The 72,089-nt window shown below is 36.3% G+C and overlaps 4 protein-coding genes across 4 annotated transcripts; 2 read left to right on the forward strand and 2 right to left on the reverse strand.

Moving 5' to 3' along the window:
• Window positions 1-2,390: 2,390 nt before the first annotated feature.
• On the reverse strand, window positions 2,391-2,831 carry LOC126678324 (uncharacterized). Its single transcript, XM_050373227.1, has 2 exons — window positions 2,792-2,831; window positions 2,391-2,719 (listed from the first exon to the last, which is right to left on the reverse strand). The coding sequence occupies exons 1-2, from the start codon at window positions 2,829-2,831 to the stop codon at window positions 2,391-2,393; spliced, it is 369 nt and encodes a 122-aa protein (XP_050229184.1).
• A 10,915-nt stretch (window positions 2,832-13,746) lies between these two features.
• LOC126676305 (uncharacterized) lies at window positions 13,747-16,263 on the forward strand. The gene is made up of 5 exons (XM_050370481.2): window positions 13,747-14,469; window positions 14,563-14,620; window positions 14,936-15,019; window positions 15,104-15,239; window positions 15,353-16,263. Exons 1-5 carry the CDS (start codon window positions 13,932-13,934, stop codon window positions 15,638-15,640), a joined length of 1,104 nt encoding a protein of 367 aa, XP_050226438.1. The 5' UTR covers window positions 13,747-13,931; the 3' UTR covers window positions 15,641-16,263.
• An 8,285-nt stretch (window positions 16,264-24,548) lies between these two features.
• Window positions 24,549-26,025, reverse strand: LOC130015450 (uncharacterized). The gene is made up of 2 exons (XM_056105628.1): window positions 25,328-26,025; window positions 24,549-25,249 (listed from the first exon to the last, which is right to left on the reverse strand). The coding sequence occupies exon 2, from the start codon at window positions 25,238-25,240 to the stop codon at window positions 24,584-24,586; it is 657 nt and encodes a 218-aa protein (XP_055961603.1). The 5' UTR covers window positions 25,241-25,249; window positions 25,328-26,025; the 3' UTR covers window positions 24,549-24,583.
• Window positions 26,026-34,093: 8,068 nt separating this feature from the next.
• Window positions 34,094-34,885, forward strand: LOC126678325 (uncharacterized). The gene is made up of 2 exons (XM_050373228.1): window positions 34,094-34,310; window positions 34,401-34,885. The coding sequence occupies exons 1-2, from the start codon at window positions 34,094-34,096 to the stop codon at window positions 34,883-34,885; spliced, it is 702 nt and encodes a 233-aa protein (XP_050229185.1).
• The last annotated feature ends 37,204 nt before the right edge of the window (window positions 34,886-72,089 follow it).

Consider the following 72,089-nt stretch of genomic DNA (forward strand, 5'->3'; position numbering starts at 1 on the left):
TTTTTTGTTGTTTTTTGTTTATTCCGAGTCTATTATTTTAACCTGAGCTCAAACAAGCGTTGTTAGATTTTAATGTGAGCTCAAGCGAGCCTTGTTAAATTTCAAATTAGATTTTTGCGAATCATCTGGATTTTTATTTCATGAATGAAATTTTGTTACATGCTACATGGCAGTCTACTGGTAGTATTTCCTTAAGTGCTCCACATTCCAATATCTTGAGACTATAGATCCAGTCATTATTTTAAGCTTGTAAGCGCCTTTCCTAGTAGATTCTTCGATTACGTAGGGTCCTTCCTAATTTGGCTGCATATTTTTAACTCCGGCGTTTCCTCTTCCTATCTCGGCATTTCGTAGGACGAGATCTCCCACTTTGAATTCCCTCGAGCTAATTCTTCTGTCGTGATATTTAGCGGCCTGATTCTTGTAATCTGCGCTCGGATTCTTGCTTGATTTCTTCGCTCTTCCAGCAAATCTAGACATAGTCTTATCTTTGCTTCATTCGTCTCTTCTTCTAAGTAGTTTACGCGAATGTTTGGTATTCCGATCGCCACTGATATTACGGCTTCGGTTCCGTAGGCGAGTCGAAATGGCATATCGCCCGTTCCCTTTCTTGGTGTGGTTCTGTAGGCCCATAAAACGCTACAGAATTCGTCCACCAAATTTTCTTTGTATTACGCTAGTCTCTTTTTGATTCCCGTTGTTATGGTTCGGTTGGTCACTTCTATCATGCCATTATTTTGAGGATATGCATAGGGGTGTGCAAAAACCGACCGAAACCGAATTTCCGAACCAAACCGAACCGAATTTCGTTATTCGGTTCGGTTTTTCGGTTCGGTTCGGTTTTTAAAAATAAAAATTTCGGATTTTTCGGTTCGGTTCGGTTTGAGTGAAAAACCGACCGAAATAACCGAATTTTCGAACTTTCAAAACAACGTTGATTTTAGTGATTTGATTATACCTGGGCTTTGGAGAAGTGGATCTGACATAATTTAAACTAACCCACTAACCCTATTACCTCATTTCATACTTTCTCATTTTCTATTTACTTCACACTGTCGCCGCCTACCTCTAAACCTAACCATATTCATCAATTTTTCCTTTCCCTCTCTAATTCATATAGCTACTACTAATTATAGTATTCATTTTCTATTTCCCCTTCTTGTTCATTTAGTCATAATTCTTTTCTTTTTAAATTTCTCTTAATTTCGTTAGTTCCTAACATAAATAATAACATCAAAATTTGATTCTAACATCATAAAGGTACGATTTTTATTTAAATTTTTTTATTTGGATTCTTAATAGTAAATCTCTCTCATTTTTATGAATTAAATTCAGATTAATATTCATATATTTTAGACTATTTTTTAAACCCAACCTATTTTATTTATATTTTATATTGCAGTTTTGAATTTTGTCATGTTATCAAGGTTAGCCGTAAATCCCTCTTTTGTTTCACATGAATTATTAGGGTTATTTTATGTTTTTAGAATTTTAATTTTAGGGTTATTTGTTGTTGCTGAAATTTAAATTTTTAGGGTTGATAATTTTAAATGACTAAACTGTGAGTACAAATTGTAAACGACTGAACTATGATAATTTTAGGGTTCTTTTATGTTGAAATTTTTCTGTTCTTGTAATGGCAGTTGTGTTTTTGGAATTGCATTTGTACTTTTGAAGATGCAAATGTGAGTAGTTGCTGAACTTGCTTGCTGTTCTGAAGATGCAGAGTTGAGATTTGATTCTGAAATTTAAATTTTTAAATTTGTATTATGGATTGATAATTTTTTATGTTTAGTGATTTATGTATTTGAAGCCTTCCAGATTTATGAATTATTATTTCTGAATATTTATGTTATTGTTTAGTTTGTTTTGCAAAAAGAAGTATCTATTAGTTAAAATCGAATCTAATACAGCAATATGCTAAAACCGATTTTTTTTAACCGAACCGAACCGATATTTTCGGTTCGGTTCGGTTCGGTTTTTCATAAATTTCGGTTCGGTTCGGTTTTTGTATAAAAAAATTCGGTTATATTCGGTTTTGGCATATTTCAAACCGAACCGAACCGAACCGACCGATGCACAGCCCTATATATGCAACTGATGTAAATTTTAAGTTTATCATCAGGTCTTCGCAGAACTTCTTGAATATCTTGTAGTCGAATTATTTTCCATTATCCGCCACTATGGTGTGGGGTATATTGAATCGGCACATGACTTCATTTTTGAAGAATTCTTCCACTCTTGCTGCTATTATAGTTGATACTGGTGCGACTTGGACCCATTTTGTGACGTATTCGACAGCCACGATCCGAAATTTCATTTGATTTTTTTTCCTATCTCAAAGGGCCCGACTATGTCGAACCCCCAGGTGACGAATGGCCAGGGACTTTCTAGGGATCCCTGGGGTACTCTGGTCTGTGTGCGACGTTGTCGTGTCTTTGACATTTGTCGTATTTCTTTACAAGCGTTTTGGCGTCTTCCTTGATTGTTAGCCAGTAATATCCTTGAAGCATTATTTTTCTAGCTATCGTAACTGCTCCTTTATGCGCTCCGCATATGCCTTCGTGTATTTCCTTTAGGACCTGGCTTCCGCTTTCGGCCAAAAAACTTCTCGCCCACGGATGGGTTAGGGAGGGTCGGTAAAGAATCTCGTTGTAGTATGAGTACTTAGCTGATTTCCGGATGATTTTGATGGCTTCAACGTCGTCCGGTGGCAATTCTTCTTAATCGAGGTACTTGATTATTGGAGTCATCCAGGAGTCGGGTTCATCAATCGCCATTATTTCTTTGCCTTCAGGACTTGGTTGTTCGAGTGTTTCTTTGAGCTTCATCTTTTAGAAAAGATCTCCTAGTTCGGAGGCTGATTTTGCGATGGCGTCGGCCTCCGTATTTTGCTCATGTGGGATCCGTATGATTTCCCATCGTCCTCCTTGTGCTTCCAATTTTTAGAGTAACGTCATCACTTTTTCCAAGTATTCCATCATTCCTGTTTCTCTAGCTTGGTAATCGCCTTGACTTGATTTACCACTAGCTGAGAGTCACAGTAGATCTTCAAGATTTACGTTTTTACTTCTAATGCTAGACCGAGTCTTGCGATTAGAGCTTCGTATTTGGCGACATTGTTGCTTGCGTCGAATCCGATATTTACTCCATAGTCGATTCTTACTTTTCCGGGTCCCTTGAGGATGGCTCCAGCTCCTGCTCCTTTTCAATTCGATGCTCCGTCTACGTGCAATTCCCATAAGAGATCAGTATGAGGTGTTCTTGTTCGCCAAGCGTGATCTCGGCAACGAAATCCGCCAAAGCTTGTGCTTTAAGTGTTGGGCGAGGCTCGTATCTGATGTCGCGTTCGCTTAATTGGATAGACTAATGGACGAGTCGCCCGGACGTCTCCGGTCTTTGGAACACCTTTCGTAAGGGCTGGTTCGTTCTTACTACCACATTGTGGATTTGGAAGTAGTACTTCAACTTTTTTGCTCTAGTCACAACAGCGAGCGCCATTTTCTCTATTTCTGGATATCTGGTTTCTGCTCCTTTCATCTTTCTTCTAATGTAGTAGATTGGCTTTAATTCTCCATCTTCTTCTCGTTCTAGTACCGTTCCAATAGTCTCCTTTCTCGCACAGATGTACCAGTATATGGTTTCTCCTTTCAATGATCGACTCAGCAATGGTGGTGAGGTTAGGAATTTCTTCAGTTGGTCAAAACCTTCTTCGCAGTCTTTGTTCCATTCAAATTTTTGTGTTCCTTCTAGAGCTTTGAAGAAGGGTAAACATCTCTTCGCTGAGCAGGACACAAATCTTCCAGTTGCCGTGATCCGCCTGTTGAACATTTGGACTTCATTTATATTCTTCGGTGGCTTCATCTCCATAATTGCTTTGATCTTTTTGGGGTTCGCCTCTATTCCTCTCTGGGATATCATGAATCCCATGAATTTTCCTCCTTGCACGCCGAATGTACATTTGTCCAGGTTCAGCTTCATCCCATATTTATTTAGGATCTTGATTGTTTCTTTCAGGTCTCTTGCGTGGCTTTCCTCCTTTTCGCTTTTTATATTTAGGTCGTCTATGTACACTTGGACTCGTTTTCCGATTTAGTCTTTGAACATAAAGTTTATTAGTCTTTGGTAGGTCGCTCCGGCGTTTTTTAGCCCAATGGGCATCACCGTGTAGCAGTAGGTTCCTCTTTCTGTGATGAATGACGTTTTTTCTTGATCTTGCTCTTTCCATTGATGATAGACTTGTGCAGCATCTGCTAAGCTGTACATTGCGTGTCCGACGGTCGAATCCACGAGTTGGTCGATGTAGGGTAGCGGATAGCTATCTTTGGGGCACGCCTTGTTCAAGTCGGTGTAGTTCATCCACATCCTGTTTTTTCCATTATTTTTCTTCACGATCACCATGTTAGATACACACTTGGGGTAATGTATCTCCCTGATGAATCCTGCTTTTTCCAGATTTTCAACTTCTTCAGCTATTATTTTTTGTTTTTCTTCTGAGAATTTCTTTTTCTTCTGTCTGACGGGATTCGCCTCTTCAGCCGCGTTCAGCTCGTGTGTGATGGCGTGTTGATCTATTCCAACGATTTCTGAGGCTTTGGAGGCGAATGTCCCGATATTACTTTTTAGCATCGCCGTGATTTCTTCTCCAATTTTGGTCTTGATGTTGGCTCCTAGGTTCACTTTCTTTTCGCCGTCGAGTTCCAATTTCCTCGTCTTGCCTTCCGGGGCGATTTCCTTCTCTTCTATGTCATGGTTCAATATTTCCTCGATCGGCATGGTTTGAAGAGATTCCTTTATTGCTTTGTCGTAGCAATCTTTTGCGGTGGTTCGGTCTTTTTTGTACCGTAATAATTCCTTTCCTCGTAGGTATCTTCATTGTTATAGCTTTTATGCTCATTATTTCTGTCGAATCATGGAGAAATGCCCCCCCCCAGGATGGCGTTGTAAGGCAGGTCAACATCAATGATGCTAAATCGCGTTGGTAGCTCCTCGTTCCTTCTCTCCTTTCCTAATTTGACATCATGGATAATTGTCCACATTAGTTTGATGGGTGATCCTCCAAATCCAGTAACTGGAGTTGCATTCCTTTTTAGTTCTGCTAGGACTCTTCCCAGTTTTCATAGGTCTTTCTCGTCATCAAATTAATTGAGTTCCCTTCATCGATTAAAATTCTTTCAACATTCCAGTGTTCAATGATCATGGACACCACTAGAGCCTCGTTATGGGCTTCTGATATTCTTCCGAAGTCTTCATCATCAAAGACTATCGGTGGAGGAGTTTCGAATGATACTTTTTATTTCTTCTCCGGCGGGTAGCATGTCCTGCTGCTCCTCCTGAATTTGAGGTTTGATCTATCGAAATCATCTTCTTCAATGAATTTGTTTTTGAGTTCAGAAAAGCTCCTTTCGTTTGAAGTTTTTAAGCTTTTTCCGTAGACGGCGCCAATTGATGGAATCTGCCTTCTGATCCGGTAAATTAACCTGCAAAACAGTGTAGATGGCTAACCGGACGGTGGTTGTTTGATTAATTCTCCGATGCCAAAGTCAGTATTGAGTTTTGAGCAGCGTTTTGAGTATATGAATGTAGTTGTGTGTATAGGCATACCTCATGCTCCTTTTATAGTAGATGATTGCATACATAGTAGAGTTGTAGTAGGAAAGCGAATCCTACTTTGTAGGGTTAGACCCTGATTAGGAGTGTTCTTCCTTATTCAGATATGAGTCCTATTTATGAACGTCTTCCTAAATAGTCTCGTCTTCCTAAGTTGGAGTTAACTTCCTAAGTTGGAAATTGTATCCAAATAGAAAAGATATTTCGAGATTATATAGTAGATCTGGTAATCTATCTGAATTCCAGGATCGACGCGCTTTGCCCAAGTTCTCAGGGATTCGGTTTTTATCTTGTTGGATGATGGTGAATTCCAGTCTAGGCAGATTCTGTGGATTCGGCCGCAGGTTTATCTTGATTCAGCCCTTTGGGCGAGAGGCTGGTGTCGTCTGAGAATAGATATCCTGCGACTCAGCTTCATTATAAGTAAAATAGGACTGGATAACCATCAATACATAACAAAACAGTATTTTTATATATTTCCTCATGTATGCTTCATATTAATTTGATACGTTTAATCCTTTTTGCATGTACACATAACAAAACAATATTCTTACATAATTCCTCTTGTATGCTACACATGTTCATTTAATATGTTTAACTATAATTTCGCATTGCTTTTCTGTTATATTTAAATTTATAAAAATAAAAAATTATATTACAATTTTAGTATTAATAATAATATTTTTAAAATATAAGGATATCAAATTACATAATTTTTGAAGATGGATGTTATGAAATTTGAAAAGTTATAACGGTTAATTCTTAAAAGGAATACAAAGAGTTTTAAAATCAACAAAATTTTGAAACTCTTATAATTACAAAATCTAATGTCTTTTTCTAACTTTTTAATAATATTCATAAGTTTTAGAAGATATTTTAAAAAACTTAATCAAAGTTTTTATGTATTACATTAATAAACTATAAATTATGTGTTACATTAGTGAGCAGAATAATTTAATTTACTGTTAGTTATAGAAATTAAAGAATATCTTAATTGAACATTACATACATTTAAAATGACCCTATATAATTTAAAATGTTAATTATTCATTTAAAAAAGGATTTTTGATTATTAATATTTAAATGTCATGAAAAATGAAAAGTTTATGAAAGTTTATTTAACTAATTAAATTTGATAATTATGAAATTTGAAGAGTTCGCATTGATGTATAAATGTTATGAAATTTAAAGAAATTTTATTTATGTTTATAAAATTTAAAGTTTAATATATTATTCACATTTATAGGTTATGAATTAAAAGATACTTTTAAGACCTAATAAATTTAAATTTTAACTAATTGAATCTTAGAAGTTTATGGCTATGAAATTTCAAGAGTATTAATGTAGTATGAATAAGATAATAAATATAAAGAGTTTTTTTAATTAAATCAGTATTTTAATTATATTACATTATATTAATAAATTGAAAATTCATTTATATCAAGAAGTTGAAAAATTTAATTATTATAAGTTAAAAATTAAATTTGAGGAATTTATAAATCTAATTTGGTCGATCGAGATAGGTTACATTGCATGGATAGGGAAAGAGGGGAATGGTCATTGCATTGAATCTAATAGCGTATTCTATAGGCTTAATGGCGTAAAAAATCATAAAATTTAGCGTGTTTTGCAAATTTAATATAAACTTTCAATTTTGGTAAATTAAATCACAAACTTTTGATTTTTTGCAATTTTAGCACCGATCAATTTTCCTTCAAACAAATAGAGAAAAATGCTGATGTGGACGCTGGAATAGTAGTTATTCCGGTGTATACATCAACATTTTTTTCACGAAAAACTGATCGGTGCTAAAATTGCCAAAAATCAAAAGTTTGTGTATTAATTTGCCAAAATTGAAAGTTTATGTTAAATTTGCAAAACACGCTAAAGTTTGTGATTTTTTACGCAATTAAGCCTATTCTATATAAAAATATATAATTTAAAAATTAATTATTGTAAAATTATTTAATATTCTCATCCGTGCAACGCGCGAGCATCGACCTAGTTTTATAAAAGGATAGTTTAGATATCCTTAGAGTTAATTATCCAGAATTACAGACTTGTTACAACTTTTGATGGCATATTATAAAATAAAAATTTTATATTACGATTTTAGTATTAACAATAATGTTTTTAAAATATAAAATATCAAATTACAGAATTTTTGAAGATGGATGTTGATTTGAAAAGTTATAATGGTTAATGCTTATAAGGAATACAAGAGTTCTAAATTATCGACAAAATTTTGAAACTCTTACAATTACAAAATCTAATGTCTTTTTCTAATTTTTTTTTAATAATATTCATAAGTTTTCAATTTTTTTATGTATTACATTAATAAACTATAAATTACGTGTTATATTAGTTAGCAGAATAATTTAATTTACTGTTGGTTATAGAAATTAAAGAATATCTTAATTGCACATTACATATATTTAAAATCGACCTAGTTTTATAAAAAGATAGTTTAGATATTCTGGGAATTAATTTTTTTTTTTGATGAATCAAACCTTTATTAAAAGTCAAAGGAGGCAAAAAACAAGAAACAACAAGAGAAAAAGCCTAAAGAGGCTACAACCCTAAAGAGGGCAAACTAATGGAGAAAAATAATATCCGGATTTCTAAACAAATCGACACCCGAATAAACAAAAGAAGGATGAATACATTTATAGAGGAAACCCGCATTGGTGAAGCATCGGAATATGACGTCGTCCGGAGATGAGTTTTTATTGTCAAAAATTCTTCTATTACGACATTTCCATATATCCCAAATGAAAATAATCCAAGTAGTAGATCAAAGCGTCTTTATACCACCATTCAGAACAATATCAATCCATTGGAAGAAGAATTCTTCAAATGTAGACGGAAAAACCCAAACAAGACCCATCCTTTGTAAAATAATACACCATATTTTTCTTGCAAAATTGCAATGCAAGAAAATATGATCTATAGTTTCAATGTCTCCACAAAAAATACAATCCACGTTGCCATCAATGATAATACCTCGAGAAGCTAGGAAAGAACGAGAAGGAATACTCCTATGTAAAGCCGTCCAAAAGAAAAATTTGACTCTTGGAGGAGCGAAAGATTTCCAGCAGATTTCGAAGGCTGCTGAACTGTGAGCAGGACCTGCATTCTCGTCCGCAGTTGAAGTTGCTGATCTGAGAATTTGAGACATTGAAGCAGCTGTGAATCCCTTACTCCCTGATTTCCAAATGACTTCATCTTCCTCTATCAAAGTATCAAGACTGTCACCATTACTGTGCACCACGCTATTACTGATATTCTGCTGAAAAAGAAACAACAGCTCGGCAAAGGCAAGACTCTCAGCTGTACGAAGCCGTCTCCTCCATCTCCAACCAGTCGTTAAAACCGAATTAACCATAGCTGATTTCATGTTTGACAACTGAAATAAGCGAGGGAAAAGAACCATAGCAGGACCATTGTTCGACCAGTTATCATGCCACAAAGAAATCGAATTGCCACAACCAATTACAAAACCAACATTGGACGTGAAAGATTGCCAAGCTAAGGTATCCAAACAACACGAACGTCTAATACCTTTCCATATGAACGATAAATGATTAACATTACCATTAATAAGATTACTCCAAGAAGAGACGACGGAGCAAGAAGAAACTATACCAAACCATAAAGAGACATGCTTTTCTGAACGGAGTTTCCAAAGCCATTTAAATAAAAGACTTTGGTTCCTAACCTTTAAGTTACAAACATCCAGACCGCCGTTTTTAAAATCCCGACATATAATACGCCAAGAGATCCTGCAAAAAGCTCTAGAAGTGGAGTCACCTTTCCATAAAAACCTTCGCATATACTTCTCAAGTTCAGCTTGAACACAAACTGGCATGACTAGAATTGACATTAAGTAAATCGGCAAGCTATATAAGACAGATTTAAGAAGGACCAATCTACCCGCAGGAGACAACATAGTTCCCTTCCAAAGAGATAATCTTGATTTAAACCTTTGGATGATATTATCCCAAGTCGAGACAGGAGTACGACGAATAGCTAAAGGTAAACCAAGATAAGATATTGGGAAAGATTCAATGCGGCAACCTACGATGTCTGCTGCCAAGCTCACCTCCATATCTGAAATATTAATACCCAAAATTGAACTTTTATAAAAGTTAATTTTCAGACCTGAGATTAGTTCAAAACATCGCAAAATGCGAGTTAAAGAACGGAGCTGCTCGAGATCAAATGGAAGGAAAAGAATGGTGTCGTCAGCGAATTGAAGCACTGAAATTGGATCATGATCAACAGAGTAAGAAAATCCACTGATAAGACCCGTCTCTGACGCTTTTCGAAGAATGCTTTTCAAACCTTCTGCAGCTAAAACGAACAAATAAGGAGATATTGGATCTCCTTGCCGAACTCCCCTTTTTAGCTGAAAAGTATCTGTAGGACTACCGTTCACAAGGACCGACGAGAAGGCAGACGATAAACAAGTCGACATCCAATCAATCCATTTATCCGGAAAAGACATGGACCGCAAAACATTAAGCAAATAGGTCCAGTCTAGACTATCAAAAGCCTTATGGAAGTCTAGTTTCAGAACTAGAAGCTTATCTTTCCGTCTCTTTGCAATGTGAACTAGCTCATTTGCTATCATAGCGCAATCCATTATGCTCCTGCCTTTGATAAAAGCGTGCTGGTTGGCAGAGATAACAAAAGGAAGGAGAGGAGCTAGTCTTAAAGAAAGACACTTAGATAATAATTTATAAAAACCGTTTACCAAGCTAATAGGTCGATAGTCCCGAATGTTTGACGAGCCTTGAACCTTAGGAATTAAAACCATAAAAGAAGAATTAATTCCATCTGGAAGTAGGCTGTTAGCATGAAAAGTGTTGAAAAGATCAACAAAATCATCCTTGATAAAACCCCACGCTCTCTTGTAGAAGAAAAAATTAAAACCGTCAGGACCCGGAGCTTTATTTTCGCTACAAGAGCAGAGCGCTGCAAAGATTTCAGCAACGGTAAAAGGCCGGACCAAAAGGGAAGATTGGTCATCCGATAACTTATTAAAATCGAGGCCTGATATGTCCGTTGGAATAACATGCTGTTTCTCAAAAAGATTGGCAAAAAAAGAACGAATCTGCTGCTTGATATCGGCCGGTTCAGAGAAGGAATCATCTCCAACTGAAATTGCTGAAATATAATTGTTCTTAAAGTGCATAGAAGCCATGGTGTGAAAGAATTTAGAATTCTTATCACCTTTAATAGACCAATTAAGTCTAGTGCTTCTCCGCTTGCCAAAGATCGTTTTTCAGCTGAACTAGGCGAGCAGAATCAGCTTCGGAGAGAACTTGCAGATCAGCTGCAATATCCAGATTTGAAACCTCTTTTGAAAGTTCTAAAATCTGCTTTTGTTGGTCCCCAAAAACATCTTTGTTCCACGTTTTTATCCTAGCTCGAAGATCTTTCAATTTCCGGACCAAAGGCAAAGAATTATCAATGCTGAACCAAGAACTAGAAACAAAAGAACTGAAATCTTTATGCTCCCACCACGCATCTATTGAGCGAAATGGTTTGGGCCCCCAATCAATATTTAAATCGGATTGCAGCAAAAGAGGGACATGGTCAGAATAACCGTCGGCCAAGGCAGATAAAGAAATCGATCTCCATGTATTCGCAGCTGAAACAGACATGAAGCATCTATCTATTCTAGAGCGAGAAAAAGAATTCCTCCAAGTAAAAGTTCGACCTTGAAGAGGGATATCTAGTAATTCAGATTCATTAAGAAAGGACCGCAGAGCTAGCATTGAAGGAGAGAACCTCACACAGTTAATGCGTTCTTCAGGAAACAATATCTCGTTGAAATCGCCACTAATAAAAACCATACCAGAGAAACGAGTAAGAGGAAGTAAGTCAGCCCATAAAGAAACTCTTTCAGACGCTAAATTGCTGGCATAAATGACGATATGCCGGATATAATGGGAGCTAAAGAAAAAGTCCATACAAATCCAGCGGGAGCCTTTCATAACAGAGACATTATGTAATAGAGCAGTGTTCCATATGAGAAGAAGACCACCTGATGAACCAACGGAAGGAACCCAGTCGAAACCGAAATCTAAATTCGGCCAAAGCTTGGTGACAAGAAAAGTGTCAATATTTTCTCTTTTTGATTCCAATAAACCAAATAAAGATAGCCTGTGTTTTCCCACCAAATTACGGATGCAACATTGCTTACGATGGCTTAGCAAACCACCTCTGCAATTCCACGAAATAAAGCTAAAAGGTAACAACATAAAAAATTCAGAAATACCTCGAAGGAAAAGCTGCTCAAGATTGCTGATTTAGCAAGTCCTGTTCCAAGTTTGAAAGAAGTTGAGTAACTGCAGCAGCTTTGTGTTCGCTATGAAAGAGGCCCAAAGAATGTCCCACATCCCAAATTTTTAAGGCTTCGTCAAAGTTTCCCATGGCAGCATGCTCTTTTGCTGCTAGGATAAGCCGATTCATATTGTCAAAATCAGCTAAAGAAGATCCTGAAGACAAGAGAACCGGGGCTGACAGATTGCCATTAGGTAAAATAGTCTTGTGGGATTTTTTTTTCCTTATTGAAACGTTTGAAAGATCAACAGGTAAGCTAATATTCCGAGTAGCTGCAGAAGAATCTGCCAATGGTGTATCTGACACAAACGAAGCCTCTTGTAAAACGTCGTTGTCAGCAGGCAATGGCGGGAGAGAAGATACAACTAGCTCCTTAGTTGTTTCAGCGTCTATTAAAACCGCAGGAGGAAGGATATCAACAGGTTCATCATCAGAGACGAGCTCAAGGTCAGAATCTGAACCTTCATCAGCAGACTTACTGAAATAAATAGGCTGATCAATTTCAAAAATATGAACTGTGAAGTTCACATCCCCAATAATAACCTGTAGGGTTTTGTTAATCCATCCGCTAGCAGTAGAGATAAGGACAGAACCTGAGTCTAATCGCTCTTTAACATAGACTAAAGGATGAACCTTAACAGTTTCACCGAAACAGTTTGCGATTCCAGCGAAAACCTCTGGACACCATAACGAAAGAGGGACCCCAGAAATAGATAACCAAGTCATCCTAAGAGTTGGTGTGTTAAATTCTATCGCCTTAGAGAAGGAATAGAAGAATTCTGATAAAAGCTTTGACTTCCCATCCAGGAAAATCATAGCATCAAGAATCGAATCGAAGGTGATCAAGATCAAACAACCTCCAATAATAGAGATATTATCGAAAATAATATCTTTAGAGAGCAGAACATTTTTTGCCTGTAGAATAGATTGAGGGGAGTTTAATCTTGCAACGATAGACCTTTCCAACCTATCCAAGTTTTTCTCCCTAATATCACTTAGGTTAAGAGAAAGTTTCATGTTTGTATCCTGAACAGAATCCGAGACGCTATTGCTGTTATTGTTCGAAGATACAACGTTTGAAAAAGTACGATTATCCCTGAAGGATGGCCTTGAAATCTCCTTCTTTTTCTGGACTTCCTGTTTCTTGATATATGCTTTTTCCTTCTGAATTCTATCTGAGAAGCGTGACCGATATGCACGTAGTCTGAATTGACCAATACTTATCAGATTAAGCTGTGATAGAATCCAATCCATCTTTGCGTTATCACCAGGTCTAAAGAAACCAAAGCTGCAACCTCGTTTTGACAGCTTTTGGGCAAGAGAAACCTTCCCAAAAACCTTGTATTTGGCGAAGGCTCCTTCTAGGTCAGTTTCTCTTCCATGAGCGAGGGAAGTTTTCGAAGTAAATAACACGTGCTGCTTCGTCGGACTGTGTTCGTGATGAAGGTTGGCCGGCGGAGGCGATCTGACGGTGGCTAGGGTTAGGGTTTGGATGATGTTGAAGGAAGGGTTTGGGTTTAGGGTCTTGCATGTTTTTTCTTAGTTTTTCGATGTGAAACCCTTGGAATTAATTAGAGGAAATTATTTAGAAGCCCCTGAGATATACCATAATTAGCAGTTTGGTACTCCTTATTTCAAAAGATTACTAAGTAGACTTTTGAAATAAAGGATACCAAACTGTTAATTATAGTATACCTTAGAGATTTTAGCGTAATTTGCTCAATTAATTATCCGAAATTACAGACTTGTTACAAGTTTTGATGGCATATTATATATCCATTTCCTAGCCCTGGATTGGATCGTGCAAGTAACATAAAAGTAATGCCAATGGAGACAGGTTGTATGGCAGATCCCAACCTCTCCATGTTACATCTTCAGATATTCCCTTCTTTATATATTATCTCAATCATATAAATCTTATATAATTCTCATTTCATTTCATCTCATCCTTACATTGAACCTACAAAACAATGTGTACCTCTCAGGCTAAGGTCACAATTGGCATCGAGATGACTCCATCCATGCCCAATATCAATGGCCGCCCGGTGCTTCAGCCATCATGCAACCGTGTTCCGACCTTAAATAGGCGTAATTCTTTCAAGAATAATTCACCTCCGCCCCCGCCACCAACGCCACCAACTATTCCAAACTCAAAGTCGCCGAGGCTTCCGGCTACTAAGAGAGGAAGTGATCCTAATGGCTTGAATTCAAGTTCTGAAAAGGTGGCAATTCCATCAACAACGCGTCGTCTAGAGAGGAAGAAGTCGAAAAGTTTTAAAGAAACTGTATTACTCTCTTCTTCATTGAGTTATTCTTCGTCTTTGTTCGTCGAGTCACCGGGGAGTTTTGCCGAGGTGAGAAGACAAGAAATGGCAGTTGAGCATGCACAAAGAAAGATGAGAACTGCTCATTATGGAAGATCCAAGTCTGCCAAGTTTGAACCTAATCTTACCAAATCTGATGAACAACAAGAAAAGAGATCATGCACCTTCATTACGCCCAACTCTGGTACATTTTAAATTATCTTTCAAACTATATAGTAAACAATTTTAAATTATGTCTGATTGTATTAATGTAAATAATACATTGGCTTCTTATCAGATCCCATCTATGTTGCTTACCATGATGATGAGTGGGGAGTTCCTGTCCATAATGACCAGTAAGTCTCTTTCTTATGTTGCAATAAAAATTAGCCTAATTACTTAAAAAAACTCCACTTTATAATATTTCTTCGTTTATACTCCGATCTAGGAAAAAATTCATTTGTACCCTTCTTTTAATTTTTCGTTTTCAACTGTACCCTAAAACATTAAATTGAACTTTTTTTATTTAAAACAAAGTTTAAAATAGGCCTAGAAATTACCATTTATGACACATTTTGCTAATAATATAAACAAAAAAATGTTATAAGGTGGGTATTTTTAAGTAATTATGACACATTTTCTAATAATATTAATATTAATATTTGGTGTAGGTTGTTGTTTGAATTACTAGTTCTCAGCGGTGCTCAAGTTGGTTCAGACTGGACTTCAATCTTAAGAAAACGCCAGCATTTTAGGTAAAATTGCTTACAAAGTTAGTCATTTATTTAATTTCTACCTAAAATATTGATCAAATTTTTTATGTTCCATCCTATTTACAGGGACGCATTTTCAGGATTTGATGCAGAAATTGTGGCTAACATCACTGAAAAGCAAATGATATCAATCAGTGTAGAATATGAGATTGATATAACCAAAATTCGAGGCATTGTGGACAACTCTAACAGAATTCTTCAGGTACTTCACCATGTCCAAATTTATAGAATTTGTTTATTTTATAGTTCAACTTATGTGCAACTTTATTCTGCTAAAAAAATCTTTTAATAACTTATGTGGAATTTGGTGGACAGATTAAAAAGGAATTTGGATCATTTGAGAAGTACATATGGGGATTTGTAAACAACAAGCCTATCTCAACCAACTACAAATTCGGGCACAAGATTGCAGCGAAGACTTCAAAATCAGAGGCTATAAGTAAAGACATGATCAAACGAGGGTTTAAATTGGTTGGTCCGACCATGGTTCACTCATTCATGCAAGCCGCTGGCTTGACCAATGATCACTTGATCACTTGCCACAGGCACATACCATGCACCCTATTGGCTGCACACCGCCCGACCGAACCACAAGCTCCGTAATGGAATCACTAATAATAAAGCCATAATGAATTAATCTCTTTTAATTTCAGAAACTAAAGGAGATTAGTTCATTATGGCCTATAATTCAAATGATATAAATGTTAGATAGCAAATTGATAGGTTGTGAGTTCGATTTTTCCTACAAACACTCCCTTTTCAATTATAAAAAAAAAAATTGTGAAAAATAATTTAAAAAGGGTTTGATTTTTTTGGTTCTTTTTTTTATGCTAGTTTGTGTTGATTTAGGCCAGAGTGTTAATTAATTTACGGGATAATTATTATAATCCTGAAATTAGCATTGTGACAGGCAGCATGTGCAATTGGGAGGCAATGCCATGTGTCTGTGTCAGCTTTATTTTTTATTATTCTTACTTGTCAAACTTGCATTATTTGGATTACCTTTGAAAGATGCTTGCAGTTGCAGAGGAGAAAATGGGACCACCTATTCAACTTGTAAATTGTAATCATTCTCCTCTCTCTTTTACTTTGGATTTGAGTTGTAAATTTGTAATCTTAATTTTACTCTCCTTTTTCTGACCTTTCGTGGGGAATACTACAACCCCCAATGGAAATTGTAATTTGGATGTGGTTAATTTGAATTATTTTTACAAATATACATTTTATGTTTGAAATTTGAGCATACTATCTAAAAATAGCATTGTATATTTTATTTTATTTTAATTTAACATTACATAACCTATTATCATTTTCTAACCATTTAAAATCTATACGGCAAAACAAAACCAAAACTGTATTCAACGTGTTTTGTCAATCCTATTTTTTTTAATCTATCTTGTCAATCTTATTGAGATCATTTGAATGCTGATTTTTAATTTTTAATTATTTATAATATTTAAGCATATTGTTTTTAATTTAAAAATTTGTACTCAAAATGTATGATATCAGCGTACATGGTTTGAGTACTGATAACGTAGCACATCTAGTAGGGGCGAAGCAACCTCGCCAGGAACGAACATCACTAAGTCAAGCATTTCACCGACCTGATAACAATGTCCGACCTGCTTGAAATCATAGAACGCACGACTTGGGGGGTCACCGGATCGATGGGAATTCAAACATCATCCGAGACAATTATGCCCGATAAGGTCGGACCAAGAATCCTACCCGAGCTCTGAAGTATGTTCAACTCAGACCTAAGCCGAGCTTCGAGCTCCTGAGCCCGAAAGACTGGACCATCTGGTTCGAGCTCTGAGCCGCTCTCAGATACGGGAACCATGATAACTTGACTCCCAAGTTATCCGGGATCCGAGGTCCTGCCCAAGAGCGCTCACTCGTGTACCAGATCCTGGGACCACAGAAGATCTTCTGACAGGTACGTGAGGAATGTTCCCTCTGACACACCTAACAACCCGTGCCTCCCGCAGGGATATTCTACCACGTCAGCATAACTGATTTCTGGGACCACTGGGCTCACAGCCTGCCAGCAAGGCAGGTTTGTCCTTAAACCCTAACTATAAATAGAGGGTTTAAGGACAAACCCTAGGTAATTTCTTTTTCTCTACTGAAAACGCACTCTTTTCTCTTCTTCTTCTTCCTCTACTTCAAAACCTTACTTGAGCGTCGGAGTGAACGTCCGGTGATCCCCACCGGAGTTCCTTCTGACCTCTGTTTGCTTGTGGTGTGCAGGTCGTTAAAGCTCGGATTCAGTTTGGTGATTCATCACTTGGCGCCGGCTGTGGGAAATCGTTTTGTATTCCCCTGTTCTACTCTGGTTCTCTTGACGTTGCTGATCAGATCTTGACAAGAAACAATGGCTGATGATCCTGTTTTGGACAGGGTAGATCCTCTGGGGACTACGGTTACCGACGCTAACTTGGTTGGTGGAGTCTCTGCTAGTGGTCGGACCTCTGTGATCACTGGCTTAACTCCTCCGGCGAATGCTCAGGTGGGAGGATCCAGGGCCTCCGGCAGTGGAGCTGGATTTGTGCCTTTATATGGGTTGGAAAACTATCCAAGGGCGAACCCTTTTGCTTCAGATGCAAGTCACACCCACTTATCAACCCCAGGAACCACCGTGCCTCAGAGTTTCCTCCACAATACCTTGTCTCCCACTCAACTCAACTTCCCGGTAGACGCTACACTGGTGGCTACGGGAACAGGAACAACTTCTGGGCAGGATATACCTCCGGCGGTCTTACAAGCTCAAGAATATTTAGAATACATGGCTCGCCAGCTGCACCAGGCCCAGCAGATGCACTTTGCAGTCATGTCCCAGTATTACCCAAGTTACAATCCCTCGGCCACCCCCGTGGTCCCTCCACCCCAAGCTGCTGAGTTTCAGGATAGTCGTCCTCCGAGGGAAGAAGGTCGGAGCGACCACCCACGACCCAGACCTAGGGGTCCCACAGAGCATCAAGTACCAAGAGGCGAAGATCATCGTGACACTAATTTTCCGAGAGACGAAGGTCGGCATGATCGCCCTTTTCCGAGAGATGAAGGTCGGCATGATCGCCCTTTGCCGAGAGATGAAGGTCGGCATAATCGCCCTTTTCCGAGAGACGAAGGTCGGAATGATCCTCCTCCTCCTCGAAGGGAGGGGGTGCAAGACGAGAATCTACCACCGGGGACACAGCGCGGAGACGCTGGTTTGGGGAGGGGAGACCCAGACCCGGAGGCAGATCCTCTGCGGACCGCGAGAGCAGGAGCTCCACCGGTCAGGAGAAACGGGGCAGAAAGTGTTCATAGCTCGGGTGCAGCGTCACAGCATCAGAAAACTTTGCATGACGAGGTTACTCCGAGCTAGATAGGCACAAAGGGCACAAGACAGAATCTCGACCTTTTACTACCTGTGGCATTGCTAGCCCTTTGTCAAAGGCTATATGGGATGACCCATTTCCAGATAAGTTTAAATATCCGCCCATTGACAGATATAACGGTAAATCCGACCCGATGACTCATTTAAGTTGCTTTCAGGTTGCCATGGGAGTTCAAAGTGTCTCGGACGCCACGGTGTGCAAAGTGTTCCCCTCAACGTTGAGTGATGCGGCGCAAAAGTGGTACCAGAACCTCAAGGAGGGCTCTATTACTAGTTTCAGGGAGCTCGCTATGGCTTTCAAAACCCATTTTGCCCCGAGCATCGAACGAAAGAAAAGATCCAGTGATTTGAAGAAATGCTTTCAAAAGCAGGGAGAAAGTTTGAAAGCTTACATTGCTCGGTTCAATGCCGAGGCGATCATGATAGAAGATTTGAACGATGATACCGCCATCGATGCTATGAAAGATAACACCAGCATGCAAGTCTTCCGAGACAGCCTGATCACCAACCCGGTTGACACTTACACCGAGTTGATGGACAGGGCTTGGAATTATATCAATCTCGACGAGGAAAGACAGAGGAAGTCTTATGGGACGGCTAGCCCGGTTCCCAGTAAAACGCAGAATACTCAGGGATCTAACCGTAGCCAAGATCGGTACCGACCTCTGAACGAGACTTCGGGGTACAGAGGTAACAAGCCATTCAATGCTCAGACCAGCCCACCAAATACAGGGCCGGGTACTAAGCCAAGTTTCAGTATTGGAGGGGGAACGGAAGGATATGTGGATTGAGCAGGAGTACCGAGACAATACGTGCCACTTAACACACCGAGGGAGAAGATTCTATCCTGGATCAAGCACAACAACGAAGAGATTCGTTATCCACCGAGGCTAGTGAAAGATGGAGACCGATCCAAGTTCTGTGATTTTCATGATGGTTATGGCCACGAAACAGAGGAATGTGGACGTTTGCGAAGTGAAATAGACAAGTTGGTCTGCCAGGGGCGATTACAACATTTTGTTGTGGCCAAGGAGGGCCAAGACCGAGGAAATACGAGGGTCAACTCGGTCAGGTCGGAGCCCGGGGGGAGTAGGGAAGCCCAATCCCCATCAAAGAAAACACAAGTCACGGGAGTAATCAACACTATCTCAGGAGGAACCTCAGAATCCGAGTATGGTCGCAAACGCAGAAAGAAAAAGCAAAAGATGGTCATGTCGGTATCTACTGGGTCGCCATGGCCTAACATTGTTTTCGGGCCAGAGGATGCGAAAGGAGTAGATTTTCCTCATGAAGACGCTTTGATTGTATCAGCCATCATTGGATCGAAATGGGTAAAACGATTGCTGGTGGACGATGGAAGCTCGGTTAACTTGTTGACTCTGTCAGTCTTTTTGACAATGGGAGGATCCAAGACTGACCTCAAGCCTGTGAACATTCCTCTCCTGGGGCTGGGGGGAGCTCCGGTCACCCCAGAGGGCATGGTCGAGCTAGATTTAGAGCTCGGCATCGAAATGCCTCAGGAGGACGGAACAGAGGGAATCCTGGCGGAACCAACACGGAAGGTACGTTCACTGTTCATGATAGTTGACATGCCTCTTGCTTATAATGGTATTCTTGGTAGACCTATGTTGTATAGCACAGGTGCAGTGACTAGTATTCGTTACTTGATAATGAAAATCCCAATGGAAAACGAGGTCATAACTATCAGTGGAAACCAAACCCTATCTAGGCAATGTTACATGGCCACTATGGGCAGCACGGTGGAAACGATGAACATCGATACACCAGAGCTGCTCATCAAAGAGAAAAAAGCTCAGAAACCCCGAGAAAACTTAGAAACGATTGAACTTACAGAGGGATCCGAGATGTATGTAAAGCTGGGGGTAGATTGGCCAGACGAGCACCGGGAAGCTATCATAGCTCGGATAAAACAGTATGTGGAGGAGTTTACCAACAAGCCAGAGGATATTGGGGGGGTAGACCCTAAGATCATCTCGCACAAGTTAAACGTGGATGCGAAATGCAAACCTGTCAAGCAAAAGAAAAGAACTTTCTCTCTAGAGAAACAGATTGCTATCCGAGATGAAGTGGAGAAGCTCTTGAAAGCCGGGTTCATCAGGAAAGTAGACTACCCTGAATGGCTGGCTAATGTAGTCTTGATCAAGAAGTCCAACGGTAGATGGAGGCTTTGTATAGATTTCACTGATCTAAACAATGCCTGCCCAAAGGACAGTTTTCCTCTGCCAAACATTGACCAACTGGTGGACGCGACGTGCGGATTTGCGGTCTATGCATTCTTAGATGCTTCTCAGGGATATCACCAGATCCCGATGAGCAAAGATGACGAAGAAAAAACAGCTTTCACAACGGATCTGGGGACCTATTGCTACAAGAAGATGCCTTTTGGTTTGAAAAATGCTGGGGCAACCTATCAAAGACTCATGAATCATGTTTTTAAAGATCAACTGGGCAAGAATGTCGAGGTTTATGTGGATGACATAGTAGTGAAATCTAAGGGGATCGAGGATCACGCACAGGATTTGGCAGAAACTTTTGAAAAGCTGAAGGGTTTTAACCTCAAGCTGAATCCAGAAAAGTGTGTTTTCGCAGTCCGCTCGGGGAAATTTCTAGGGCACCTCATCTCGGAGAAAGGCATCGAGGCCAACCCGGAGAAAATCGAGGCAGTAATGAGCATGAAAGCACCCAGCTCGGTGAAGGAAGTACAAAAGTTGAACGGGAGAGTAACGGCGTTGGGCAGATTCATGAGTTGCTCGGCCAAACGATGTTTGCCATTTTTCAAAATCCTGAAGAATACAAAGAATTTCAAGTGGACAGAGGAGTGTAACACAGCTTTTGAAGAGCTGGAGGTTTACCTCAGCACACCCCCGGTGCTAGGTAGACCTGAGCCTGGGGAAATCTTATACTTGTATCTCTCGGTGAATGACGAGACAGCAGCGGCAGTCCTGGTGAAGGAGGATAAGGGTCTGCAAACCCCAGTTTACTATCTCAGCAGGGTCTTGAAAGGCCCGGAGGTCAGATACCCAAAAATTGAGAAATTTGCTTTGGCATTAAAGGTGGCGGCGGAAAAGCTAAGGAGATATTTCGAGGCTCACATCATTGTAGTACGTACGAACCAACCTCTGAGAAAGGCGCTGCAGAGGCCAGAAATGTCGGGACGGCTGGTCAGCTGGTCGGTCCAGCTGGGAGGATATGACATCCGGTATGAGCCCAGACCGGCTCTGAAAGCACAAGTATTGGCAGATTTCATAGCCGAGACCACAGCAAGCGACCAACCTGAGGAACCTGACGAACAACTTCTACGGTGGGTATTAGAAGTCGACGGGGCATCAAATCTGGATGGATCTGGAGCAGGCGTAGTCTTGAAAGGCCCTCACGGAGTCACACTCCGAAGCTCGGTAAAATTCGATTTCCCGGCATCCAACAATGCCGCGGAGTATGAGGCTCTATTGATCGGATTGAGAATGGTAAACGTGGTCAAGGCCGAGCATGTAACAATAAGGAGTGATTCTCAGTTAGTCGTTTGCCAAATCTTGGGTACCTTTGAAGCTCGGGATTCGGAAATGAGGAGATACGTGGACAGAGTCAAGTTCTTCTTAAACAAGATTCAGGAGCTCGGAGGAAAATGGGTGATAGAGCAAGTTCCTCGTTTGGAAAACCAAGAGGCCGATGTACTAGCCAAAGCAGCAACAGTGAACGAAAAGATACCGGGGGTCCATTTCTCTGTTCAAAAGCATTCCAGTATCGACAACCATGAAACCATTTTTCTAACTCAGCCTTTGGAAAATTGGATGCAAGGTATAGCCCACTATCTGATGGATGGAACTCTGCCAGAAAACAGAGATAAAGCCTACAAAATCTTGCGACATGCTCCGTACTACGCGTTCCTCGACGGAGTCTTGTACAGAAAGTCATTCACCCACCCGTGGTCGAGATGCTTGACGGCAGAAGAAGGGGAGTATGTGTTGAGAGAAATACATGAAGGTATTTGCGGAGCACACATAGCTCCTCGCATGTTAGCAAAGAAAGCAGTGTTGCAAGGCTACTACTGGCCCCTAATGGTCAGACAAGCAGAGGAGATAGTAAAGAAATGTGAAAACTGTCAGAGGCATCAGAACATCCGACATGCTCCTACCACAGAGCAGTGTCTTATTACCAGTCCTTGGCCATTTGCAACTTGGGGAATTGACATCCTGGGGCCTTTCACGCCAACCACGGGGCAGAAAAAGTTCTTGATAGTGGCAGTAGATCACTTTACTAAGTGGCTCGAGGTAGAGGCAGTGAGCACCATCACAGAAGCTCGGATCCGGGATTTCTTCTGGAGGCAAATTGTGTGTCGTTTCGGTATACCCAGAGCGTTGGTAACTGATAACGGAAAGCAGTTCAACTGCCGAGCCTTCAAGGAATTTTACAACGACTTGCACATTGACCTGCGTTTCACTTCAGTAGTTCACCCGCAGAGCAATGGGATGACCGAAGTAACCAACCGGACGATCCTAAAAGGGCTCAAGGCCAGGCTAGGGGAGTTCGACAGACAATGGCTGGAAGAGCTACCAAAGGTCATATGGGCTTACCGAACCACGCCAAGGGCAGGCACAGGAGACACCCCGTTTTCTCTGACATATGGGTGTGAGGCAATGATACCAGTGGAAATCGGGATGCCAACTCTAAGGGTCCAATTCTTCGATGAGGCTAAGAACGCGGAAGAGCAGAAACTATGCCTAGACCTGTTGGAGGAGGGAAGAGAGCAGGCATCGCTAAGAATCGAAGCATACAAGCAAAGAATGGCTAAGTATCACAACAAGAGAGTTAAACCCTTGAGTTTCCAAGTCGGCGATCTGGTCCTACGACGGGCAGACATCGCTAAGGGAAATGCTGGAGTGGGAAAGCTCGAACCCAACTGGGAAGGCCCCTATCGAGTCACGGAGGTCGGACGAGCAGGAGCTTATAAAATAGCACACATGTCGGGCAGAGTGCTCCCAAGAACTTGGAACTCCCAGGTTCTTCGGAAATATTATCAGTAGTCTCTTGTTTTCATTTCACGAGGTACCTAGGGGTTTTTTCACTTATGTTTGAGTTAGGCCTTTGTAAAACTCAAACATAAGTTTTTCCCCTCAATGAATAAAAAAGATTAAAAAGAATTCATGTCTTTTCCAAAACCCGAGCACTTTACTCGGTAAAAAATCCACGGGCTATGTGCCACCAGCGGGCTATGTGCCACCAGCGGGCTATGTGCCATCTACGGGCTATGTGCCACCAGCGGGCTATGTGCCATCTACGGGCTATGCGCCACCAGCGGGCTATGTGCCATCTACGGGCTATGTGCCATCTACGGGCAATGCGCCACCAGCGGGCTATGTGCCATCCACGGGCTATGAGCCACCAGCGGGCTATGAGCCACCAGCGGGCTATGTGCCACCAGCGGGCTATGTGCCACCAGCGGGCTATGTGCCACCAGCGGGCTATGTGCCATCTACGGGCTATGTGCCACCAACGGGTTATGAGCCACCAGCGGGCTAGGCGCCATCCACGGGCTATGTGCCCCCTACGGGCTACGCGCCACCAACGGGCTGTATGCCACCACGGGCTACGTGCCACCTGCGAGCTATGACAATCCCGGGTCATCCAGAGATAACAGGTTATCCACGCCGAGCAACTTGATCAAGCTCGATCTATGAACAACCAAGAACCTACCCTAGCATTTTTTATCCCAAGTCTGAGTCAAGAGCCCACGTATAAAAACAACATAGAAACTAGAAAATTTACACTACTGGAACCAGCTCGGAAACTAAGCTAAGTTAGCTACGAAAAACATGTTGTCACGTACTTAGTCAAAATTCTCAAAAACAAAAACTTCATTCAGAAAGATAACAGCAAACATTCAGATAAAAAACATGGGCATACCGGCAAGTAAAAAACAAGATACATATACAAAGGCCAAAGTGATCAAACTTTGCAAAAATATTCAAAGTATAACAAAGGAGCTCGGAGCTCAACATCACAAAATAAAGGAAAATTCATTCAAGGAAAACAAGTATATACGAAAGAAAATATTCAAACCTACAAAAGAGAGCTCGAGGCTCAATATTCCAAAAATACAAAAGAAAACATTGTTTAAGATTTACAAGATAAAACTATCTAAGTTAAAACTATCTAGGGGGGTCGGAGCTCGGACCCTGATCATCAGCAAGGTAGTCCTCGATGTCGGCAGGCACATCATAATCTTCAGGCAGCTCCTTGGCCCGCCGACCCAGCTCCTCGATGTCAAGAACGAAGTCAGAAACATCCAGCTCGGCCCCGAATCGACCTCGGATATACTCACCCGCCTGGACCTCGCTGACATAGAGAATGCGGCGGAAGTCGTCATAAATTTTCTCTTCCCGGCCAATGACTTCCTTCACCTCGGCCTCCGCCTTCTCAGCCCGCTGGGTGACCTCCGCAATTTGCTTCTTCTGGTCGGACACCGTCGTCCGAAGCCCTTTCGAAGCAAGCTCGTTTCGGGTGGTCATATCGGCCAGCTGCTTCGCAAAATCATCTCGGGCCGCAGCCTTCTCGCTCTCGAGCTGAGTCACCTCGGCTCGCAGCTTCTCCAGCACACCCAGGTCCTCAGCTCGGCGGTCTTCCGAACTCTTCAGCTGGGATTCCAAGGTGGCAACGAGGGCAGCCCCCTCAGAAGCTTTCTTCTCTGCTTCGGAAGCCCGCCTCTCAGCTTCCCGGGCCTTTTTCTTCTCGATCAGAAGAAGGTCCTTGGCCAGTGTCAGGTCGATCTCCACCTTGCTCTGGTTTTGATCGGCCATGTAGGCCATCTGCGAGGCCTGCAATAAACAAAAAATACAAGTCAGAATAAACACAAAGACAAAACAAGTAAAAGGACGAGAATAGAAGATATTTACCTGGAGGCAAAAGGAGGAAACCACAGCCCACAAATTCTCAGGCTGGTGGGACTTGTAGTGCTCCCGGTCAGCAGGAAGAGTGGTCACACGAGCAACGTCGCCCGCAATGACCAGGTCATGCAGGGTAGCTGGTCGACCATCGTTGTGCCTGCTGACCCACTCGGCAAAGCTGGCTCGAGTGATGGTCTGAGGACCCGGGGCTGTAGTGCTCGACCCCGACGAGATGTCCGGCAGATCAGGCACTCGGGTCGGCGGAGCCCTGGAACTTTGGCCGGCAGGCTCGGTAGTCGCCCCTTGGGGATTGGTTGGGCCCCGAGCTGGGCCATCCACCGTCTCGGTAGAGTCCAGGTTCACGAACGGGATGTTCCCGACCGGTTCGGCACCCACCGGCACCTCGATCCCCTCCGGTAAGCGAACACGGAGGGGGACAGCATCAACACCCCGTAGGGGTTCTTCAGGGACACCCGGGGCATCAGGTGCCTTGGCAGCAGGTGACTTTGGCACCTCGGTAGCTCGGGGAACTGGAGTAGGAGCCGGGGCTACATTTCGGCTCGCCGGCCTCTTCCTTTTCTTCCCGGCTAGCTTACTCAGATCAATGCTGTTCACTGCGACAAAACAAGCACGACAAAGTCAATATTCACACAGATAACAAAATTCAATGTAAACAAAAAACAACAAGACATGCTAGGCACGTAAAAAAAAAAAAAAAAAAAAAGAGCAAATCACAAACCCCCAGCACCGGGCACTGAATTCTTCCAGTAGTCAAAAGCAAGCTTCGGGCACAAGTCATCAGCTTGTACTTTCTTCCCCGGAGGGGCATCATCCCGAAGGATCGCGATATCGTTATCTTCTAGAGGTCCCGGGATGTGGAACCACTTCTCCGGCTTATAGCATTTGGTCACCCACGAGGTGCCCATCCCATCAAAGGCCGAAGGATGGGAAACTTGGAAATAATCTTCTTTGAAATCCCGGAGTGAATCAATCACTCTGGAGATCAACCCACCAGGAACAGCTTTTCTTTCACTCCGGAACCGCAGGTACGCGAAGTGGTTCCGGTCCTTCAGAGACATGAGGTATAAACAGCAGAATAACCTCATGCTGGGAACCACCCCAGTCTTCTCACAGAGCTTCAAAAAGCAACTGTAGTGTCGAACCCCATTGGGGTGAATCTGCGACAAGGGCACCTCGAAGTAACGGCTCAACTCCTTGTAATGCTCGAGCAGTGGAAACCGAATCCCGGACTGCAAGTGCTCCAGTGTTAGCATGATGGTATTAGCCGGGGGAACATCGTTCAGCCTCTTTCCTTCCGGGACCAGAGAGAGCTCGTATTCAGCAGGGATGCCAAAAGCCCCTCGTACAGCTTGCAAGAAACCCACGGTGCACCGCGAGGCCTTGATGTCGCGATCACCCGTCTTCTCCCCACCATCCGGGATGGTATCTTTCCTTTTCCCTTTCTCGAGCTGTGGAGGTCGAGAAGGACCAGACTCTTCTGCGTCCGGGGTGTTACCTCGGAGAGGGCGAACAACCACGAACTCCATAGATGGCTCGTCCGCGCCCATATCTTGATCGTCATAACCCCTCCCTTCTTCATGGTCTAAAGTTTCACCCGACATACCTAAAGACACAGAAACCAGCTCGGATGAGACAAGTTTCAAAAGGGAAAAAACAAGATAAAATTTGCAAAAAATTAAAACGATGGATCAAAAAAGAAATTCCTAAGGGGTGAAACCAGCAGAACATGAAGAACGCAGAGGAATTTCCAGATTCCTGGAAATTCATCTCCAACCCAGCCAAACACGAAGAACACAGAGGAATTTCCAGATTTCTGGAAATTCCTCTCCCAAACCAGACAAACACAAAACACAGAACAGAGAATGTATCTAGAAAATCAAACACAGCTAAAACACGAAACAAGATATCTAAGCCAGAACCAGATACAATAACTCAAAGAAAAACACAAGGAGAACGAAATCAAAAACATCACACAGTATAATATCACCAAGAACACAGACATCTAAGACAGAAACCACAACACAGAAAATAAAATACAAGGAACCAGAAATGCTTACTTGTATGCGAATCCTTCAAAGGAACGGTTAAGAACGAAGAAAATCACTCGACGAACACAGTATACACAGCAGTAGAAACTTCAGCAAAGCTAGCGCCAGAAATGTCTCTCCAGCAATGGAAACACGAAGCAAAATTAAACAGAAAGACGAAAAGAAAGGGAAGTTTTTCTTTTCAAGACAGAGAGCAAGCTTGAGGACGATGAACTTAGAGAGAATGTAAAAGGTTTCTCAGTGTTTGAAAAATTAAATTTATAACTGAAAAGAGAGGGAAATTGAAAGGACACGCCTTTAATTTTCTCTCTCTTTCCACTCAAAACGTCTCCTGGGAAAGCGCTCACGCCTTAACTGCTAGACACGTGGACCCAGCGTAGACAACAAGCAACCGCCACATAGGACAACGGCTACAACAGCTGTCAGAAAAGACATCTCGACAGTCACGTCCTTTCACACAGCCATCTTAGCTCACCTATCTCTCTGACAAGCAGCTCGGTGTCAGAGACCACCCATAAACAAAGCAAGTACATCCAGAATCACGTGACCTAATAACTCGGATAACACTACCACCTCGGACATAAATATCCGACACACTGGGGGGGGGACTAGTGATAACGTAGCACATCTAGTAGGGGCGAAGCAACCTCGCCAGGAACGAACATCACTAAGTCAAGCATTTCACCGACCTGATAACAATGTCCGACCTGCTTGAAATCATAGAACGCACGACTTGGGGGGTCACCGGATCGATGGGAATTCAAACATCATCCGAGACAATCATGCCCGATAAGGTCGGACCAAGAATCCTACCCGAGCTCTGAAGTATGTTCAACTCAGACCTAAGCCGAGCTTCGAGCTCCTGAGCCCGAAAGACTGGACCATCTGGTTCGAGCTCTGAGCCGCTCTCAGATACGGGAACCATGATAACTTGACTCCCAAGTTATCCGGGATCCGAGGTCCTGCCCAAGAGCGCTCACTCGTGTACCAGATCCTGGGACCACAGAAGATCTTCTGACAAGTACGTGAGGAATGTTCCCTCTGACACACCTAACAACCCGTGCCTCCCGCAGGGATATTCTACCACGTCAGCATAACTGATTTCTGGGACCACTGGGCTCACAGCCTGCCAGCAAGGCAGGTTTGTCCTTAAACCCTAACTATAAATAGAGGGTTTAAGGACAAACCCTAGGTAATTTCTTTTTCTCTACTGAAAACGCACTCTTTTCTCTTCTTCTTCTTCCTCTACTTCAAAACCTTACTTGAGCGTCGGAGTGAACGTCCGGTGATCCCCACCGGAGTTCCTTCTGACCTCTGTTTGCTTGTGGTGTGCAGGTCGTTAAAACTCGAATTCAGTTTGGTGATTCATCAAGTACAAATTCTGATTTGTAAAATCAGGATTTTAACTTTAAAATGGCCAAATTATAATGTGTACTATATAAAAAAATAATTTTTTAAATTAGTAAAGGCTAAATTATAAAATTATAATTTTAGAATTTTAGAATTTTATAAAGTTGGAGAAGGGGCCATGGCCATCCCATTGCCACCCCCTCCCTCCGTCATTATATGCTACATAAGTTTCTAACTGTCGGACAACTACAATAAACTACACAATGCAAATTTAGAAATATTAGCATATGGATTATACTATTTCAAATAATGTGATTACAATTTTAATATATAAATATTAAAGATAAAAAATATGTATACAAATAACTCTTTTAATTTTGATTGGTGTTTCATTCTCATATCATATCATGTGCCTATGCATTATTTTGCTTTTAAATAAATACTTTTTGGATGCTTAAACAAATAAGCATCGTCTCCATGTGCCTACTATCAAATGTCTCTTAGCTTAATACATAGTTTGACCTCTGAACTTGTACCCTTTTACCCATCTAACCCCTAAACTTAACGTCTCACCTATCGAACCTATGAACTTGTTAAATAATCCAATTTGACCTCTGAACTTGATAAATATGCAAATATTGAACCCTTCGTGTCCACCTGTCACTTGAAACGTTTTAGAAGAAATTGTGTACGAAGGGGTTCAATGTTTACGTATTTATCAAGTTCGGGGGTCAAATCGGATTATTTAACAAGTTCAGGGGTTCAATAGGTGAGACGTTAAGTTTGGAGATTAGATGGGTTAAAGGGTACAAGTTCAGGGGTCAAACTATATATTAAGCCAATGTCTCTTTATCATTAATGGTTAATTATATAAATAAGTATGTCACGATGAAACCCCTTCCCCAAACCCAAAAAACCCTAATCCTAATGGATCAACTAGCTATGTTCAAGAATGGAGGACGGATGTTTCGAACGTGCAAACCTATTCCAGAGACTCAGATTTGTTATCTACTACGAGGAGTGTGATTTATTTCGAAAATTTTCCGCGTACTTGGAGGTATTATGATCTTGAGAATGTTTTCGCAAGATGGTGTTATTAGTCGAGTTTTTTTGGCTACCAAACTCACTAAAAAGAATTGTAGTTTCTGTTTTAGAGCAGATTCTAGAAAGGACTTTCAATGGACTCTCAATCAATTAAACATGATTGCAATTGGAAAATTCAAATTGATGGCTTATCGCTCTAGATTTCCGGAGAAGAAGGTTGAAAACTCTAAGCCTATTAATAGACCCGTTGCTATTCAATCCACTAATTGAACTATTTTATCTCCGACTTTAAGAGATAAACGAACATACATGGATGTTACTTCGGGTAAGGATTTGGTTGCGAAATATGCGGCAGTTTGTGTTCAGGATACAGTCTTGAAAGTGGCTATTACTAATGAGAAGGTAATCGTAGAAACAAACGATTGGATGGCGAGATAAATTGTTGCAAGGATGGCGGACATTAAAATAATTTTAAGGGTGAAGCAATTTCTTTGCAGTCAAAGTATTGTTTTTGAAAAGGTGAGGATTATGGGTGTTAATCAAATCCTTATTACCTTCAACTCTTTATTAGTAGCTGTGGAGTTTATGGAGATTTTAGGGCCATCTTTGTCAGACTTCTTTCACTCTTACTGTTTGGCTAAGGACTATAAGCAATCTTTCTAGAGATTAGTTTGGGTTTCTCTAGCGAGTGTGCCGCTTTATCTTTGGTCGTTGGATGTTTTTTATGGAGATAGGGAACATTATTGGCGAAGCTATCACAGTAGACCTCGGTGATCGTCATGATATTGGTTTAATTTTGATTTCAAAGTACTTGTCGGTACATCAATCATTCGGTGGAGGTAAGTATCGGGGATACCTCACGTTTGAATTATGTGGTTGAAAATGGGAGATCCGTAGAGTTTGAAACAGCTATTGAGTTGGAGGGGGTGAGCTCAGATGTCAGTTTTGTGCCAAATTCTTTGGCAGGTTTGGAGGACTGTGTTCCATCAAATTCTAAGAGTTTGTCTAAAGGTGTTGCCTATATTTGCGATACTGAGAAACCGGAGGTTGGACAGTCTAACAATAGAGGTAACGGACCTGTTATAAACCAGTCAAGTGATCTCATCAGAACTAGTAATAAGAATCGTAGAGCAAGTACAGGGGAAATTGGTTTCTCTCAATCCGGTTTTTTACGTGAAAATTATATTGTTGATTCTACGCAATGCAAACCATAATGTAGCAGACATGGTAGAGGAAAGGCAGTTGCTTCGGAGCGGTTTCCAATCAGAAACATTTTGACATATTTGCACATGGAAACTAAAGTTTTGGAGGAAGACGATGTTAATAGTTCGGTTCTTGTTGCTCCAAGCTTATATTTTGATGATCAGCTATTGGGTGGTATAATGATAAATCGATCTCCTTTGATTAAGGAAACAATTGGTTTTTGTTATGAGGGAGTTGTTATTCCAGGATCAGTAGACGAGGTTTTGGTTGAAACTCACTCAACAAACAGTTTGGTAAAGGAATCTAATATAGCAGGCAATGAGCGTTAGGTCTTGATAGAAGAAAGTGAGAATTGCGGGCATATTTCTTCACAACAAGAGGTTATGGACGGGTTAAATATTAAGGGTTAGGGACCAGATTTGTTTAGAGCGGCAGGGTTTGGATGCGGCGGCTATCAATGTATGTGATCGATTTTCTTCAGTTCAGCAGGTGTTGGACGTGGTTAATATGGGTGAAAACAGTCTAAGTATGTGTCTATTATTGGGGATCAAAATATTGAGAAGCAATCTGTGAATAACTTAGAAACAGGGAATTTAGAAACTGTTTCACTAGGTTAATTTACACCTCCAAAGAGAAGACTGACTAAGAAAATGGATCAGTTGGGAGCGATTTACTCTTGCTCCACAGGAGAAGGGGAATCAATTGATGATTATTCTGATGCAGATATAGCTAATATGAATAGAATAAATAGTTTCGTGGAGGAAACTTCGGATGCTACATTTCCAGAAGATGAGGCAAGTAAGACATGGCAAATCGGGCATGATTTGGGTCTTCTTCAGAGAGAGACAAGATCAGCAACATTGCGCAAATTAGAACAAAAATTGGCTTCCGACAAACATCCAATTTAAGGTTCTTTTTCCTTACGAGGTTTTTTTTCCTGTCCATGTACATGCCTTTATCTTTTGTGTCTTGGAATTGTAGAGGTGGTTTATTAAATAGTCGTAAACATAATTTTATTCGTAGTTTGGTTACTAATCATAATTTATCGTTTGTTTGTTTAATGGAGTCTAAAAAGGAGATTGTTGACAATTTTCTTGTGAGAAAACTATGGCCAATTTTGGACTTCGGTTTTGATTGGGTTCCGTCTATTGGTGCTTCGGGTGGTTTGATTATTATTTGGAACTCCATTTTGATTTGTAATGCTTCAGTTATCAAGGGTTATAAATGGATGGCTTTAGACTTTGTTTTTGATAATGTGCTTTATCGTCATATCCTTATTTACGCTAGTAATTTGGCTCCGGAGAGACTTTTGTTATGGCAGGATCTTAGTCACTTACTAGGTTTTATGGGAACTATTTTTATTAGTGGTGATTTTAATGAAACTTTGCTTCCAGAATAGAGATGGAACACCATGGGTTACACTCAGTCTATGTTGTTTTTTCGTGATTTTGTGAATAATTCTGAGTTCCTGGACCTACCTCTTCAAGGAAGATCTTTTACTTGGCAAAACTCTCACTCAAAATCTCGTATTGATAGATGTTTGATCTCGGCTGCTTCTGGTTCTATTTGGCCTCATATGTCCTTAACGGCTCTGCCAAGAGGTCAGTCTGATCATGTTCCTATTTGCTTCCGTAGTGCAAATATTTTTAATTGGGGTCCCAAGCCGTTTCATTCAGTTGATGCTTGGTGGGAGCATGAAGATTTTAGTAATTTTCCGGCTGAAAGTTGGGCTCCAGTTTGCTTGAATTCTCCTAATCTCATTCAGAGATTAAGAGAATTGACACAAAGGATTAAAATTTGGAATGTGGAGATTTCTGGCGATCAGAATTAGAAAATCAAGGACCTTTCTCAAAAAATCCACATCAAGGATATTGCTGCCGAGTCTGGTCTATTGTCTGAGAAGGAGAATGATGATATATCGAGGCTAAGAGATGAATTATGGAAGGCGAAAGAGAGACTTGATTCGATTTAGATTCAAAAATCTAGGTTGAAATGGAATACTGAAGGGGATAAAAATACCAAATTCTTCCATAGTGTGGAGTCATCTCATTACAGGAACAATCACATTTCTTCTATTCAAGTTGATAACACGGTTTTTTTGGAGTCTAAAGACATTAGATTTCCAACAACATGTACAGTCATGGCGAGAAGGTGCAGTATGACTTGTTGAATTAAGAATTCTCAATAATTTCGGATTCCCAGGCTGAGATGCTTATTCGACATTTTGATGATAGAGAGATATTCAATTCTCTTTGCTCTTGTGGAGAAAAAAAAGGCACCAGGTCCTGATGGTTTCAACTTTTATTTTTATCGAAGAGCTTGGCCTTTTATGAAGGAGGCAATTGTTGAATTATTTGTTAGGTTTCACAGATTTAGTATCTTACCTAAAGGTGTTAATTCTTCGTTTATGGTGTTGGTTCCTAAGGTGGCGGGTTCCTCCAATATTAAGGACTATCGACCTATTAGTTTGGCTAATGGGATTTTTAAACTGCTCTCTAAAGTTCTATCCAAGAGATTAGCGCCATTTTTACGTAATGTGATTTCTAATAGTCAACACGCTCTCCTGAAAGGCATGAGTATTTTGGAGTTCTCTATGATAGCTAATGAGTTAGTTCATTCATCTAGTAGGCGGAAGGAGAATCTTCTGGTTCTTAAGCTTGATTTTCATAAAGCTTTTGACAACATTATTGGGATTATTTGATATCAGTAATGTCTTGCATGAATTTTCCAATTAAAGTGAATTGAATGGATCTCTTGTTGTCTCTCTATGACAAATACATCAGTTCGTGTTAATGGTAATCCGATTGATCCTATTGGTCTAAAGAGAGGAGTCCGCCAAGGAGATCCGATTTCTCCTAATTTATTTGTTATTAATGTGGAGGGGTTAAAGCGGATTTCTGATAGATCTCATTATTTGGGTTTGACGCAGGGGCACTGTTTTTCTACTGATCATGAGCCTATTTCTCTGCTTCCATTTGCAGACGACATTATTTTATAGGTTCCTTTTGATCTTGGGAAGCTAAGGAATTTGAATCGTATTCCCCGTTGTTTTGAACTGATATCTGGGCTCACCATTAATTTTCATAAAATCTCCATTATAGAAATTAATATGGATGAGATTGATTTATTGACGGCTGCGCAAACAGTTGATTGTAAGATCGATTCGTTTCCGATCAAGTACGTGGGTCTCCCACTTGCAACCAGGAAGCTCTCTGTCAATTCTTGGGATTGTGTGGTGGAACGTTTCAAGTTGCGATTAGCTCTCTGGAAGGGTTCGGTGCTTTCTCCTGCAGGCGGGTTAATTCTTATCAAATCTGTTTTGCTCAGTTTGCCCGTATATTTCATGTCTATTTTTAGCATGCCTAGTCTGGTTTAGAAACAACTTGAGTCTTATATGATGCGTTTTCTTTGGAAAGGTGATGCGTCTTCTAGAGCTCTTTGTAAGGTTTCTTGGAAGGTTATTTGTCAAGATTTTGATAAAGAGGGTTTGGGTTTATTTAATCTTCATGTTAGAAATCAAAGTCTTTTCTTCAAATGGATATGGAAGTTGAGATTTAATAATGATAACTCTTTGTGGGCTAATGTTATTTCGAGTTGCTCCTCTGTGTGTGACTGGAATTTTTTACTTCATGGGAATGTAAAGAATATGTCATTTATTTGGAAGAGTATTAGAAAAACTTGCTACAGTGACAGTAAGGCTTGGAAGGTCTTTATTAGTAATTTGAAGTATAATATTGGTTATGGGGCTGATGTTTCTTTATGGAATGACAATTGCTTGGGTAATGGTTCAGCTATTATTTTGTTTCCTCGTCTTTATAATCTTTTGAACCAAAAGAGTGCAGCTATTCAGAATGTTTGGAATGGAGGTTGGCGTTGGAGGCGTCGTTTAAGCGGTGCATAATTGTTGATTTTATATAATTTTGAAGTCTAATTTTAATAGTATTACGACTATGGATGGAAGGCATGACGAGGTGTTCTGGAGCTCGTACACCAAGACTTTCACTTCTGCTTCTTCTGTCGTCAGTTTGTTGCAAATTCTAAAGCTTCTCGTGTAGCAGCTTCACGAAGTGACCAACCAGTTGATAAAATGAATACTATTTGTGTGGACAGTATGGCTAGAAGAAATGGTCTTCACGATGATAACTATGATTCACGTTGTGATTTGCATGATAAAAATTTAAGTGGTGGACAATTTGGAAATGTGGTTTTGCATGATAATAATTCACGTGGTGAAGAGAAAGCAGTTTCCATTGGTCAAAATATTCAAGCAAATAGAGTGGGAGATTTGGTTGATCAGAGTTATGAGTTAAGGAGTCTGAAACTTTTTCCGTTCAGCCGCATTTGGAGATCACTAGCACCTCCTCGTGTTAAGTTTTCTATCTGACTTGCTTTTCACAATAGAGTTTCTTCTCTAGATTTTATGGTGACTCGTTCTATCATCTCTGTGGATAATTTTTTGTGTTCTTTATGTGAGGTGGTTGAAATACAAGACCATATTATTTTGCATTGTCATTTCGCTAGAAGTGTTTGGTATGATATTTTGCGGAGGCTTGATATTACTTGGACTTTTCCTAACACTTTTGTGAATTTTATGTTATAATGGCAGGAGATTATTTCTAGAAGTCCTTATTCGAAGCTGTGGGAGGTTCTTTTTTTTTTTCTATTAGTGTGAGATATTTGGAAATGCAGGAATGGAATAGTTTTTCAGAATAAAGTTCCGAAAACACATGGTGATCTTCAATTGCTTTTCGAAAGTTGTTTTCCTTTTTAAGATTTTTAATAGGAATTTATCTTAAACGGGTTTGGATTTCTTTAGAAATCTTATTGTATCATGTTTTCAGGGCTTTGACTTGATCCTTTTGGCTGTTTCTCTTAGTCGTAGCTTCTAGTGTGTCACCTCGAGTGTTCACTTCTTGTGAGAAAGCTTTGAGAGTGTTCACTTCTTGTGAGAAAGCTTTGAGAAAAGGTCGTTTTGCCACTTCTCGTGGCTTTTTATAACCATATTATTTATAAAAAAGAAATATATAAATAGGTTTATGTCACCATAACAAAAGGTTTTGTGTTTTTTTATTTTAAGCACAAACTACAATTTATCTCATCCATTAGCACAACATTTGAAATTTTTCATTCTATATTTCAGTATGCATTTTATGTTTTATTTTTTTTATAAAAATGACATTATTTTTTTCCGTATATATGACCAAAACCACGTCGTTTTAGACATTTATCCTATGTATGCCACATAATGAAATGTTGCGCTATTAAGTAAAATGTTTGATAATTTCTGCTAAAATAAAAAAACGTGAAAGGTTGAACTCTATGGTGATACTGACCCTATATAAAACGAGCCCAAATTTTGTTAAAATAGTTATTATATTTATATAAAGGTAGTATAATCTTTTTTTATCTAATTTAGTTAGCCTATATAAATGCTTTTTGTATTGTTTTAGGTTTTATAATTTTCTACTCTAGTGCAAGTTTCCATCTTCTTGTATCTCTTTATTCTTCTTTGGTATCAAAGCGAATTTCTTATGGTGATTACTTGTTATTGTGCGGTTGCTGAAATTGGTGATTATACGGTATTGAGTATTGTTGGTAATTTATCTCCGGTTGTTTGCGGGTGTGGATACTTGCTTTTTTTTCTTGACTTTTGAATTTGTTCTCTCTGGTTAATTGATTTAGTTTTTGTTTCATGTTGATATTTTAACATGGATGAATCTAGAGATGATTCGCTTCAAGCAGTTAGTGTTCAGTTAGATGGTAAAAAATATGCATATTGGAGTTGTGTGATGAAATGTTTTTTTGAAAATAAATAAAAGGCCTAATTACTTAAAAAAACCTCCACCTTGTAATATTTTTTCGTTTATACCCTGACCTAGGAAAAAGTTCATTTGTACCCTTTTTTTGATTTTTCATTTTCATCTCTACCCTAAAGAGCTAATTTGACCTCTTTTCATTTGAAAAATATTCAAAATTATCTTTTATATTTAGCTTATATTCTGATTAAACATTAATATTATTGATCATTTATAATGTTTTCGTCCTTTAATTAATTTAATTATCAAAAAAATTAAATTTAAGGGTAGAGATGAAAATGAAAAATAAAAAAAGGGTACAAATAATTTTTTTCCTACGTGATGGTATAAACGAAAAAATATTATAAGCTGGGGTTTTTTTAAATAATTAGGCCTAAACAAAAATAGGGTTATGTTTTAGGTGCTTTGTTATTAGTATGTGCCCTACGGCCATTTTGTATGTATACTTGTGAAATAATCTCATATGAAAAGATATATATATTTTATTTGATCAAGTGTCTCATTAACTAAGTGCTCATTTATAACATATTGTCCTTATTACATTGGAATAGAATCTACTTTTAAGTGTTAAGAATATGAGAATTATATTCTGTTATACAAGTGATCTAAATAACTTTTCACGATCGATGGGGTCCTACGAATAAAGACATTACATTATTCCGAAAAAAATCGTCACATCTATTTTATTCTCCTAATTAGTAAAGAGTTACTAATGATAGAAAGTAGTGAGTCTCATACTACTCTATGGAGATCAGAAGAAACATGTGGACACTCAAATGATTGGATACGTCGAACACATGACGCTAAATGACTTACACATTATAATTCATTAAAGTAAATATAATGTCATCTAATTTATAGTTGTACATATTTCATTTGACTTGCAGTGAAACTATCTTGTATATAAGTTATTAGAGTTTGATACTCCTTATTCCAATATCTTTCATGAGCTAGGATCGCGAAATGTGTTGGCTCTATTTAGATTTATATGAAATTAGGGGTTTAACCTAAAAAGAATTCATCACTCTGAATGAATAGAGACAAGATTCTATACTACCTTTAATTGTTCTTGATAGATGATAAAATTTGCGTAGGTGTATATGACTTGATTAGAAGAGTTATAATATTAGAAAGTTGTTTTTAGTAGAAGTTATATTTATCAAGAACTTGAACTGAGGGATGAGGTCATATGATCAAGAAAAATGTTATTTGACGGGAAAAGGTGCAAAAATAACCCTGATATTTTGCCCGTGTCTCATATGAGCCATTGATGTTTTTTCGATCTCAATAAGAACCTTAACATTGTTAAACTAGAGCATTAAGATCCCTCATTTAACGGTAGTTGAAAAAATCGTCAATAGATATGATGTGGCAGCCAAACAAAAGAAAATCTAATATGCTTAAATGCCACATGGCTCAAAATTTTAAAAAATAAATCTAAATTTAATTCTTTTTTTTTAACAGAGATAGACTTTTCATTAAAATTAAAGGTACACACAATTATTCCATAAAGATTACAGAACAGACAACATAAAAACTGCTAATAAGTTTCACTCTTGATATGGAAATTTCACCTCTTGAGCCCAGTTGTGTGCTGCAGAATTTTATTGTCTTGGAATAAACCGGATTATTGCTGAATTGAAGGTGTGTTGAAGATGCCAAATGTCATCACAAATACCCTTATAAGTCGCAATATTACAATGTCGACTATTGATTGTATTGGATACTTGGAGGGCATCGCCTTCAAAAACCACATTAGTCCAGCCTAAAGAGAATGCCCAGTTCATAGATTCACGAAATCTAAATCTAATTCAACACTTCCATCTTCTTCCTTTCTTTTTTTTTGCTTTCATCTTCAACTACCTGCACTATCTTCTTCATCACCGTGATCATCACTACCTTCCAAAGAGAGAAACATAAAAAAGAACAATAGAAGAATCAAAGTCTAAGTTTTAGATGATTTGTATCAGTTAGGTTAAATATGGAATATTTTTCTTTTTCTTAATTTCTTTTTACTTTTTTCTCGCTGCAATTTTAATTTGATTCTGTTTATTCTATAATAAGTTACTTCATCAAAGAAATTTCTTCTCTGTCAAAACGTGCAGCTTGGTTTACATGCAAATTGAACCACACCTCTATTTTATTGATTTTTTTTTTTTTGAAATACTGTTTTACATTCATCTATTCTTCGAAATTAGCTTGTTAGGGTTTACGGTTATTATTGTTTATCGGAGACGTAGCCGCCGGTGGACCTCCGATTTTTGGTATCTCCGCTTTCTAGTAATGTCGTTGACTTTGTCAAGGTATTTTCCGCTTCCTAGTACACTGAAAGTTTTCATTTTATCCTCCTCCTGCTCCTGACATGGATTAAGAACTTAAATCATCCATGTAACCAAGTGTCCTCTTTTTATAACGTTAGGGTCATTATTGAGATAAAAAAACATCAGTGGCTTAGATGAGACATGAGCAAAACATCAGGGTCATTTTTGCACCTTTTCCCTTATTTGACTATCCGTGACACTAGTCGAGATCAAAATCTTAGATGAAGGGAATTTTGAGTGTACCCTAATCATGAACATTGATTCATAAAGAATGCGCATCGAACATTCATCTCTATTTAGGAGTCGTCTTATTTTGCTAAATGTTACTCATGATTTATCAAGATTAATAATTATGGGACTTAATTATTAACTATCAGAAAGTCATTTTTAGGTCTCGCGTTGCCATCTAAATGTGAACCTAGTTAGTTACATATAATAGGGATGCATCCGATTATTTTACGAGAGATCGAATTTGTAATAAATACTAGCATAGCTCTAAATTTGATTTAAGATGAAAATAGAGTACAAATTAAGGAATAATTTACAAGAGTTATAAATTAGTAAAAACCTAATTATACTTTATCCAAATTTATGTGATTAGTGGCTATGATGAGTAATTAGTGAAATTATCACATGATTTAGTACTAAGTGTAAGGAGTGGAATCATCCTAGTAGAAATTCAACTAAGTGCATTATGATTATCTAATTAGACCAAGTGTTATACTAAGCACACAAACAAGTTCTTTATACTCCCTCCGTCTTAATAGAGTTGTCCACTTTGAGAAATATTTTTGTCCCAATATTCTTGTTCACTTTCAAAAAATAACTAACTTTTACACTTAATTTTCCTATATTATCCCTATTTAAAATCCACTAATGAGTAAATTGAAAGTAAATTGCAAGTGGACCATATATTACATAGGGATATGACAAGAAAAATAAGTAAAACTTTACAAAATCCATAAACAATAATTGCTTTTTTTAAACTGTGTGATAAAGAAAAAGTAGACAACTCTAGTGGGATGGAAGGAGTATGTACTTAGACTATGTGTTAATTTTGTTCTATTATGATTTACATTTAACATTTAAGTACACTATTTATAATCTTCACTCAAGGAGAATTTTTGTCTTAAGAAATGTTGTGTTTTAAGAATATCAATTTCATATCTTAAAACAACCTACTATCCTTTAATTGATTAATATTTTCTCTCTCAAATTATAGAACTAATTCTATGCAAAACACCATTAACACCTATTTTTTTTATTTCAAATCCCTTCTAAACCAACAGGTCCTTGGTAGGTTCCAATCATCCATAATCAAAATTACAAATCCCTACATCCTATTTTTAACCAAAATGGCTTTCCTATTTTAAAAGGAAGTACTAGAACCATTAAATTACCAACTAACCTAAAAGACAACCTTTGCATATTTCTTTATTCTCTTACTAACTTTGTTATTTTTCCACGTGTACTTTATGTTGTTCTTACATACTTATGCCAATATGTTTTCAGTACATAAATCTTTCTCTTCTCAAATAACCTATTCAACTGAACCATCTACTTATAATAAAACTATTTAACATCTTCATTAGAGAAAGGCTATAGAAATAAAGCTCAAAACTCTAACTACTAATAATACCTAGAAATTGACAATATTATCTACTAGTAAATGGCCTATAGTGAGTTTATAAAGTGAAACATAAAGCTAATGGAACCACAAAACGGTACAAAGCAATATTGGTAGTAGAGTGGATCCCAAAACAACCTGCATTAGACTGTCTAGGCAGTTTTATTTTATTGCAAAGATCAGCACTATTAGAACCTTACATGCTCTAGCTTCCATTAGAAAATGGCATATGCACATCCTAGACATCAAATATGCATTTTTGTATGGTGATCTTGTAATAGCTTAGATTTTAAAGGTATTACGTATAATGCCACAAGACAAAATTGAGAAGATTAAGATCGAGAATAACGGATCAAGATTTAATAATAAGAATTTAGACTGAAGCGGGTCTATTAGATTTATCGTAAAATAATAATTTAAATGAAAAATTATTATTCGATAAATTGGATTTGATCGGGATTAAATAAAGATTATTAACTCAAAATAAAATATTGGAAACTTCCGAGCTAATAAATTTTACGATAGAGATCGTAAAATAAATTTATGGATATAAGATTAAATTTCATAAAATTTGAATAAAAATATTTTACTAAGCGGAATTTGGATACTCGAAAAACGAAAATTTAATAAATAAATTATTTGTCCTGGATCGATTAATAATATGGAAAAGTTCATTATTTATCGTTAAGGAATTATTGTTAAACTTTCGTAAATTTACGAAATCGTTTTAAAAGTAAGCCTGACGGTTAATTAAGAATTCGGATTAAAGTACAATTTAACCCTTGAGTTAAAACAAACTTTTAACCAAATGACATCATTAACTTCCTTAAGAAGGAGTTAATTTATCATCTCTATCATTTTTATCAAAGATAGAAAAAATAAAACCTCTAACTCTCCATGAATATCGCATGGCCGAACCATTCAACCTCCATGCCAAAGTGATGATTTCTTAACCAAACTCAAGAATTATCAAGGAAAATTAATCATGGAGACAAAGTGATCAAGGTAAGCTCAAGAATTGGTAAGTTCGGTTAATTTGGTAGGAATTGTGATGGTAAAATCTAGGGTTTTTTGAGCTAATTTAATAACTTGATATGTTTAATGTTTATGAGGTGTATGATGGAATTTTGAGTTTTAATTTAAAGAATTGATCATCAATTTTGAAAGGACACAATTAGACCATGGAGCTAAGGAATCACCCAAGGTATAAAAATCTAATTTGTGAGGATTGATGATAAATTGGATTGGTTCTTTGATGTTTAAATGGTATATATAAACTGTTGTAAATGTTATCAAAGAGCGATGTTTGAGCAATGATTTGAACAATTTGTAGTCGAGTTGTATGGATGAAAATTAGTCGGGATGGAAGAAGGAATGTTGAACTTCACCATGGTAGCGGTGGTTCTGCTCTGGTGAGCAAAACCAATCTACTCAGGTGAGCAGAAGATGGTTATTCACCAGAGCAGCTCTACCTTGTTCTCTAGGCTGTTTCTGCCCAGAAACAAGGCAACCTATGGGAGCTGCTTCGGCAGCTCCCAACCAGCTGTACGTAACTCGGATGTGGTCCAGATGTTGACAAATATTGTAGACGGGATATCCGAGAGTACAAATGCATAATTGGATTAGCCGTTCGACGTTTTTAAATATGTCATTTATCGGCACAAAGTCGACTAGCTAGTCACCTTGGAAAAGTAATTAATTTTAAAAAAAAATTATAAGAAAAAAAAATTGAATAGTCGGAAAAGTATGAATTATCAAAGTTAAAAAGGATATAGGTGTAATACCCCGTACCTTTAACAAAAATATAATAATGAATTATTATATTATAATTGGCCAATAGCAGGTTAGTTTCTGAAAATGGTTTGGAAAATAAAATTTGGACGTGAAGTTGCTTATTATTTAAAATATTAATAGGGAATTAATATTTAAATAATTAAAGCAAATATGACGGGAATTCACGGAAAAATTCCATGAAGTGAAAATAACACCGCTAAGGCAAAATATATTTATTAAATATTCGTATTCCAAGTTACTTGGAGTATAATTAAAGAAAATAAAAATATTTGAAATATTTTTATTAAATAGAATTAAGGACGGACTATGAAATATTGGATAAATAATAAATATTCGGAAAAAGCCATAATTAAATATTATGGATTCATTAAAAGGAGTCCGAATTATTTTTAAGTCGATTTTTAAATGGAATTAAAATCGACATGCTTCGTTAATTGTTATAATTAACAATTAAAAAAAAGGGCCTATGGATATGAGTTGAGTCAAGAGAAAAATTAATAAGTACCCAACATAGACAAACTTATTATGAAATTTACGGTTGACAAAAAAAAATTGACAACATTAATTATTAGTTTATAAATTACACAAATAGATTAGTTAATATAACAAATACGGTGGATATGTGAGAAAGGAAAGATGGTGAATCTTTTGTAATGCTTAATTATAGCAACAGTTATGGAAAAGATCCTGATATGATACAAATAAATCTATTAAAATCCTTAATTGCTAATAAAAGACCACAAAAAACGGAGATTCAAGCAAAAGAAGAAAATCAAAAAGTCGAAAACTTGACAAAAAATAAATTTCAAGCAGAAGAAGACCTTCATAAAATCAGCCTTTCAAACGGGTAAGTGGTTTCTTGAATTAAACAAAAAATTTCATATATATTATGCTGAAATTATCTATTATAGATGGTGAATTAGGTGTTTACTAATTATTCGAATCAGTGATGATTCTAAAACATTAGTGATTCAAAACCAACGATATAATAATTCATCAGCTTAAAATTTGAGTTATAAGTAGTGAATTACATGTATATTGAAGAAAAAAATGTTAATGAACTTGCGTGCAATTGTTAACCTGAATGATGCATATTAACGATGATATTAAATGACATTTTTTTTTCAAGTGAACTATTAGTGTACTAATCTGAATGATGCATATTAACGATGATATTCAACTGAAAACAGGTACAAAAATTGATTACGATATTTTGTTTTGCTAAATAAATAATAAGATGTTTATAGTTAACCTATAATTCACTATAAGATTACTTACAGTTAACCATTAATTTAGTTTTTTAATACTAATCATTGGAGTTTTATCAGATACTGGACAATGACATCGAATATTGCTGAGTCTTTTAATGCAGCAATCAAATCAGCAAGGGAATTACCAGTTGCAACACTTCTGGAATATTTGAGGGTATTAGTTCAAGAGTGGAGCTACAAAAATAGAAACATAGCTTCTTATACTATGACAAAACTGAAAAATAAAGCAGAAGAAACACTTAGGGAAAACTATTCACTAGCTAGAAGAATGAAGGTAACATCAGATGTTATTTCAAATATATTTATACATTTAACTTGTAGAATACTTTTAGCAATTTTCTAGTTAACTAAAAATGTAATTAAAATGATACAGGTTATTCCATCAGTAACATGTATATACAGTGTGGAAGATGGCACAAAGACTTCAATAGTAGATCTCATTGAGAGGACATGCAGTTGTTGTAGATTCCAAAAAGATGAGCTACCTTGTGCACATGCAGTGTTTTGCAAATACCACATGGATCCCTATCAATATTGTGCATAATTTTTCAAAAAAGAAAATTTAGTGAAAATATATGAGACTATTGTTTTTCCAATGCCTAGCCAAAGCGATTGGGATGACGCAGAAGACATGGAATATACCGACGTTCTTCCGCCAATAGGAAAAATTCCAGCAGGACGACCGAAGAAACAAAGATTGAAGCCATGTCATGAGAGAAAGGAAAAAAATACATGTAGCAGATGTGGAAACCGGGGGCATAACAAAAAAACATGCCGTAATCTTCCAAAGTGAACTTAATTTTATCATATTTCTAATTTAAGAAGAATAATGTTATTTTAGATGATTTTAAGTGATTTATTTATATTTCAAAATTGTTATCATTTTTAATAAAAAAAATTAAACCCTTACCATGTTAATTTTAAATTTTTTTAGTAATCCCTTAACTATGAGCAATTATCTATTAGTTAACTAGTATGGTTTTAAAATTTATTGTTAATTCCTTAACTGTGTGTAGTTAACTATTAGTTAACTAATATGGTTTTTAATAGATATTTATTAATTTTGTATAAATATTCTTTAAACATAAAAAGTCTTAGTTAACTAATAATGACATATAAGATAACTTGTAATAAACAACAATTTAAAAAAATGTACGACATAATTTAAATAAAACAGATAATATATAACAAAATACAATATATGATTGAATAACGAATGTTTGCAAAAAACAAGGTCGGATAAAAAGAGTTAAACACCTATTAATGTTGTAAATCTAAAAAAAAACAAAACAATTCCAATGTGTAAAACAGAGTTAAATTCTGATAACGCCCTTCATCTTTGGTTTGGGTTCCACCTCCTCATCACTGTCAATGTTGTTATCATGCTTCATGGTTGCATACTTAAAAAACAGATACGCAATCCGTTCACGATGGCTCTCAATCAAAAATTCTGATGGAATTGGTTGACTTTTCTAAATTTTAAGATGACAAAATTTTCTTAATATTTGATATAACATTTACCCCTTCAAAATGCTGAACCTTGACTGAAAAATGTTCATTAGGCTTGATAAAGTAGTCCCCATCCGACAAAGAAAACAATTGACAAACCATTAATGATATTAACTTATTAATAAACTGTAACATAATATAGTCTAGTTAACTAATAGTTAACCATCAGTGACCATATAGTTATACATAAGTTATTTAAAACTTACTCAGATTTAACAAAAAGCAACAGAACACAAAAAACATACTTCATACACACTAGATTGAGAATAAAAAAGATTAATACATCATTATAAGTTAACCCTTAGTTCCAATATAGTTATCAGAACACAAAAAACATACTTCATACACATTAAATTGAGAATAAAAACAGATTATTAATCATTATTAGTTAACCCTTAGTTCCCATATAGTTACATACCCACAAAAAAGATAATTCATACACATTAAATTGAAATTAAAAAAAGATTAGTATATAATTATTAGTTAACCCTTAGTTCCTATATAGTTAAATACAAACTCACAAAACACCCAAATACCAACTCATTAAACAACAATAAAACAATTAATTGAAAAAAAATAAATAATAAACACCATCAATTAAAGAAATCACAAAGTTAATTGGTACAAACACTAACCCTAATATAGCGAGAAGGAAGAGCAATTTTGTTGTCCTTTTTGTTTTTGTTATCACTGACAGTCTCAAAATCACTGTCACTCTCTTCTTCATCATTTTGAAGCCTACGTTGCTTGCTGGTTGAAGGAATATCTTTGAAATCAACCTTCCTTTTGGTTGCAACAACTTTCGACTTCATAGGCGGGTTTTTCTTTGATTGAGATTTAACGGTAGGCGATTTGGAGGTGGTAGCCCTAGTATTCGCCATTACAAAACCGATTCAACCTACATTCAAAATGTTTTTGGTAATATTTGGTTAATTAGAAAATGTGCTTAACGGTTCCGAAAATCTAGAGAAAATCTTAAGTAAAAGGAAAGTAACGGATTGATCGTGGATGTTGTTGCATTAACGGCACCGTATTTGTCAATTTTAAAAACTTGTTTGTGTGAAACTTATCTTGTTAAATCAAAAAAAAAAGTTTGTACCCGTAAAAAGTTAAAATGAATTTGGTCACCGTATAAATTATAATATTTTAGTCCAAAACAGTATATGGGCTAATTTTCTCTTGAGTCAATACCCATTAGAAATTAAAAGCCCAACCCATAAGTTTGGACTTAAGTGAACAATTGGAAGTATTAGAACCCAATTGTATCCTTAAAATAGTTGAAGAATCAAAGTTGCATTTTTGCCTTATCTATTGCTTAATCAAAAATCAGAACGACATTTTCCTCTCATCTCTCACTCTCATTCACGCAAAAGAGAAAGAAAATGGGGGAAGGATGATCAATCTTAAAGAGCTTAAGGAATCAAGCAAAAATCCATTAGCTAATCATTAAATTATCATCTAGCATCAAAGGAAAGCAAGAATTGAGGTAAGAAATTATAAACCCTAAGCTAGAAATTGGATTCATTGAGTTAGAGTTTTATATGAATTCAATAATTGATGTCATTGATTATTGATTAGTAGTCTATGGGTGTTTGTATGAAGTTTGTAGTGAGTTTACATAAATTTGCAATCAAAATTTTGAGGTTTTAAGAGAAGTTTAAAATCTGGAAATTTTGCTTATCAATGGAGTTTTGAATAATTAAGTGATGTGTTTGGAGGAAAGATAATGGGGGAGTGTGATGGGCTGGAAAAAAGACCGGTTAGGCCACAACGGGCCTGACCAGTCTTCTCATTGAGCAGGCCAGCAGGCATACAAGATGGTCGTTTTGGGGTTCTCGAGTTCGCCCGAATTAGTCCTATTTCGAGGTGTTTTTGACGTATTTGATGATTTTGGTATTTTTGACAATTTTGCAAAATTGTATAAATTCTTTGTAAAAGCTGAAAATAAAAGTTAAAGGTTTTGATAAATGATATTTGGATTTAAAGAATTGATATAACGTATTTGATGCTAAATGATTGTGTGTTGTTGTGTTGAGAGTGTTGGTTTGTTTGATAGGTTTGTTTGGCGATATTCAAGTCGGTTAGAATGTGTTTTAGGAAGGCATGATTAAGAATAAGGACGTAGCGTAAAATTAAAGTTTGCATAATTGAATGGAATACCTACGATTTGCTAGAGTGTTTATTTGTATATGAAACTCGAATATAACGCTATATCACTACTAGAAAACAGTCGATTTGCGACGGATTTTAGCGACGGATTTGAAATCCGTCGCTAAAATCAATTTTTGCGACGGATTTAGCGACGGATTTCGTAATCCGTCGCTAAAAGTAAGCATTTAGCGACGGATGTGGTATTCCGTCGCTAAATGTATTACTTTTAGCGACGGATTACAAAATCCGTCGCTAAAAGTATTATTTTTATTAAAAAAATTATAATTAAAAAAATATATTCATTAAAACAATATTTATTAATTAAAACAATATTAATTAAAACAATATTAATTATTAAACAATTTATTAAAAAAATTATTTATTATAATTATTTATTAATAAAAAAATTATTTATTTAAAAAAATTATTTATAACAAAATTATTATATTAGAATGTGGGAGTAAAGTGTAATAGTAATAATTTGTTGTGTTTATTTTAAATAATAATTAAAAAAATAATTTATTTTTATTTAAAAATAATTAGTATGAAAAAATAATTATTTTATATAATACGGGAGTAAATTGCGGGAGTACCTTTTTGTTACTTTTTGTTGTATTTAAATATAATATATATAGATATAAAACAAGAATCTTAGCTGGATAAGTTGGAGTCACGCACGGAGGAACTGCAAAGTTAAAAAGGAGTGGATGTGAGTAATGTGAAGGATGGATGACCTACTGGGAAGTTGGAAAATTTGCGATATTTGCGGATCAGTGCGGGTGTGTGTTGTATAGCCGGTGGGTGTGTGACGGTGGTTGACGATTTTAATTAAAAAATAATTTTTTTTAAATCAGCGACGGATTTAAATCCGTCGCAAATCCGTCGCAAAAAAAAATTATTCCGTCGCTGCAAAATTGGCGACCAGATATTTAGCGACGGACGTTGCCCGTCGCTAAACGAGTTTAGCGACGGAATTTAGCCATTTAGCGACGGAAAAATCCGTCGCTAAATGGATGTTTTTTAGTAGTGTTATTATGTGTAGATCCTTCAAGTTGTGGCTTTGGAGATAGTGGACTAAGCACTCTTTTCGACCGCGAATCCATTTTTATTACTTTTGTGCTTTGTGGAAGCTACCGAGGTGAGTTCCCGTATTACTTTCGCGTATTTATGTTTTGATATTAAATGCTATGCTTTATGATTGTTCTGGTTTCTAAAACTCACTTTAGAAACAAGTATTTTGATATGAAAAAGATAATATATGTTATAATTAATAAAGATAGCTACATTTTGATAAAAAGATCGTATATGTGATTTGATTATACAAAAATGATAGAATGCATATAGAATTGTGAAATTATAACCTACGTTCACTTAAGTCAAGTGATAAGTAAGTTATAATCTGAAAGTGTAATATTATAAAATCGTCAATTAGACGCCAATTATGGTTTGAGTAATGTGCATTGTGTAAGGAGGAAATCCTTATCCTGAAAAGGCATGGAATTGATATATTCTGAAATAAAGAATTTATGATTTTGAATAAAGTACTTATTATTCCATAATATTGTATAAGTACTTTAAAATATTAAATTTGTAGTTGTATATCCTAAAGTCCTAGGATTATACTTTATGCATGATCCGTAGAAATGTAACTACCTATTGGGTGCCAATAGGCTGTGTGATCACCAGAGTCGTATTGGTCTAGGCGTATATAGTTGTGAATATAATGAAAAGTATGTGGTTCAGAATGGAAGGTGGATGAGTTGTTGTGTTTAGTACCTCAAAAATAGGATATTTTGTGTTTAGCACCTCATAAAGAGGATATTTTAAAAATAGACCGGAGGGTATACTCGTTGAATTATCTCGGGATCTAGGTCTATTTGGAAACTCGGTGAATTATCTCGGGCTACGGGCTCGGTAAATTATCTCGGGACCCGCACTTATTTAGTAAAGAGATAATACTACCTGGACGAAGCGATTTGATATGAGTATGAATGATTTGAACGTAAGTGGTATATGTACCACGTTTCAAGAATAAGATTAAGGTTTTAACCGGATTAATATTTGAATGTTATATACATATTTATTACTTATCAATGAGTATTTTTAAAGTATGTTGTGTTTGAAATGTATTTGCTATATAGTTGAAAGGAACGCTTATACGCGGGTATAAGAAAAGGTTTGTTTTGTTATGATTGTGACCCTTTATTTTAAGAGTAATACCGATTGTAATCTAAGAACTCACTCAGAGTTGTCTAACCCGTTGGTATGTAACATTTTTCAAGTGTGTAGATCTTAACTGTCAGATCCAGACTTCTAGTAGTAGATCCGGAAGTCGTCTTTTTTTCATGTATAGTTTCCTCTAGTAGTACAAATGTGAGATCCAGATCCAGTATCTAATACCCATGAATCAGAAGTAGAAAGATTAATTTCTATAACATGAATACCTGAAGTGGTAGTCTCACTACCCTTGTTCTTCTTCAGATCATCCAGATATTTCTTGCAATTCCTTTTCCAATGTCCAGGTTCCTTGCAGAAAAAGCAAGTTCCTTCCTTTGGCGGTTTTGCTTTGGGTTCATCCTTGGTCTTGGGCTTGGACTTGGGTTTAGACTTCTTGAAAGTCTTTCCCTTGCCCTTACCAGACCTTTTCATACCCTTTCCCTTGTTGACCATAAGAACATCCTTAATCTCATTCTTGATGTTCTTTTCAGCAGTTTGAAGCATCCCATGCAACTCTGTGGTGGTCTTCTCCATATTATGCATATTGAAGTTCATGATGAAACCATCATAAGCCTCAGGCAAAGATTGGAGAATAATGTCTGTAGCCAACTCTTGAGCAATTGGGAGACCGAGCCTGTCCAAATGTTCAAGATGACCCTTCATCTTCAAAACATGAGGACTAACTGAGCCGCTAGTAGTCAACTTGCAAGAAAGCAAATCCTTGATGGTATTGAACCTTTCAATTCTTGCTCTCTCTTGGAACATTTCCATGAGATCAGTAATCATGGTGTTCGCATCCAATTCCATCATTTGCTTTTGGAGTTCATTCTCCATGCATTCAAGCATAATGCAAGTGACATCAGTAGAGTCATTGAGATGCTTCGTATAAGCATCCCTTTGAGCTCTAGTAGCAGCAGGAGCTGGTTCCTCAGGGAGGGGTTGATCAAGGATATATTCCTTTCTTTCTTGCCTAAGAACAATTCTTAGTTTTCTGTACCAGTCCAAAAAGTTAGTGCCATTGAGCTTATCCTTCTCAAGGATTGATCACACTGATGAAGTAGGTGTAGTGTTTGTAGCCATCTCTACAACAATAAATATACAAGTAGCATTTAATAAAAGGCACAATAAAATTCCCACAACATATATCCATAATTCATATAAAAACCCTTAATGTTAATTTCAACAATTGAAAAATAATAGTGGGACAAGATCCATATTTCACCCTACTTCAAGTAAGCTTTGGCTTATCACTTTAAGTGTGGTTTATTTAGGTAGGTAACACTTTACCAATTACATCTCATGCAATTCTTGAACATAGAATATTAACATCACATGTAGTCTTGATATTCTATCTTATACCCTAGGTTCAAAACTATTTTGATAACCTAATTAAGTCTAACCAAATCAAACATATGGATATCACTTTTATCCAACTTATCTTACTTAGATGACTTTATACATCATGCTTTGGCATAGCCTATACATAGCAATCTAAGTCTTGATAAGTGTTATTACAATGGGAGGTATATTGAAGACTTAATATTAAATAAGGGTTTGTTATTTATCCTATTTAGTTATCCTATCTTATCACATGTAAAATAATCATGCAAAGCATATAACCAATAAGATAAACATTAAAAACATATTATTTTACTATTTTAAATCATATTTAACAACAATCATATAAATATGTTATTCATGATAATTTAAATCATGTTTAAAATTTATTATTAAAGTATTAAAATAAAATACATGACAAAAACACGCCGGCTTAAAAGGATAACGGTCCTTAATGTGGTGTATCAGCAGGGTCCAAGGGGCGCGGCCCCTTGGCGGGGTCTGGGGGCAGCGTCCCAAGCGGGGTCCAAGGGGCAGCGCCCTTGGCGGGGCCCGGGGGCAGAGCCCCAGGCGGTGGATAAAATTGCTGACATGGCTTTGCTGACATGGGGTTAAATAGAATAAAAAAAATAGTTAAGAGGTCCAATGGAACATTAAAATAGTTTAGAAGTCATGGGAAATAAAAGGGTAAACTTTAGGTGTCAAAAAATATATTAAACCTAAATATTTTTTTTAATTTAAAATAAAAAGTAATGTACTTTACATATTATTTGAAAAATCATTTAATGCTTTAAAATTTATGAAATTTAGCGTGTTTTCCAATTTTAACACAAATTTTAAAAATTCGAAATTGATTTGAAAAGTTTGAAATTGCCAAAAATTAAAAGCTGGTATATTAAAATTTTTAAAATTGGAAATTTGTGAAAAACACTTTAAATTATAATTTTTTAAAAAATTTAGTGTTTTTTTAATATTATCACAATTTAGTAAATTTATATATTTTTATAATATCATTAAAAACAGACAAACTTCATTTATCATTATTGAAATGTAAACAAATATTTACATGTACAAAAAGTTATATTGTGTAATTATTTGACTAAATTTTAATATTTTTTATTTTTTTAGAAGATTAAATGGATAAATATTAAATAATTGTATTTTCGAGAATGTTAAATAGGTAAAAATTAAAAGTTTGAAGGTGTAATAAGACAATAAAATAAGTCCAGGAATCAAATAGAATAAAATAGTGTAGTTCGTGTTGGGTTTTATAGGTTCATAACAAGGCGGAATTTCAAAAATTTATCTAAAAACCCAAACCAAGATCCATGTAATTCGACCTAACAGAATAATTACTTACTTGTATGTCGAATTCAACAGCAATGTAGGAAGGAAGGAGGTGGTTCACTTTGGTGATACCTGGCCTCGGATCAGAAACGCCTCCAAAAGAATGCGTCCTCTACGAGTATCCACACGAACAGACCTTAGCCAAAACTAGTGCTTGTGTGCTAGCACTATTGCTTCACAAGCAATTTCGAATTTTAGTGATTTAGTGAATAATGAATTTCGTGATTCTCAAACCAACTGCTTAATGAGTATTTATAGTGATAAATAACACTAGGGTTTGAGACAAATTCGAATTTCAATCTCATTGCAATTCTACAAGTTTATGTTTATCAAAAACTCCTTTTTGATAATTATCCATATATATTAATTACTATATTTATTATCTTCCAAAAATAATAAATTAAGGAAAACACTTATCCTTAAATTTCGAATTAATATATATATTTATTAATATATATATATATTACGAATTATATATATATATATATATATATATATATATATATATATATATATATATATATATATATATATATATATATATATATATATATATAATTAATCACTTAATCACATTGGGCTTGTACAACCCATAACTGTTTTGGGCCTGTTCTTAGTGTGCGACCCTGTAGGTTCATATAACGTTGGCAGTAGGCTCGAAATCCCTATTTCAGCCCACAAGTCATAAGTGGCCTCTAGCAAGACATTATGACTACCCAAGTTATATGAATATCGATAATCCGATTTAACCATTTACAATAATATTTTAATCCCTTTGTCTCTCGATATCCAGATTGAATATAAGGCATAGTTATGTCATCCTTATTACATTCAATCATTAGTTTCTTGATTCTAAGTAGACTGAAAATGATAACTTCTTATCAATTAGCATGGCCATGCATTTACTTCAGTCTATCTTCTTCAAGGGGCCCATAGATATCTTACTCAAATAAATGAGGGACAAATTCCTTCTCAGTCACTCACATTTCTCACATAGTTACTTTCATATCCAATGACAATCTATTCCATTATCCTGTTAAAGATAATGTAAGACTGTATCAAAATATGAAATAGCTATGTAGAAATCCATGATGATTTCAAGGTCAAAGGATTATACTAATAGAACTGTAATGAGAATTACTTATGACAGTGATCTATGTAGTATTCTCACAGTGGGTCATCCAGTGCCTTATTTCTCAAATAGCACCTATGATTTGACTTAATATCTCCTATACATGATTAGTAAAACATAATCATCAGTCAATATCATACTAGTCTCAATGTTCTATTAAGACTAGGGATAGATGGTATATAATTCTTTTATTAAACCTAAGGGTTCTACTATCAAGTCACATACTCGATGACCTTAGAAAGAATTAACCATTCAAGTATTTTAATCATTAATATAAAATGATAAAAACTGCCAATCAATAAATAATAAAATGATAAAGTCAAAACATGGTCAAACATGATTGACCTAGTGCATATCACTAACAGTTCGGGGGTTGAATAGAACAATTTATGCATTTTAATTATCCTTCACGCGCTTCAAAGCGTTTGAAAACACGCACTTTTGCCACGTTGGATGAAAAAGGTCAGACCGGCAAAAAAGTTGCAGTTGACGGGTTAAATAAAACAAAAAATAAAGTTAGGAGGTTCAATAGAATATCAAATTAGTTTAAGAGTCTCAGAGAATAAAAATGTATAGTTTAGGGGTTAAATGATGTATTAAGCCTTGTGTTTTTGGTAGATAAATATGAACATGCATATAATATCATGGCAATTCAGATCTAACATTTTGTACAAAACGTTAAGCGAATCCTTAACACAGAAGCAAGAAAACACCTATTCATGCTAAACAAGGAAAATCATGCATTCGACAACCCAAATCATAAATCATATAAACATCATATATATCATCTTAGAACAATAGGTACATCATCTCAAAGCTTTTATGTGATTACAACTCTCAAACAACCCAAATTCACCATTCTACGCAATTTCGGCTAAGACAATCGAGAGCATGCCAAAGTGATGATAGAACCAACAAGATCAGATCATAAACCATAAATTCACCCAAAACATCATACATATCAGTAACCTAAGCATTTCATCAAAATTTCATAGATTCAAACCATTAAATTGATTAGAATACCCAAATCGCTAATCAAACCTTAACATTGACAAATCATATGCCCAATTGTATTCAAACCATGTTACATCAGATTATATATAATCAAATCAACATTTTAATCAGATAAACTCAGTGGCAAGATCATGGCATAACAATAGCAATGATTCAATTCATAAAAACCCTAAAACATGCAATTTCTATGCAAAACGATTAACAACGAATCCATAGATCACAAGGGTGAGAAAAAATTACCTTAATATATTGAACAACACGATAAACTAGAGATTAAACCCTAGTGTAAAGGTTTGGACCGAAATACAAGTGATTCACCAAAGCACCTGCAAAGAACAAGACGTAGAATTAACATAGATCTTGCGAACCGAATGTACAATATAGTTTAAATTGAAAACAATCAACCATGAATGATATGGAATGAATGAAATGTCTATAATCAATGTGTTAGGTCGTTTTTAGGGTTTAGGTATGTATAAAGGCGGAACAGAATGAGTTAGGGATCTATTTATAGACTCCTACAAGCTTAACTTTGGCTTTAATTAATGCCCATAGTTTAATAGTTATTTCTATAGTTGTATGCCTCCAAACAACGATCCAACTGACAAGATTTTAGCAAATCCTCTCAGAAACAACATATCCAAAGAGCGGCCTGATCCAACAGTGCAATAGGGAGATATGGACGTTCTACTAATGCATGACAGATTTAGAAACACACAAATACTAATTCGAATAAGCTCGGAAACCAATCAAATCAACAAACTAAAGGTTATACAAACCAAACAACAATTCAAAGGAATCAAACCACCAATAAACAAGCAAAACCACATAGGAAAGTTCATTGGTACTAGCCGGAAATGTACAGGGTGTTACATTCTACCAAACTTAAAAACAAAATCGTCATCGATTTTAAGACAAGCATACCAAGCATAAATACAACATAGAACTCACATAAGAATCATAAAAAACTCATAAACATAAAACCCAACATATCTCAAGGAAAGAGAAAAGAATAACATTTCCTTAAATCAGACTCCATATTCTAAGAACTTTCCTCAACCGAGTGACTAAGCCACTAGTTCAACCATAGAAAAACTTTTATAGTCTATACACTTGTGTAACCACAAACATAACGGTTGCTCCTATAATGATAACTCAAAATCACCACTCGCATAAATCATACAATCTCAAATGATCACAATAATCTCAATGCTAACTTTCGCTTAGTATAAAACGATAACATTATAAAAAACGAATGAAGCAAAATCTCCAAATTATAAAAACAATATCATTCATAGAGATTTTTCCACTCATTCCATAAGAAAGCATACAACTCGTAGTTACCTAAGGCAATTAAACACAAACATATATCCCAATTTTGCTGCACATACTAAATTTTATGTCACCCACAAAATGTCCAACAATCAATCAAAACTATATCCAACTATCAACAATAAAAATTCTCAATCAACAGATCGATTAACCAACTCTTACTGTCGAAACCAATTAACATCGATCCTTGAGTCAGCTAACTCACATATCCAAACCAAACTCAAATTCTGAAAATCATTCTACCAAAAATAACGCTAACCTCATAAACAAGAGATCACCTAGATCAAATTCGCCATTAACCGGGCCATTGGTTATGCTCAAAACCAAATTTATAGGAAAATAACATTTTTCAAAACACAAATCATTTTATATTAATATTTTTCCACTTCTCTTTAAAATACTTTAACATCTTATACCTTCTTTTATATTCAAAACCAAAATGCTTTTACTGTTGGAAAACCTCCAATTTTGTAAACACATCAAAATTTTCAAAACTTACGTATTTTGAATTAGCAGTTACACCATACTTTGAAATAAGTTCACAAATCTAGGAAATCATTCAACTGACAAAATTATTATTCTCTTTAATTCAAATTTGGTAAAATTTTATCCTTTTGCCAAAATGGAAAATAAATTTGTAGTGAAAATCTCCTCATTTGCACAATATTCTATATGAGTACACCAAAACATTTAAACAAAATCAAATGTGTAAAAACAAACTTCTTTTGAAATCACAGTGTATACACATACGTGGAGCATAACCAAATTCCTTAATACAATAATCCCTAAATCAATATCGTATCACGAAATCCTTCTAATCTGAATCCAACCATATACCGCACTTAGCACAACTATATCTCGAGAAAAACCTCAAAATTCATTCTTACTTCCTAAGAAGCACAAGATTCTGATAATACAGACTGATCCCTTACCCCTTAATCGTCCTAAATTCACCACTATCATCACATAGTATTTGTCTAGCTACCTCTTGGTAGAAGTTTCAAAATCATTTGAAATCCACTACTTTATAAATACATTTATAATAATGTGACTCGCAAGTTCGTTTCAAAACATCTTTCTCAAAAACATTTTGCCGATAAAAGTATCTTTTACATAATTATGCTCCAGGGTGATGACATATCTCATCCCCAAAGAGTTGCATCCAACTCTAACATTCCAATACACGTGATGCATGTACTATTATGCATGTACCAATTATTTATTTTCTTTTCATTTAGTGAACATACTTAGTGCTCAATGCAATTTCCTATTCGTGACATACAAAATGCATATTCATGACATGTATGGGCCAATTACGTGATAAAAATATTTTAAGAACCTAGACAAGTCAACTTCTTATATCAATTTATCAATAAAACATTTGTTAGACATTACATTAGGTGAGATGTGCACTCAATAACCCCAAATAAATTTCCCAGACTCCATACTTCCAATCTATCAAATCACACGATACTATCATAACAGTTCAAACCGATAACTCTTATAAAATCTCTTATGCATAAATAATATCAAATTAAACTTCAACCAAACTGAAACCTATACTCAAAGAAAGAAATACTTCACATACGTTTCTACAAAACTTACCATCAGTTTTGGCATCGCATCGTTCGACTTAATGAAAAATACCAGTGTATTCATACACCAATCTATCTTCTTGGGTCAAAATGTCCAACATCCTTTTCCATGATAACCATAAACAAACACCTGTTCCAAACACACACTTCCCCCATCTTCCTCAATATTATAACCCAAAAGACCTTAATCCACAAGTAAACACAAACATCAAGGTAAAGCTAAAGAAACGCATACTAACAATGACCTCATGTGCTACCCGCACAACAAGACAAACAAGATAAAACAACTAGTATAGCAAAACTTAACAAACATACGAGACATACTAACACTTATAACACCAACATGTTGTGATTCTCACAAAACTATAAATCACCCAAACATGCCTTAACCTGCATTTAACCCAAACATCTTGCCATATAACATATCATAATAATGGTAGGCTACTAACATGATACCAAAAGAAACAAGCATGCAACATACTATTTAATCATCATATTTATACCAACATGGAAAACAAAACTCATATAATCCAATGATATCTTCAATGACAAAATCAAAACATGCTATAGCACACTCCAAATCGTTGTAACAAATCAACAAGTAGTATGGCATCGATTAAAAAAAAGGCTTAAATGCACAAAAAATCACCAACTTTCGCGTGTTTTTGGTATTTGACACGAACTTTTAATTTTGGCATATAAATACACGAACTATCAATTTTTTGCATATATGACCAAGTTTCCATTTTAGGTGAAAAACGATGCCGTTTTATAAATAAAACGTTGACGTTTTAGGTCAATTACGGTGCCCGTGTTATGTATGCAAAAAATTGATAGTTCATGTATTTATATGCCAAAATTAAAAGTTTGTGTCAAATACCAAAAACATGCGAAATTTTGTGATTTTTATAGCAATTAAGCCATTAAAAATACGCATCAAAAACTCTTTTAAAAACATAAATCAACGATAATAGCTTTCAATTTCTAGTCAAGCTCCACGGTTTTAAATTTGTAAATCCGGAAAAATACATTTAAATAAAATCTAAATCCTTAAAAAAAATTAGAGTTCAACATAATCCAAGCATCATACATCAACTTAAATACTCAAGTGAAAAAACCAATTAATATCAGACAACCATACCATATACACATACTTTGGCCAAACATAACATACTAAAGCATATGACCAACGATACTTTAAATGTCGACATGCCGCAACATGTGGAATCATGAACTTTATTTAAAGTCATCAAAGACATGGCATCACATAACTGAATTTTCTCAAAGCATGATTTAGAAAATATCGAGCCAAACGCAAAAAATTTAAAATGCGATAAATCCATTTTTGCTGGTAGAGTAAAATAAATCATATCTCTGGGTATGATATCAAGACTACCCATTCGGCCCTCCTGTCAAAACACAAGCCAAGCAAAAATACTTCCTCAATTATCGACATCAAGATCAAAACATGGCCAAAAACACATAGCCACAAAACGTATTAAACGTTTTAACAACCAAAAATGTTAGAGGCAAAAAAAAGCCAACGCCTATCGTGTCATCAACCTTAGTAACTAACATTCAAGGACAAAGCCCAAATGTACACCTCAACATGGAACAAGCAATCGAACATGATTAAAATCATTCAAGGCACAAAAGTCTATTAGTAATCACCCAAGTGAAAACAATCATCACAACATACCATCAATTTAAACATGACGGACACACAATATTCTTATAGGTGTATGCAGAAATTTTTAAACACAAAAGATGACGTTTATGTAATAACTCTAAAAGTATTATGATAATTAGATCGTGCCATGAGTCCTAAATCATTAAATTTAGGTCATGTAGGTCAGAAATGAGAAATAAGATATGAAATATAATTGGAATAAGATTAATACGTAAATCAAGAAATAATAATAAATTGAAGTAAAAATTATTATTATTTAAAGGGTTAATGTAAAAAAAATCACGAACTTTACACGTTTTCTCATTTTAATCACGCAGTTTAAATTTTCTCATTTTCATGCATGAATTATCACATTTTCTCAAATTCATGCACGGTGCTGAGGTGGCACTCATTTATTGGTGTAAAATGACCTCTACTCAGTGAATTACACCAATGGAACAGTGAAAGCTCAGCACCATGCATGAATTTGAGAAAAAATGGTATTTCGTGTATGAAATGAGAAAATTTAAACTGCGTGATGAAAATGAGAAAACGTGTAAAGTTGATGAATTTTTATGACATTAACCCTTATTTAAGAAAATTAAGAATTGATCTAGAAAAAGGATTTCCGAGATGGTTTGAAAGTTAAGCACGACAGTTAATCAAAAATTTGAGTTAAAGTGCAAATTAGCCGTTTTGAGTTAAAATGGACTTTTAGCCACTTCGAGTCAAAGTGGACTTTTTGCCACTAAACTTTCTAAGGAAGTATTTGTCAACCTCATTAGGCTAAGATGGCAAAAGAAGCACCAAAACTCCATTTTCTCTCAAGAATGTCGAACTCCCTCTCCTTCCCTAGCTCCATGAATTCTTTACTAAAACTCATGATTTTTTTATGCAAATCCATCACAAATACTAAGGTAAGAAATATAAACATATCAATTCAAGAGTTTCTTGGTTAGTTTCGGTGACTTTTATGTAAGGAAAAGTTAGGGTTTTGATGGTTAATGGAGGATTTTTTGCATTTGATGTTCATAGGGTATTATGACCTTGAATGGAGCAATTTTGATGGTGAATTTTGAGGATTAACCTTCGGTTTTGAAGCTACAACACGGTGAGCTAACTTTTGAAATTTATTTAGTTTTGATTGATGAAATTAAATGAGGAATTGTTCTAAATGTTCGACAATTGATTGAGAAATTGATGTTTGACATTTGATGATATATAGCCATAAAAATGGTGTTGTTATTAAAGTGGACAATTGAGTAGGATTTTGGCCACCAAGCTAGGATGATGATGTTGATTCAAACTGATAATATTAAGCATGATTTTAGGTTGATATGGCTGAATTGTAGTTGTGGTTGATTTATATGTTTTGGATGGAAATGTGATGAATGGTTCAGCCTAGGTACATAATTCATGCTTAAGTGATTTTAATGATGTTAAAATCATGGATTGTAAGTCTCTATGGCTGTATATGAGGACTAGATTATGTTGATACAAAGCATGATTGCAATAGGTTTATTAACCTCGACGCATAATAGTTCCCATTCGAATCCACGCGAGAAAGTTTAATAGCCCATAAATTGTGAAGGTGTTAGATCATGCCACATGTGCTAAATTATGATATTTAGGTCAAGTAGGTCGGAAATAAGAATCGTGCTATATTATATTATCGTAATAAGTTTATAAGGTTGCTCGCGAAATAAAAATTTAATTGAAAAATTATTATTCGTTAGAACGGGTATTATCGGGACTAAGTAAAAAACCAAGAAAATTAATATAAAATAAAATGTAGGTCCCGAGCTAATAATTTTTACGCCCTCGTCCATGCAATATTTTTAAGAATTTATCAGTAATGTTTTGTGTAATTCCGAGATTGTTTTCAAATTAGACGCGGACGTTAATTAAGGAATTGAGTTAAAGTACGAGTTTGAGTTGTTTGAATTAAACTGCACTTCAACCCACCTATATAAAAAGCCAATTTTATTTGTAATTTGGTTCCTTTAATATAAAACCTAAACAAAAGTCATTTTCATCTCATTTCTCACAATCATCTTCGATTCAACATACGGTTTCCGTTTCTCGTCCGAAATTGGATACTTGTTGCAAAACAATCTTAAATCAACAGGTAATCGAGGTGAGCTAATCATTTTGTTGTCCATTTGGTTGTATTTGATGGATTTATGGTTATAGGGTTAGGGTTTCGGTGAAACCGTATTGAATTCACATAATCGATTCGTTTTAAGCTTAGTTTATGCGTTTTTTTATGATTTGGAGTGTTGTTTCCAAGTTGGATACATATGGGAAATGTCTCAAGCATGTTAGAAATAGGTGTTTGGTAGGTTGTTCCGTTGTTAGGGCTTACTGTCCTCGTTTGCATGTCGCGCCAGCCAAGGGCGCGACGCGAGAGCTGTCGCGACGTGAAGAAACTCTTCGCAACGTGACACCCCTTGGAACAACGTGGCAATGCCAAGGCAAGGCTGCCTTGGTCGTTTTCAATTTGTTTTGGTGCGTGAAGTTTGAGGTTACATGTCTTGAGTCGACAGGAGCTTACATACTCCGAAAATGTGAAATCTGAACATAGAACATGAAGAATATGATTAGGGTTTTGAAGTACAGAGTTAGATGTTTAGACATAAGGTTCACTTTGTAAACTGAAAGCTGTATTGAGATGGTATCAAAGATTGATAAGTAAAGATGGAATTGAATCGAGCTTAGACTCGATTAGAACTCGACGAGTTATGTGTACATTTATATCTCGAGTCTAGAATGTCTATAAAGTTAGATTCTTACTCAAGTTATGTTTGTTTATTTCCTAGATCCGGCGAGGCAACTAGCTACCGGACAAGGTGCTCGTGAAACTTGACGGGTGTCGTTTAATCAAAGTTTTTGGATAGCAAGCGGTGAGTATATATGTGTTTACGTTTGATGTATTGAAAGTGCATTTCTTTTTAAATGCAAATTGTTTTATATGAACTACATAGCATAATTTATTATCAAAATGCTTTGTATGAAATGTACGCATCATTATCTTGAAACCATTATAGATCCAATGAAACATGCTTTCCTATTAGGCGGCAATAGGAACTGCGTGATCACATGTTAAGTTTAAAGCCATATGCTACTTCATTTGTTAAGAATTTTGAAGACGTCTCTTGTTCATCTAGATACAAAGTTAACATAGTGGAACTATCTCGGGACCTGCATTTAATGATTTAACTCGGTGGAACTATCTCGCGACTCATCTCGATTGTTGGATTTAAGAAATAGTACTAGTTAACTTGGTAGAACTATCCCGGGACTATACCAGATGGTATTGGTTAACTCGGTTGAACTATGCCGGGACCAAACCATCAGGATAAGTTAATCTTCTTGATCGCAAGGAAGAATTCGGTTCATAAGATTCGATGAATCGAGGATTAGGGTTTTAATCGGAAGTTATATTTGGATGCATACGAATGAATGAATTGTAGCATTGTTTTGTTTTATAGAAGACTCACTTGTAAACTTATGAACTAAATCAGTGTTGACTTACCTCGTTGTTATAACCATTTTTCAGGTAAATAATCTTTTGACGTGACAGACTTCTATCCTAGTTTCAGAAGTCTGTGTTTGGAAGTATGTAGAAAGAAGGTTTCGATCGATAACGCTGCAGTATGCAAGTCCTAGATGTTTATGTGGTCTTTGTCAAATAATTTTATGTATTGTCTATACTCTGATGTTTTGTAAATGTATATACTTTTATCTACACTTAAACCGTTTGCTTTTGATGTGCGAAACGGGGAAATGCTTGATATGTGGCATCACATTATAAGACCCTAGTTTCTATGTACAATTTTCGAAATTTGTATAGATGGTTGTAATCGTATTGTTTTAAAAAGATTTTATGAAAACGTTTTCTATGATTGCTTCTTTGATTTTATCGCGAAAAAGTATAGAGTGGTTTTATGCTTGCTATGGGTTTTGGAGCTATCACTCCCATTCCCTAGCGACGGTCGAGGCTTGAGATTTCGGGTCGTGATAGATAGTTTGACGATTTGCAATAAATAGTTAAACGATTCAAATTAACAAACAAATCATTCGTAAATTATAATTATAGGATGTGGAATTGATGGAAAGACCAATGTAAAGTCAATATAGTATGTCGGTTTATTTGATGCGGAAATCAAATAACAATTGGAATAGAATACGAGGTCGATTAATCGACGAAATAAAATGCGATGAAAAGTTAAAGTTGAAATCAAATATAAAGTGAGTTACTTGATAAATAACTCGAATGATGTTTTGACATTAAGGTTTAAATAATAAACCTAAAAATGTAAAAGAAATAGAAATCTCCACATCGATAAGTGAATAGAAATGTATCAGGTTAAACGTGAATAAATACGACGGGTTATATGTGTACGTTCATTCCTCGAGTCTAAAGTATCTATCGTATTAGATTCTTACTCGAGATATATTTGATACTTGTCCTGGATCCGACAAGGCGATCTACTAGCGGAAAAAGAAGCTCACAGAGCTTGACGAAAAATAATTGATTGAAGTTTTTGGATAGAAAGTAGTGAGTTTATATCGATGTTTACATTTGAAGTATTTAAAAGTATATTTCTTTATACGCAAAGTTTTCTACCGATTGCATAGCACTATTTGTGAATGAAATGCCTTGTTTGAAAATGCAGACATCATTGCTTTGAAACCAGTATAGATCCGATTAAACAAGCTTTCCTATTGGACGGCCATAGGAACTGTTTGATCACCAGTTAAGATCAGAGAATTTGCAATATCAGAAAATGAAAGATATCTGCTCGAGAATATGATAGACACAAGGTTAAACTCGATGGAATTATCTCGGGACCTGTGTCTAGGGAGTTAAACTGGTGGAACTATCCCGTGACTCACCTCGATTAGTTGGATATAAGAAGTGATACGAGTTAAACTTAGTTAAACTATCCCGGGCTGTACCGTATGGTTATGGTTAAACTCGGTTGAATTATCTTGAGACCAAATCATCAGGAACAAGTTACTCGATAACCTTGGATATAAGAAATGGTACGAGTTAAACTCGGTTGAACTATCCTGGGACTGTACCATATGGTTATGGTCAAACTCAATGGAACTATCTCGGGACCAAACCATTAGGAATAAGTATCAGAGACTTATTCAAGAGATCATTTTGATATGGGTGACGATGAGACAAGCTGAGGTTTAGGGTTTTGATCAGAATTTATACATGGATGCATATGAATGATTGAATTGAAAGCATTGGTTTGAATGTTTTAATTAATACTCACTTGTAAATTTATGAAATCACTCAATTTCAACTGACCCCGTCGATATAACCCTTTTTAAGGTGTATAGTCTTTGGATATGACAGACTTCTATCTTGTTCCAGAAGTCTGTATATACTGAAAGAAGGAGTCAATCAGTAGTGCTGCAGTAGTCAAGTCCTAGTGTGTATGTATGGTTTGTCAAGCGGTTTTAAATGTTATGCCTATGCTCTAATGTTTGATACACATGTATAGTATTGGAAATTAAGCTTTAAATCGTTTGTTTTGATGTGAATCGGGATATGCTGGATGTGAGACATCGCATTATAAGACGTAGGTTTCTATGAAACATTTTCAGATGATGAATAGACGTTTGTAATCATAACGCTTTGAAAAGCTTTTATGAAAATATTGGTGATTGATTTTGTGATTGATTGTTCATTAGATCGCGAAACGTTTATAGCATTTTCAGGCTTGTTACGGGTTTCAGAGCAACCACTCCTATTCCCTAGCGCCGGTCTCGACCCGAGATTTTGGGTCGTGACAAAGTTGGTATCAGAGCAATGGTTTGGATTCATAGGCCATTTCCTGAATGTATTCGATAATTGCTTGTACCTTGGTTTGACATTGTCACTAAGTTAAGCTAGGAACTACTGCAGCATATAGGATTTGGGTCATGTCTCCTATACATATTCTTATGTTTCACAGGTTCTCAACCTTCCCTTTTGGGATGTAAGACTGCGATATACGCGTGCGTATGGTCTAGACGACTCGATATCGATGCTTAAATATCAAGCCTGAAATAACATGAAGGCACTGTCGAAGTCACTCGACAGCAGTATTGATAACACAGCAAATGGACCGACCTCGATAAGAGGCAATATAATACGAGACAGGCATAGCCGAACCAATATAATCTGAAACAGAAAATAACCGAACCGATGTAATCCGAGTCAGACGTAGCCGAACTAACATAAACCGAGCCAAAACATAAAAACACATATGACAAAACCCAAGTCAGGAAAATATAAACCCAATATAAGGATAGCCTCGGTATAACTGATCATAGCATCTATGGACTGAGAAGACATACCCTGGTTCTATTGAGCATAACCTCTCTAATTACTAGGCGACAGCCTGACAGAAGGTACTCTGACATTTCCAACAACCTCTACACAGACAAAGAGGAACAAAGGCATAATATAAAAGACTAGGAAAAAGTAGGTAAAAAGGTTAATACTCTTTTTCTCTCAACTCTTATCTCCCTTTCACTTCTTATTCTAACTCTCACTAAAACACTTATTGACTTGACCGTCAGAGTGGTTTGCCAGAATCCCCTTCCGGCACCGTTCTAACGGTTGTGTTGTAGTTTTCAGGTACGCCTTTGAAGACATCTTCGGACCTGAGGCATGCCCCCTATTCACAAGTTATGTTTGGCGCCGTCTGTGGGAAAGAAAGTAAGAAAGTTTCCCCCTTTCTATCTCACCGGAAGGCGGAAGAAATGAGCAGAGGAGAAGATGATGACCCTTTGACAAGAGAAACAAATAATCACGATAACACCACTAGGGATGGGTTGAACGCCCCACCACGAAGAGCTACTGGAGATAGCTCGTTCTGCCCGACAACAACGTCAGGAGGAGGTACCCATCTAGGCACAACATCTAAAGTTACCACTCAGTATCCATGGGGAATGCCTTTCTCGGGGTCTATCCCACCCACCTCGTACTTCACACCCACACACCAAATGCCCCAAAAGTTTTACCTGCGACCGGGTATAGCTCTAACCAACCTTTCATTCACTCCGGTAACCACTTCTACACCTCTGGTAACACCTATCAATAGAAAACCAAAACCCCACCCCAACACAAATACAATAGTACATCGAGTTCCATGCTCGACAACTAGCTTTCCTCCAGCAGGTCCAGCAAGGACATGCTTGGCCACCACCCCCCCCCCCACCACCTCTCGAGGTAATACTGCCACCCCACCATATGTGCCAGTTGCACATCCTCACCCACCATAGTTCTACCAAGGACAAACAAACCTCGAGGAAGCCACCCCAGAAAAAAATCAGCAAGAGAACCAAATCCCAAGACATGAACACGTGAACCAGACCGGCCATAAAACACCTAAAGAACCAAGAAAGACTCCCAAACGAGTAGAAATCGAAGAAAGTGTGCACAGCTCGGGTGAAGGATAAGGCCAGAAGAAAAATCTGGAGCAGGAGATAACATAATGGGTGAGAACCGAAATGGAGAAATTTTAAAGAAGGGAACCGAGAAGCATGAGCTTCCTAAACATCGGGAATCCATTGTCTACTGATGAACCTTTTCCATTAAACTACAAAACACCACAGTTGGATGATTACAACGGAACGGGGGATCCCATCACCCACCTGAGTTGTTTTCAGGTTGTCATGATGGTGCAAAACTTGTCCGAGGCAGCTGTTTGCAAAATGTTTCCAACAACTTTAAAAGGACCGTCTGCAATATGGTACTAGAGTTTAAAGGAAGGGTCTATCCGAAATTTTGACGAGCTAGCAAAAGCATTTCGAACTTATTTCACACCAAGCATACAACGTAAAAGAGAAGTCCAGTGACCTCAAACTCTGCTACCAAAAATCCAAAAAAGTTTACAAAGTTTCATCGGAAGATTCAATTCAAAAGAACTCAAAGTAGGAAACTTGAATGATAACACTGTGATAGACGTAATGAAGGATAACACGATAATTATGGCATTCCGAGACAACCTGATTACGAACCCGGTACAAACATATTCCCAACTCATGGACCGAGCATGGAATTACATAAATCTGGATGAGGAACATCGGAGAAAAGCCCCTCAAACGACTGTGCAACCTCAAATGACAAGGCCAACCTTCAATCAGAATAGCAGGCAAGACAGGTTCAGACTGAGAGAACTGAGACAGCCCATACCTCCTCGGATGGAGCCACATTGACCTGTCAAAATAGAGGATCAGGCTTTCATCCCACTTAACACCCCAAGATCGCACATCCTGATGTGGATTCAAAACAACAACGAACCAGTATGCTACCCTTTAAAGTTACAATTTGAAGGAGACAGAAAAAATACTGCCAGTTTCATGATGGCCATTGGCATGTCACCGATGAATGCGGAAGCCTTAAGAAAGAAATAGACCGATTGGTGCAAGTGGGCCGCTTGAAAGATTTTGTAGCACAGAGCAAAAGTTACAACGCGGGAGGGAACAACCGAGGAGTACATAGCGTAAAGAGGGAAGAAGGGCCACCCCCAAAAAGGCAAAATATATCAGGAGTAATCAACACAATAGCAGGGGGGAATGGCTAATCCCGGGTACAAACGAGGCAGGAGCAATAGACAAAAAATGGCGATGACTATTACAGTGACCACACCTTTACATGAGGTCAGCTTTGGCCCGGCAAATAGTGAAGGCGTGGATTTCCCAAATCAAGATCCTTTGGTGATATCGGGTCTGATAGAAAACTTCTGGGTGATGAGGCAATTAGTGGATGAAGGGAGCTCAGTGAATCTCATTACAAAAGATGCATACCTCGGAATAGGATGCTTGGTGTTAAATGAGTTGGTCGGCTTCTTGGAATGAATTTCTCTTGCTAAATCGAAATATAAGAAGTTGCAGGGAACTATTTCGTTTAACACATGGAATTGAAGAATTTTCACAGAAATGAGTACGAATTCCACGAATTTAATTTTTAATTTTCCAAGAATGTGATACTTTACAAATATTATAATCTTTCATTTTTGTATAATAATAATGATGTTTTTAGGACTTTAGATTTTAATTTCTAGTCTTAATTCTTTGCTGGATTTCTTGTAGCTTCTTTTTCTTTTTTCCAGCGAAGTCTTGTGGTTATGCTAATTCCATCAATCATTTACCAAAAAAATAATTGATTTTTAACGCATCATAAATAAAATAAACGGCCATAAAAGTTTAGACATTCATTATTTAGCTTTTTTTGAGGGTTAATGTCATACAAATTCACCAACTTTACACATTTTCTCATTTTAATCACGGAGTTTAAATTTTCTCATCTTCATGTATGATCAACCATTTTTTCTCAAATTCATGCACGGTGTTGAGGTGTCACGGCTCCATTGGTGTAATTCGCTGAGGTGGAGGTCATTTTGCACCAATTAATGAGTGCCACCTCAGCACCGTGCATGAATTTGAGAAAAAAATGGTAGTTCGTACATGGAAATGAGAAAATTTAAGTTGCGTGATTAAAATGAGAAAACGTGCAAAGTTCGTGATTTTTTTTGGCATTGACCTTTTTTTTTTGATGAATCATTCATTATTTATCTACTTTCATTATTGTTTATTATCAATAAAAGTATATAACTTCCAATATTTATGGAGGTTCTATAATAAGTATATTTTTGTGAAATGAATATTAAGTGATGTTTCTCGTTGACTTTTTTCTAAATTCTTTTATATGAAAAAATGTTGCGTCCAATAGTTAATTTAATGGTTACTGATTCATTTCTTTATTTAGTGCAACACTTAAAATGTATAAATAGGTAAGTGCAAGCTTTAAAAAAATCTTAAAAAAATGGCTAATTGTTTATGGTCAGTTTCTTTAATAACCGTTTTCACAACGTTACTTCCCATTATAACACAAGCTAATACATTCATCAATTCACATGATATAAAATTAGTGTGCGATCGTACGAAGGATCCAAGATACTGTCATTCCATTTTTGACAACCAATTGGGAAGGAAAGATGCGGGAGAAAGTATGTATGCATTATTATATATATCATGTGAAATCAGTAGAAATATAACTTCGCTTAATATGAATGTCCTCGTCCAAAATGTTGAAAAAAATCGTATAGCGCTAATGATAGTAAAATTCTGCCAATCCAAGTATAAAGAAGCAGCCAAATTATTTTCTTTCGCGATAAACAATACAAGAGATGATAATATTAGACGAGCTGTGGAGAACATCGAATATGGACTTAAGAAAGTTGATGAATGCGATCAAGTACAAAAAAACGAGGTTTTGGTTAAGAGTCACCGACAAATAGTAAAACTCACTGATATTTCTTTTGAAGCTGCTAAATTCCTCCCACAATATAATTAGCTTTACACTTTCATCTAATCGCTTCCTTATTACTATTATTACTAATCATAAGCCGATACATTTATGCAGAATTAGATTGATATAATTGTAAATAATAGCTATATTACAAAAAATAACAAAAAATTATATAATTTTTGCATTTTATATTCTATATATTTTTTGTGTCGGAGTCTGGTTTTTTAAACTACGATGTTTTTTTATTTACTTGCACATTTGTACACAGTTTTTTCTTGTAATGAATTATGCACCAAGTACAATAATTTTAAGTACTTTATTATATTCATCAAATCGTCTTGTGTGATAAATCTTTTTTCAATTTTTAACAAAATTTATGTTCCTTTTAATTACAAATGTATGCTTGGTTATCGCGGTTGTATTTTTTTTTTTCATTTATAAAATTGATTTAGATTACAAAGCCTTTGTACACTTTTATTGAACTTTTTGTTATAAATTTCAATAGTAAATATAGCATATTGATTTTTATCTATTTTATATTTTAGTACGTAGTATATCATATTAGATCTTTTTTACCCGTATGAATTTATAAAGAAAATTAACAGTCAAAAATAATTAAAATGGATTTTTTTTATTGTTATATAAAAATAATTGTGTGTAAATATATATATATATATATATATATATATATATATATATATATATATATATATATATATAGCGATTCAAAGTTGTGTATTTGATTTAATTATAAAATTAAAATATTACATACACAATTAAAACATATTAAAATATTATTTTTAAATTTTATTATTATATGAGAATAATTTCTTTTATTTAAAAACAATATGATATTTTTCTAATAAAATTAATTTTTTAAATTTGTAAATAAATATGTTGCCTTCGTTTATAAATATAATAAGATCCTTAATTATTTAATCCATTTTATAATTTTTTGAACCAACTTGTTTTTGGTTCATTAGGTCCATCAACTTTTTTTTTTGGCTTTCTCAAGTCCCTAAACTTTTATTTTTTGGTTCATTAGTTTCCTCAACTTTTATTTGGTTTCCTCAAATCCCTAAACTTTTTTTTTGGTTCCTTAGGTCCTTAAACTTTTGTTTTTTTTACTTCATTCAGTCCTTAAATGGATCTTCCTTTAGGACCTAATGAACAAAAAAATAAAAATTTAGGGATCTGAGAAAGCCAAATAGAAGTTGAGGAACCTGATGAACCAAAAAAATGAAAGTTTAGGGACCTGAGGAAGCCAAATAGAAGTTGAGGGATCTGATGAACCAAAAATATATAGTTTAGGGACTTCAAAATGGATTTAGCCTAATTAAAAGTCATAATGGACCAAAATATTTTTTTTGGAAAATAATTTTTTTTTCAGGAAAAAAAAATTTTCGGAATTTTTTTTTTCAAAATATTTTTTTTTTCGGAAAATAATTCTTTTGTCGGAAATTTTTTTCCAGAAATTACTTTTTTGTCGGGATATATTTGTTTCCAGAAAAAACGTTTTTATCGGAATTTTTTTTCGGAAAATATTTTTTTCTAGAAAATACTTTTTTTGTCGGAAAATACTTTTTCCCAGAATTTTTTTTCGGAAAATATTTTTCCCGAAACATATCTCTTTAAAAAAATTTCTCTAAAATTTATTAATTCTTAGAAGATGTAAAATTAAAATGTAATATAATTTAAAATTTAAAAAGTCAATTTTTAACAGTATATATATAAAGTGGGTTAGGGCCATATAGGATTAAAAGGGTATGGGCACTCATATAAAATTAAAGCGGGTCATAAATGGGTAGATTACCCATTTATAACCCTACCCATTTAAACCCAACCCATACCCACCTAAACCCACCCATTTGTCACCTCTACTCATATATCGACAATAATTAAGATATAAACACAAAAAACATATAAATATAAGTATATATGTATATTATTTTTAAAAATATATATATATTTTATATTAAATTTCGGTTAATTCGGTTTTTCGGTCGGTTCGGTTATCAAAACACCCAAACCAAATCGAACGCCGAACACCAAATCTTACCTAAAGTAGAAACCGAACCAAACCGTTTTCACCGAAAAACCGGGCCTAACAACGAAGTTCGGTTCGGTTCAGTTCTTTCTCACCCCTATATGTCACCATAGCATTTGGAAGCTCGTTTTTTTTTAACAAATGGTGTCTTTTGAAAGTGAGAAACAAACGTGTTTTTAAAGATAAATTTGTTGATATTCAGTTTTTGTTTACTTATACGTCTACAAAAACAGTGAATTTTTACAGAGCACGTAATTATGGTTTAAGCTATTTTAGGAGTGATATTTTTCGTTATATTGATTTTTTCTATTATGGCTTTTAGTAGTTTGTTTATAGTTGACTCTCATTTACCCCCACTTTTTAGTGGTTGAGCTAATCGGATTTTTAACGTAACAGTTCCTCGTAGCAAAAAAAGTTCTGATAGTGTGCCCCACTAAAAATATCTCAATTTAATAATTGGACATGCTAGATCCACAAAATTATTTTGCAGATTTAGTACCAATCCGCAATATGATATTGCGGATTGGTATTAATGACATTATTAATTGATTAATAGTGTCATTAACACCAATCCGCATTAGAAATGTCACTAACACCAATCCGC

This window comes from Mercurialis annua, linkage group LG4 (genome assembly GCF_937616625.2).
Source record: "Mercurialis annua linkage group LG4, ddMerAnnu1.2, whole genome shotgun sequence".
NCBI classification, from domain to species: Eukaryota; Viridiplantae; Streptophyta; class Magnoliopsida; order Malpighiales; family Euphorbiaceae; genus Mercurialis; species Mercurialis annua.

Coding starts and splice junctions, on each gene's coding strand:
- LOC130015450 (XM_056105628.1), bottom strand. CDS start 25,240: ATGGCCTACATGGCCGATCAAAACCAGAGCAAGGTGGAGATCGACCTG.
- LOC126676305 (XM_050370481.2), top strand. CDS start 13,932: ATGTGTACCTCTCAGGCTAAGGTCACAATTGGCATCGAGATGACTCCA. Junction 15,020..15,103: donor AGAAAACGCCAGCATTTTAG/GTAAAATTGCTT, acceptor TCCTATTTACAG/GGACGCATTTTCAGGATTTG. Junction 15,240..15,352: donor ACTCTAACAGAATTCTTCAG/GTACTTCACCAT, acceptor TTTGGTGGACAG/ATTAAAAAGGAATTTGGATC.
- LOC126678325 (XM_050373228.1), top strand. CDS start 34,094: ATGGATGAGATTGATTTATTGACGGCTGCGCAAACAGTTGATTGTAAG. Junction 34,311..34,400: donor TATCAAATCTGTTTTGCTCA/GTTTGCCCGTAT, acceptor TTCTTTGGAAAG/GTGATGCGTCTTCTAGAGCT.
- LOC126678324 (XM_050373227.1), bottom strand. CDS start 2,831: ATGAAGCTCAAAGAAACACTCGAACAACCAAGTCCTGAAG. Junction 2,720..2,791: donor CGAACAACCAAGTCCTGAAG/GCAAAGAAATAA, acceptor TCGATTAAGAAG/AATTGCCACCGGACGACGTT.